The 72,089-nt window shown below is 39.8% G+C and overlaps 2 protein-coding genes across 2 annotated transcripts; one reads left to right on the top strand and one right to left on the bottom strand.

Moving 5' to 3' along the window:
- Nucleotides 1-421: 421 nt before the first annotated feature.
- LOC147621149 (uncharacterized) lies at nt 422-1,045 on the top strand. Its single transcript, XM_086823743.1, has 2 exons — nt 422-625; nt 710-1,045. The coding sequence occupies exons 1-2, from the start codon at nt 422-424 to the stop codon at nt 1,043-1,045; spliced, it is 540 nt and encodes a 179-aa protein (XP_086679869.1).
- A 22,678-nt stretch (nt 1,046-23,723) lies between these two features.
- On the bottom strand, nt 23,724-25,122 carry LOC147621150 (uncharacterized). The gene is made up of 2 exons (XM_086824495.1): nt 24,783-25,122; nt 23,724-24,702 (listed from the first exon to the last, which is right to left on the bottom strand). The coding sequence occupies exons 1-2, from the start codon at nt 24,982-24,984 to the stop codon at nt 24,125-24,127; spliced, it is 780 nt and encodes a 259-aa protein (XP_086680621.1). The 5' UTR covers nt 24,985-25,122; the 3' UTR covers nt 23,724-24,124.
- Nucleotides 25,123-72,089: the final 46,967 nt, after the last annotated feature.

Consider the following 72,089-nt stretch of genomic DNA (forward strand, 5'->3'; position numbering starts at 1 on the left):
CTCGAATCACATGGGTACACCACCATCTTTGTTGTGGTCAACTATTTTTCAAAACAGGCTCATTTCATTCCCGCCAAGCCACCCCTCACTGCGTATCAGACGGCTAAGCTATTCTTCAAACATGTTTTCAAGTACCATGGGTTACCGATGGCCATAGTGTCCGATCAGGATGGAAGGTTCATGAGCTCAATGCGGAGAGAGCTCTTCGAGTCACTGGACACCCAGCCTCAATTCTCATCCGCTTACCACCCCCACAGAGACAGATGGACAAACAGAGCGGATCAACCAAGGAATCAAAGATTACATTCGCAGTTATGTCAAAGCAGATCAGAAAGACTAGGCAGATTACTTGGAGATTTTAGAATTTCACTATAACAGCTCCATACATAATGCTACCGGGTTCTCACCTTTTGAACTCGCAATGGGTAAAGAGGTCATAACCCCCTTGGCAATTGCCACAGGAGCTATTCATGCAGAGGATCATGATGCAGAAGAGTTTTTGAGACAATGGCAATCACGCATGCAGATAGCCAGGCAAAATCTAGTACAAAGTAAACAAAAGTATGCCAAATATGCCAATCGCCATAGAAGACAAGATGAATTCCACCTGGGGGATTTGGTTTTGGTAAGCGCCCAAAACATTGCATTGCCAAATAACCTCACCCTGAAATTCAACCACCGATATTATGGCCCTTACCTTGTCCTTTAGAGTTACAATGGCGTCACTTACAAGCTAATGTTATCAGAAACTATCAGAATACACAACGCATTTCACATCAGTTTACTCAAGAGGTTCTATGTCGATGAGAGATTCAGCCGCCATGTGCCACTCGTCGACAACAACTCCAACCCTTTTGAACCAGAGATCATTCTAAAGGCAAGGGTGTGGCACAATCAACCAGAATTCTATGTCAAGTGGAAAGGGCGCCCTATGACAGATTGTGTTTGGGTGCCTAAAGCAAAGTTGTTAGATGCACACAAACAACTGGTCATGGAGTTTTACAAGTTCCCTAAAACATTGCAAGATGATGCCAGCAGCATGTAATGCCTTACCCGTCGTGGATTGCCTTCATGTACAATGTGTACATAGCCTTTTTGAAGCTTGAAAGGGGCTTCAAGCTCTTTAAAGGGGGGATGTATGTGGTGGCCCTCCCTCTTGGGATTCCTATCAGGGCCACCTTGGTCCTTTGGTGGTGCGTTTGACTGCCCTACAAATGTTGCCTCTATGTGGGGGACCAAGCAATCATCCAAGCAACCAATGCACTCAAGCAACCTTCAAGCGCTCAACTCTCTCCCTCTCTCCCCTCAAGTCACGGTTGGGGCTCCCCCACCCCTGTGATGGCCGTGACTCGCGTCCCTCTCTCAAGCGACCCTCTTTCTTGTAATTATTCTCTTGGTTAATAGCAATCTCGACTCCCCCGTGAATCTTTTATTCAAGCAATCTTCTCTTTCTCATTCTTGGCAAAAGCAAAACGTGAGTTCCCTATTGTCGTTGGCTCTGCGTGAGCCACGGGGGACGTTGCCGGTCCCATCGTTTCTTGTGCCGTTTGGCACGTCGGCAAGGTGAAGTGAGCCCTGTTGGGTCCCGTGGGGACCGAGCCATCACACCAACAGGGGTCACGATGCCATTTGGGTAGTTGTGGATAGATTGACAAATATGGCTAGGTTTTTACCCACAAAGACAACAGTTAAAGCGTCGGAATTGGCTTATCAATGGAGCAACTGTTTAGACTGTATGTTATACCTTCTGATATTGTGAGCGATCGGGACTCTAAGTTCATGGCGCATTTTTGGCAGGAAGTTTTTAAGAAATTGAAAACTACTTTGAGTATGAGTTTCTCTGATCACCCGCAGTCTGATGGGCAAACAGAGCATGTGAAGCAGATTGTAGAGGATATACTTCATGCATGTCTTTGGAAAACCATCGGGTTGGGAAAAATATCTTCCAATGATGGAATTTACCTATAACAGTTCTAAGCATACGACTATTGGATATAGTCCGTTCATGCTTATGTATGGGTATTAACCCAAGGCACGTGTTGATGTCAGTCTTAAGGACATTGAGCTTAATGCATCGAGGGATTTCTTGCATGATATGTAAGACATGCTGACCCAAGCTCAGGATTCTATTAGGAGTGCTCAAGATAGAGCACAGTTTTATGCTGATAGGGGATGCTCACCTCGGTCTTTTGAGCCAGGAGCGTTGGTTTATTTGAAAGTTCCTAAAGATTCCTAGACTTTGTCAACAAGAAAGTGCTCAAAATTATCTCCTAGATATCGTGGTCCATTTTGAGTTATACTTCGGATTGGCACGGTTGTGTGTGAGCTAAAACTACCTTCACATGTCACAGTTCATCTGTTGAGGGTTAACTCGGCACCAGATAATCTTTACATTAATTCTTCCTGTCATTTCAAGTATTCTGTCTTCTGCACAATCTAAACATTTACAACACTTCATTCATTGGTAATTCCTAAGCATACATTGATATCTTTTCAATTGAAAGGCAAACATGTCAGACATAACACAATAGTAAAAACAGTAAAAAACTCCTTCCAAGATAACAGATGTTTTTCCAATAGCTACACACATTTCTATATCTGGGCAGGGCATTCGAAGCTTAACCGCCTTCACCATGAAGATCCCAAGAGACATAACATGACACGACTCTTCAACTCATGATCCTTGACATCTCTGGTAAAGGTTTAAAACCTAATAATACTTAATACTATCCTATAAAACCCTAGGTTTTACACCTGGCGATCATGGTGGACACAAATTTTCCCAAAATTTTACTAGTCAGAACCCACTTTAACAGGTCCACCTGATCTTTCAGGTACTGCTCTTAACAAACTCAAATCTTCTCTCTGTATCTTTAGCAAGATCCTTCCTAGTATCTTTATCTGATTCCTTTTCCAGTAATTGATCTTGCATATCAGCAATCTCCAGAACCACCTCAGCTAACATTTCTGCATGTGGATCAGAAACAAGGCCTCTCGTTTGGGCTGGTACTATGTCACCATTAGTAATCTTCAAGCTTTCCACTTCCAAATCATCTTGTTCTTCAACAACTTTGTTCAAACCTACAAAACCAAAAACAAATTTAAAGGATCTTTGGCTTTCTATTGACAGCCCTTCATCAAGCTCCTTGTACTCTTTGATGGAATCCAAGGGATTCTCCCAAGTGGTATGACATGGCAACTCCACCTGAAGAGGTTCTATATTAACAAGAGAATGAATTGACTGAAATTTTAGGTTTTGCTTCTGTAAGGTTGCTATCTAGGCCTTGAGCATTTCAATTTCTGCAGTATGCTCTCTATCTGCAAAAGCTTCCCATGGCCTGGTCAGCACCTTGTGAATTCTGCCTTTTATGCCTGTCCAAATGAAATTGCCTTTTATGCCTGTCCAAATGAAATTGCCTTTTATGCCTATCCAAATGAAATTGCTTGTATTCATCAGCTCTGATTTCATAACTGCCAAATCTACATTGCTCACATGAACACACCATTAATGTCAACTTCCTCATCTTCAACCATAGATTTCAGCTGATCTTGTACAGTCTTCAGTCCTGTGAGAGTTGATTAATCAAAACTTTATTACTGGTCTGCAACTCTATATTCTGTTTTGCCAGTTCCTCTAATTCAGTCTATATGACACCTTGATTTCTGTCCAATCTGTAAGGATCATCTCTGTTTGTACTCTGGCTGTAGCTTTTTCTTGCCATTTTCTCAGGTCTTCTTCCATCACTGTTTTGCAAAAATTTAAACTGCTGCTTAGCCTGTTCATTTCCCAACTTGATTGGCTTGTGGGTTTACGGGTTGACTCATTGACACAATATGTGGAGGTAATCTCCCCCTATACTATGGATTATACCAACAGTTGGCTGCAACATGCCCCGATTTTTTACATATCTCACAAGATGGGCTGGCTGACTCCACCACAGGTGCCATACCCATATTCTTGATTTTATAAAAAATCCTCTTTTCCAAATCATCTTCTTTGTTTACTTTAATCTTTTTCTTTTCTTTGCTTTTGCTTTCCTCTTTTTTCTTTGTCTTCTTTGTTTTCTTTTTCTTCTTTTTCTCTACCCACTCTTCTTCATCTGAATTATCTGATTCAGTGTCTTCTTCTGAGTCACTGTCATCCTCTTCATCAGAATCTTCCTCATCATCTTATGATTTCTTCTTGCCTTTAGAGCTCATTCTCCTTTCAGCTCTCAGTGTTGTATTCACCATGTCAGTGAAATCAGCATCATTCTGAATGTCCCTACAAGCAACAGAGCTCTGTAGGTTTTTCCTGAGGCCTTTACAGAAATAATCTCCCAATTGTTCAGGTGTTGGTCTCTGATTTACCAACAACCTCTTACAGAGGGTTCTGAATCTATGTGCATGATCCTCTACTCCAAGTTTTTTTTTGTTTTAACTGTCTGAGCTTCTTGAGCACATCCTCAGGTGTTTTCACTTTTCTGAACCTGGCCAAGAATGCTACTCTGAGAGCTGCATAATCTTGTGCTAATCCATATTGAGAGAACCAACTCATAGCTCGCCAAAATGCTCCTTCTTCACAGCATCCGAGAACACCCATAACCACTAGCCTATCATCTGGTTTCAAACTAACCAACATGGATGTCAGCATTTGCTTTCTTTGAGCCGCTGAACTTGGCTAGGCCAACCTTTGGGTTTATTGGGGAACCGAGAAGTGGAGGATTCAAAGCCATTACTAGTTGGGGTCTTCTTGTGATAGGTACTTTGGGCAATGGGTTAAAAGTTAAAGGTCTCCTTACTCTCAGCAAATGAGCTCCCAATGCTCTTAAGCCAATGAGATTTGAAATTCTTCTATAATCTTCAGCATTAGTTGTTTATGTCTCTGCTGTCCCTCCTGCAAGTCAGGTGTAGGTGACTCTGCCTGTCCTTCTGCAAAGTCAGGTGCAAGTGACTCTGCCTGTCCTTCTCTGCAAAGTTAGGTGCAGGTGCTTCTTCATCTGAATTGTCATTTTTAGGGGTATTTGGTGGGTTATTTTTTGGGTGGATATTTTCTACATCTAATGCAAACCTTTCTCTCCTAATCTACCCCTTAATTTTGTATCATACCCATGAGTAGGTCTTCTGAGATTGTAATCTTCCTTGCTTCATGCACTACTGCAATATGCACACCTATGGCCAAAGCCAGTGTCGTACTACCCTTCGTGATTGATTTGGACCCTTCACATTCCCAAATGGAAATAACTGTTTTATCCTATATCTCCAAATCTTATCACTAATCAGGCGCAGGATATCTACAGGCAAATTGGGAAAGAAACCTGTCAGAAATTCGTCTGCATAAGCCTGGCATTCCTCTTTCTCTGTTGGCTAGTTCCCAAATTGTTGAAGCTAATCATCCATTTCTCTCAGCCCAAGAAAAAGCTCTTACTGTTGCACGTCGCCACCATGGATAAGCGCTCCTCTTAGGTGTGCGAAATAGCAAGCAGGAACAGCAAGCAGGATCGCCAAAAGTGTTGAGGGTTAACTCAGCACCAGATAATCTTTACATTAATTCTTCCTGTCATTTCAAGTATTCTATCTTCTGCACAATTTGAACATTTACAACACTTCGTTCATTGGTAATTCCTAAGCATACATTGATATCTTTTCAATTGAAGGCAAACATGTCGGACATAACACAATAGTAAAAATAGTAAAAAACTCCTTCCAAGATAACAGATGTTTTTCCAATAGCTACACACATTTCTATATCTGCGCACGGCATTCGAAGCTTAATTGCCTTCACCACCATGAAGATCCCAAGAGACATAACATGACACGACTTTTCAACTCATGACTCCTGATATCTCCGGTAAAGGTTTAAAACCTAATAATACTTAATACTATCCTGTAAAACCCTAGGTTGTACATCATCTAGTCTTTCATGTCAGTAGATTGAAAGAGAAGCTAGGAGGTGAGGATAACTCAGTAACTCCTCAACAACTCGTTGAAGTGAAAGATTTATCTTATGTTCCACATGAACCTAAAAAGGTACTTGAAGTCAGGGAAAGGAAACTTTGTAGTCGCTTAATCCATGAGGTAAAAATTAAGTGGAAAGACGAGGAAATTGAGGATTCGACTTGGAAGTCAGTTGAGAATGTTCAACGCAATTTTCCTTCTTTTCATTGCTAGAGTGCAATGTTTTGAGAGAGGGCAAGTATGTTATGTACACATTATATGTGCATATACTAGGAGGCTAACCCACCCTAGGAATGTGAGCATGGGAACATGCTCTAGTGGAACAAGGGTTAGGTCTAACCTTGGATTGAGGTTAGGGGCAGGCAACCAAGAGTCACACATGGAAATGGAGAGTCAAGAGTCACTTGAGGGCCCTCCTATATAATAGGGGCATGGGGCACTCTCAAGGGATGTTCTCTTATGTAGAGCATTGTATCTACCCTCTTGTCATTTCATGCTAGAGCTATGTGTTGTTGGAGTGAAGTCATATCTCTTGGTGGAATGGAACACCACGGTGAGGTATGTGGTACTTCATTGTATTTATGTGTGCACCCTTGGGCTCGAGGGTGGTCGGGTGGATGAGTATATGCCTGGTTTATGCATGTTTATTCATAATGATTAGCTAGAGAGATCTTTAGGGTTTTAATAGAACTAGCTAGGAAAACCTCAACTCGTAGACATCTATTTGAAGGTGAAAGATATTAATGGTAGAAACACAAAGGTTCTTGGGCTAAAAAATTGAAACACATTGTGATAACAAGCACCTGGTGGGAGACTTCTTGGTTATGCTTGCAAGAACATTACTTGAACCAGTAATACTTGGTCGCACAAGGATGAAGGCTGCATGGTGTATGATTGAGTGGTCAACGAGATGTGTCTCTCTGTGGATGAAGCCTTAATCCATGACTGAACATTGTACCTATAACCCCTTGCCACCTCTCACTCTTATTCGAACTTGCAAACGAGGAGGAAGCTTCAACATCAATAAAATGTAAAGAAACCACCTCCACCTCACTGTCTAATGTTTAAAGGATTCATGATTCTTTTCTCCGCCATGTCAAAAGGACCAACCGATACAACGGGCTAAAAAGTGGCAACCCAAATCTACCTTGAAATAGGTTCCTCAGATTTCTGCATCTGTATAAGCTCAACCAACCAAGTGAAGAAGGCGTCAATGAAATAATCAACATAGAAAGTCCAAACTATAGGTTACCCCAAAATGGATACCTAAAATAATGGAAACTCAAGCCTACTATGAGGGTAACCATTGTATTTGGATCCCAAAATAAAAATTTATACTGCTATCGCCGCTTGCCAATTCCCAAGTCTCCTCGTTGGACAAAAGCTTCACAGGCTCAACAAATTCAAACACAGAAAAGACTATTGTAGATTAACCTTTACCATCATTACCCAAACAAGTATGGATCTCTAAGAGAAACCCTATCTCAAGAGGATCTCAAGAGGTAGGGTGATTGATGGGGAAGTTTCTACTTCACAAGATGTTACAAAACCCTTGTTGGTTATCTAAGCCCAAACCCCATTGGTTTCCCTAGAGCGACCCACTACGTAAATAGATTACATTGCCACATGTGTCATCTCCAAGAAGAATCCATAAGCTCTTACGAAACCCATACCACCCTTAAAGTTGGAGATCGATATGCTATAAAAAGCAATAAAGGGCACTCCTAACCAACAAACATTGATGAAGCAAAGTTGGAAAGAATGGTTACATAAAACCTACAATACCTTCCGTGAAGTCAAGGAATGATAGGAAGCAAGAAGGGGGATTTATGCTAATATCATTACTTTTACCCCCACGTTTTGCATTTGAATAAATTTCATGTCCATATCAGGGGAGGGAGGTTGTTGGTAGCCCCATGATAATATAGCTTGCATCAACATGTACAAATATAACACATACATATGATAAAAATATAAATAAGAATAAAAATAAAAAATATGATGAGAAAAAGAGAGAGCTAATGTACGTCTCTGTTGTTACTAGAGGCCTTGAGCATGGACTTTTTGTGTACTACTACAAGTGACCCTATCTTGGACCCGGATTATCTAGGCTAGTACTATGAAGGGGAGCTAAGTATCCGTATTTTCCAAACCCACGCATGATATTTTTATGCATCATTAGGGGAGCGACGTGGAGCCATCTTTGTGGACCTATTCTACTTACAGACTCATCCCCTTGCACCATGTTTTAGTTGTGAGCGTCCTATGTTATTTGTAGACATCTTACTTATGCTGGCATTGTAGAACTTATTTTAGGCACTATGAGACAAGACTCTTGGAGTCCATGGTAGGAGAGATTCCACAATGACATGAAGAAGTCAGTATACTTTACCCAATGGGAGGACCCAATAAAGTAAGGAAAGCATGTGAAGATCTTATAGAGCACGGGATGAGGGAGAGAGCTTATGCACTTACACCATCATTCTATGAAATAATGTTACCGATCCCTTGACTCTTTTGGAGCATGGTGGGTCATTTCGTTGATAGCTTAGATAGCAATATCTACTTAGCTCACTTGCATGTAGTATCCATGCCATATCACAATGAGGATGCACTCAGACCGTTGCCTCCTACACTAGAGGAGGCATATATCTTAGAAACAAACCATGAGGAGGAAAATTAGCTTAGTGATATTGACTTCGACTCGGCATATGAGTTATGGCTATTTGTTTAACGAACTGCTTATGATGATTTTAAAGATTTTTTTTAAAGGTTCAACAAGAAGCAACAATGGAAAGGAATCAACATTACAAGTACAATTCTACAAGATGAACTTCCTAACCATACAATTAACTAGGTGTATTATAAACCCATCCTCAAATGTTGCTATTGTTCTAATCTTTTTTAAAATAAATTTTTAATTCAATGTTTTCTTGAGTGCTTGTTTGTGTTTCTTCTGAGATTGGTCTAACTTTCTTCTAGTTATTGCTTGGATGACCATTAAGGCTGAATCCTTCCTTTGGAATTAGTCCTGGTTCAATCTTTACTTAGATCGGCCTTAAAGTATGCTAAAGGAGTGTGCCAAGTACTCCACCTTTCTTAGCATGTCCTCTTTAGTTAGAGTAGAGCCTTCTAGGTGAATTATGAAAGTGAAAGTAGTTTTTTAAAAAATAGAACTAAAAAACTAAAAAAGAGCTCAGACCAAGAAGGTAACCATTGCCATGTGAGATCTTGGTAGGACTTTTAGCCTTCGAGTTGTAGCCTTAATCTTCATGGGATGGGACCTTGTGGCTAAGAGCTTACTAAATAATAAAGGGCTAAAAAACCATCATTGTTTAGATACTTAGCGGATCTTATACACTCTTAAAAGAGGTCTCTGGGCCATTATTACTTGGGTCTTTACAGGATGGTTTCCTACTTACTTTTTTTAATCTTTGAATTTAAAACTATAATTTCTTATATATAAAATGAAGAAGAAGAAGGAAGAAAAGCTTTACCGGTTTCATTTATGAGGCTAGATGATAGCTAGAGTTGGTTTCTTAAAAATGATAGTGTGTAGAGACTAAGGCCATAACCATGAGCATATTCTTAACTCAGTTTTGGTTTGGACCAACCTTAATATTACCCTTGTAATAACCAAGAAAATTTGATTAGTCCATAACAAAAATTTTCTCATTGCTTGATGAGGTGTTTGTATTAAGATTGATTAGGTGTCTGTATATTAAGCTTAAAGTTCAATTATATTAAGATTGATTAGGTGTCTGCATATTAAGCTTAAAGTTCAATTATTTTCGCACCTTACTGGGTTATACCATGTTGCCATGCAGATCTTATAAGACCTCCAACATTTCCACAAGCTTCTCCAATGGCAACACGAAGCAAAATACCTATCCAACATACAACCTTGATGCATCTTTATCGACATATTTTGAGGACAAAATCTACATCAAGAAGGGGGTAGGTTAACCCTTGCCAGAGACCTTCTTGGCATTCATGTTGGAGACACCAAATAACTTCTATTTCATATTGTCCACACACACTTGGAAGCTTAGTTTTCATTGTTGAGCATTGTAATGTACTATTTTACATGTGTTGTCGATTGTCTATTAAAGGCATACCATGAGACTTTATGTTGATGTTACTATCAATGGCTAAGTGTTTGCACTAGTGTAGAAGGCCTAGGATGCTTGAGGATATGATTTTTAAGCTTTAGTCCTCAAAATGAATTAGATAAGGCATCTTATAACTAAAACCTCTTATTCTCTTATGCATAATCTAAGAGTGCTTTTCTTCTCTACTCTCTTACCTCTTGCCTATTATGATTAGAGTTGTTATATGCTTGTTGCATGTGTGTGAGTGAGTGAGTGAGATTGTGTGTGTGTGAGAGAGAGAGATTGAGTGAGAGGAGGGTAGAGTTTCCTTGGTGTGTAGTGGGGCAGTGGAGTGAAGCTCTTAAGTGCTTTTGCAGGGTGACAATGCTACTTACGAGAGAATCCCAGGTAACCTACTTTCACAAGGTGAGTGACACTTGGCAAGGAATATAAATCTTTTGATACATCTATCTCCGTGAGGAGTACAGGTTTACCAGACTTTGATGAGTTGGTTTCACTCTTGCTGGTTGAGGAAATCAAACTCAGTGATTCATTTCTAGATGCATTTACTAGCCATGATGATAATGGCAGAAATCAGGCTTTCTACTCGTAGAGAGGCTTTAGAGGCAGGGGGAGATTCACATCACATGGACGTGGTGGTAATGGTCGTGGATGGCAGGACAGGTCTCCACAATAGAATTTTCAGCCTTCATATGGTGCTCGAGGTGGTCGTGGATATGCACCTCAGAGAGGTAGAGGTAACCCCCGTGGGTAGAGGACGTTGGCAAGGCCAACAAAATTCTATGCAAGATGTGGAATGCCATTATTGTGGCAAATATGGTCATATGGCGAGAGATTGTTTCCGCAAACAGAATGATTTGAGGGGGGGTAGAGCACAACGTGGTGGTCATTATGGTGGAAATTATGCACAACATGGTGAAAACTATGCATCAAGAAATAATGATGGCACTGCAAATCATTTGTTTGCCACCATGAAGCATGTTGTGGGTTCTATGACGACAAATGCTGAGAATGATGACACATGGTATATGGACTCAGGAGCATCAAACCATATGACATGTCATGGAGAATGGTTTGAGCATATGAAGCCTATGGATGTGAAAGGCTATGTGGAGACAGGTGATGATACCCAGCATGTCATTACACATGTTGGAAGTGTACCATCGGTTATGCACAATGGTCAAACAAAGTCTATGTCAGATGTATTGTACGTGCCTTCTATCACAAAGAGCTTGGCCTCAGTTGGTCAAATGGTGGAACAGGGATTACAAGTTCGCTTCAACGAGCATGGTTGCTTTGTTTGAAGATTTCAAACATGGATGTAGAGTCATTGCTAAAGACAAGAAGGAAGGCAGATTGTTTAAGCTGGATGCTGGAATTCCTGAGTTAAAATCAGCCATGTTCTCCAAAAGTAAAAATGTGGTACAGGACATTGATATGTGGCATAAGAGGATTGGACATGTCAATATACAAAGATTGAAGAACATGCAGACAAGAGACATTGTCAGTGGGGATTGCCTAGATTCAAATATGATGGAAATATGCATGTTTGTGAAGCCTGTCAGTTTGGAAAGCAAGCAAGGTTGAGGTTTCCTAGAGAAGGAAATATGAGTAGCAGGCCACTTGAGATCGTATATAGTGATGTATGGGGTCCTGCACAGAACCCATCTATCAAAGGCAGTCTATATTATGTGACATTTATTGATGATTTCAGCAGGATGACATGGATATACTTTCTCAAAGAGAAGAGTGAAGTATTGGAAAAGTTCATGGATTTCAAAGCTTTTGCAGAAAAGCAATATGGCTGTTGGATTAAATGTTTGAGGACAGATGGAGGTGGTGAATACACCTCAAAGGCTTTTGAGCATTTCTTGAGGAAGCATGGAATAAGAAGACAATTGACTTGTAGGTATACACCTCAGCAGAATGGTGTGGCTGAGAGAAAGAATAGAGTCATATGTGAAGTGGCTAGGGCGATGCTCAATGAAAAGAGCATGCCAGATTACTATTGGGTAGAAGCATGTGCTGCTGCAGTGTATATACTGAACAAAACACCTACAGTGGCCATTCATGGAAGCACGCCAGAGATGCGGCTTACAGGTTATAGGCCAGACATTGGACACCTCAAAGTTTTTGGATGCATAGCTTATGTACATGTGCCTGATGAAAGAAGAAGGAAGTTGGATCCTAAGACAGAGAAATGTGTATTTGTTGGATATGCACAGGATCGAAAGGCATACAAATGTTATAATCCACAAACTAGACAAGTGGTCATCTCACGAGATGTGGTGTTTGATGAGCTTGCTAGTTGGTACAAAGCGAAAGATGAGGGTGTCATTGAGTCACTTGAGGCTGATGTGCCTGTGAACTTGCCACAAGCAAGTTCTAGTTCTACTTCTATGTCTGGGCCTGCAGCAGCAGCAGAGGCTGAGAGTAGTACAGTACGTCCATGGTCAGGACGTTTGAGGCATGAGAGTGTGAGCACTGGGAGTAGTGCTATGGATAAAGAAAAGAAGAAGGTCGAAGGAATTGGAATCACAGGTTATGAGTCATCTAGTTCAGAGAGTTTGGATGAGGAGCTTGGCATACTTGTTTTACGCACACCTGGTGCTAGGCAGGTTAGATATGTGCCACCACATGCTAGAGTTACAGGTGTACAGAGTGACCCACATGCATTGCGGAGATCCCAGAGAGTCAGATATCCAGTTGACAGATTGACATATCGAGCATTTGCTATGCATTATGCATATATGACATCTATGGTGAAGCATGTGGAACCTACATGCTATAGAGAGGCTATTGGAGAGCATGTATGGGAGAAAACAATGGATGTTGAGATGGTCCATAATGATACATGGGATTTGGTTGCACTACCAAAGGACAAGAATGTTATTGGATGTAAATGGGTTTACAAAGTGAAGTGCAAATCTGATGGTTCCATTGAGAGACATAAAGCAAGATTGGTAGCAAAGGGTTATGCACAAACCCAAGGTTTGGATTATGATGAAACCTTTAGTCCAGTGGCTAAGATGGGCACAGTGAGAGCAGTCATTGCTATGGCTACAGCTAATGGCTGGGAAATGCATCAGATGGATGTTAAAAATGCATTTCTGAATGGAGATCTACAAGAGGAAGTGTATATGACACAGCCAAAAGGGTATGTACACCCAAGATATCCCACTCACGTATGCAAATTGAAAAAGGCATTATATGGCTTGAAGCAAGCACCTCGTGCTTGGAGTGATAAGATGAGCAGATATCTTATCTCACTTGGTTTTCAGATTTCTACAGCAGATTCTTCACTCTATGTGAAGAAGACACAGCATGGGATTGTTTTACTCGTCATCTATGTGGATGACTGGATGACTCGATTATCACAGGTGATCATGGTGCAGATGTGATGCATGTCAAGCAAGCATTGAGTGGGCAATTTGACATGAAAGACCTTGGTGAGTTGAGATACTTTCTTGGAATTGAAGTGGTCAAAGATCATGCAGGTACATGGTTAGTACAGCGCCAATATACATTGGATATGTTGGCAAAGTATGGCATGACAGGGTGTAAGCCTATGAGTACACCTTTGGAGCAAAATGTGAAGTTGCGGGCTGATTATGGCGAGGAATTGGATGATCCTTCTATGTACAGGAAGATGGTTGGTAGTCTCATATACATGACTATCACACGCTCGGATTTGAGTTATGCTGTGGGGCTAGTAAGCCAGTTTATGCAGAGCCCCAAAAAGCCTCATTTGGATGCAGTGAGACGCATTATGAGATATGTTAAAACCACTGCACATTATGGTCTACTTTATGAGAGTGGTAAAAGCTTGGACATACATGGCTACACAGATGCTGATTGGGTAGGTAGCGCATATGACAGGAGGTCTACTAGTGGATATGCTTTTACACTTGGAAGTGCCGTGGTGAGTTGGAGTAGCAAGAAGCAACCTACAGTTGCTTTATCCAGTACAGAGACTAAATACAGGGGTGCAACCATTGCTACTTGTGAGGCAGTATGGTTAAAGAATCTCTTGGCAGATTTGGGTGAGCCTATTGATGGCAAAGTTGTCATTCATTGTGACTACATGAGCAGTATACAGTTGGCCAAGAATCCAGTATTTCATGCGAGGACCAAACACATAGAGGTCCATTATCATTTTGTCAGAGAGAAGGTGCTGGATGGTACAGTTGATCTTCAGTATGTGAAGACTGATGAGAGCAGGTGGCAGACATCTTTACAAAGCCACTTTTAGCAGGGAGAAGTTTGAGTACTTCCGTACTATGTTGGGAGTACATGGGATGAGCTTGAGGGGGAGTGTTGAGAGCTTTGATATCCCAAGCTCATCCACATCTTCATCAGCAGTACATCATGAGCTTGAGAGGGGCTGTTGAGATTCAAGCTCGATGTCAGTGTGAGCCAGCTATGCTATGTGCTGGCAGATTAGGTAGGAGCATGTGTGAGACATAAATGATCGCGTGTCCAGCTGGTCATAGTGTGTGGACATTAGCTAGGGTTCGTAGTGTGTGGACACAACTCATAGTTTGTTGTGTGTATTATGGATTATGGCATTATGCATTGTGTGAGAGTGGAGATGGCTTCCCTCGATGGTTAGGGTTTGCAATATACATTAGGGTTTGCTCCTGTGTGTGTGTCTCCTCCCCCTCTACCGTTCTTTCAACAAGTTCCAGTATTGTAGAGTTGTATCTCTTTTGTAGATGAGTATCCATTAATTCATGTCTTACAGTCTTCACTAAAGGGGTTGCTGTTGATCATGTCTTACAGTCTTACAGTCTCACAAAAGGGGTTGCTGTTGATCATGTGTTTTGGTGTCCTCAAGCTATTTTGTTATGGATGAGATGCTCTGCACGTATGGGTTAGGAAAAAAGTATGTTTATATTCGTTTTTGCTAGGTTGGTGGGTGCTAGCTTGGAGAGTCCCTCATGGTGGAGCGTTGGGATGGGGCTATAGAGGCTGCTCTTCCTCGCCGAGACTTCATTGTTTGGTGCCCCCACTAAGGATCTTTTCCTTGAGTACCTTCAATTTGTAGCAGTTTTGGATGCATGTGTGTGGTGAATCCATGAGGAGTCTCAGTGATACAGTGATGAGAATAAATGACCAAATGCAAAGAGGAAATTGCAGTTGGAGAGGTTGAAGCATGTCCAACTACACTTTTTGGGAATTTAAATGCATGAAAGAAGAAATGAAGTTAATGGAGGATGTCGTATTAGATACAGAGAAGGAGAAGTTTTTCTTCATACATTATCCGGGAACCTTGGAATTGAAGTGGCATGTCAAGAACTACCCGCCGATGTAACATGTATGGTGTAGTATTTGATGCAAGAACATGAGAGGTTTAAGAGTTTGCATGCAGCCATGTGTGACATTTCCTATTTCCCTGATGATGAGGATGACTATAGTGCGGTATTAGACTTTGATGATATGTCTATTGATGTTATCTTTTGTGATAATGAAGAAGGTCTTCTTTTGCAAGCTCGAACACATGACAGGCTATTGTTGTGTTGGAGAACGTCTTTTTGGCATGCTAGGCAGACCAGAGTGGGATATTGAGGACTCTCTTGAGGATTTTATGCATCATGAAGAAATTGAAGAAATTCTTGCTACGAGGGAGTTTCCAAAGATGAATTTGGAGGTTGTTCAAGGATGCCATGATGGTGATGTGGAGCATGAGGAGGATACTTGGGCTGAGTTCATGCAATTCGTGCACCAAGTTGAGGAGGATCACTATTTGGTGGGTATTAAAGAGGTCTCTTCTTGTTGTCAAGAGAATGTAGTGGACATGTATGAACAAGAGGTGGTTGGAGGTATGGAGGTGCATCAAGATGCTTTTGATTGGGGCTTTGACTGGCTAGCTTTCATGTTTGAATGTAATGTGCAGGTTCTTGGAATCACTGTGCTTTTCCACATCATAGGGGGGTTGGTTATGATAGACATGGTGAGAAGATGTAGTGCATGGTGGATTTGAATGCAACCAGGATCTTGGTAGAGGCCTAGATTGACACACTCAAGAGAAAACATGGCATAGAAAAAGGTATGTAAATGATGTGCTTGATGGTGGCTTGGATGAAAAAGTTCAAGATTGTTTTGTTTAGGTAGTTGTTCTAGAAGCACATGTTGTTCTAAAGAATCTACTATATGAGAAAGGAAGAAGACATCTATCTTGTTTATCCATGAAGTGGCCTAGAATCTAAGTTCAAGATTGTTTTATTCAGATAGTTGTTCTAGAAACACATGCTGTTCTGAAGAATATGCTGTATTTGAATGGAAGAAGACATCTATCTTTTGCTATCCATGAAGTCACCCAAAATCTTCTTGTGACATCCAACGTCAAAAAAAGGAAAGTGTCAATGGGTACTTACCATTTTAATCAAGATACAACATGAAATGGACATTAAGTCTCAGTTGGAAGGCATAGTGTGTTGAGCTATTATGGCCAACATGCTAGCTTGTTGCTATGGTGGTGCCAATAAAGCTAGCTATGCTTTTGAAGCATTAGCAATAGCTTTAAAGTGTGTTTGCAACACTATGAGACGTCATGTATGTTGAGAAATATGGATCTATGGAGGATCATAGAAAATGACGAAGGCCATAAGGAAAGACTAAGAACATTAAGATAGATATTAATCAATAATACAATGATTGAGGCACAAATTCAATAATCTTATTATCTAGAGAGTTGATCTAAGTACATCCTTTTATAGCTCTCATGGAGCTCCCAACTCATAAGACACGTGCACCCTTGTGCCATCCATGTGCCCATACATGATAACACTACATGTGCCTCCTCACACTTTCCGTGTGCTACCTTTTTTACCTTTGATTTCACCTTTTACAAATAACAATACAAATCAACCTTTGTGAATGTACCCTCAGTCTATTACTTTTCTAATATGATGATCCTCCCCTTGCTCTACACATGTTGCACCCTCACAGATTGCATTTCTCAACTCCTCCCCTCAATGTGATGAGGGTCTAACACCTAACATATATTGACCTAACCTACACTCCATAGTCATATGGTTGGAGTGGTCTGTCTATTGCTCTATGAGCTACAATGTTGGCTTTTTCCTGACCTATACTCCATACTTATATGGTTGGAGTGGTCTGTCTATTGCTTTATGAGCTATGATGTTGGCTTTTTCTTGATGCTTTACACATCGGGAGAGTGGGGTTACAATCACGCGTCAGGAGCCATGCTCCCATACTCTCTACTTCCTTTAGTAGCTTTCAATTACTGGGTTTATGGCTTGTTCTTTGCTTCAGACTCAAAGGATTTTAGCTTGGTCTTCTTGTTTGCAAATGATTTAGAGGCTCTTGCTCATTGCTTTACTCATTTTGTGCATGATCATTTGGCTGCGTTTCATTAAAGGTTACATCTTTTTGAAACTCTTGCTCATGAATTTGCGTGCTCATATTGGTGTCTTTTACAGATGTTATACATTTTTGGTGAAAACATTTTGTGGATGACAAATTTGATCTTGATGAAGATCTCACATGCAATGCACATATCACTAATAATGTAAATTCCCACAATGATGTCCAAAAAACAAACTTCTTGATGCCCATGTGAACACCTTCTTATCAAGTCTCTTCACACCAATGATTTTTTAAATTTAAGGGATAACCCTTAGGGTTTCTTTGCAAACCACAAAAAAATGTTATCTTTGTTTTTCTTCTGATGATGGCAAGGTCAAATTTTGCTACAAGATTCTCCTTTCTTGCGCTTCTGTTCTCTTGATGATGAAGGTCGTCTGCTTTCCTCTTCGTGCTGTGATGATGTTGGGTTGCTATTATGAAGGATCACGGTTACCCTTTGAGTGGCCGCTTATCTTGAGGTGTTGTTTCTGGCCCTTGAGCTCTAATAATGCACCGAGGCACTACTATGTATGACCTCTTGGACTATGGAGTACCTACACTAGCCCTTTTATCTTCTCAGTGTTCTTCCCATCATGCCACAAAGATCTATATACTTAACTAATATTGTTGTTTGTTGTGGAGTACATTGCTATGTGCAAGCTATAGAGGATGCTTCCATGGGCCAAAAGCTCTTTGTTAGTGCTTATGGAGATTGCACCTACTGCCCAGCATCAAGTGTTGCTTTATGACATCGTTGGTGGGGTTGTTGTTGTTTGCAAAGGAGAACCTCTCTCTTTCACAGTGTTATGGGTGGTTGGTTTATTGGTTCTTCTATGTTGTTTGCTATGCTGTTTGCTTCAATGCTAAAGATGCTATCCTTAACTCACCACTGTGCTGCCTAGCATTTTAACATGTGCTAGTTCCTTGATTTCTTAATCTTCCCAACCACACCAAGCTCCTTTTCCCATTGTTCTCTTTGTGGTATTGTTAATCCAATTCTAGGTTTAACAAGACCTACCGCCATTATCTTACATCAAGGAGTCACGGTAGATACACCAAAGGGTCATACATTCAGGATATGAAGCAATAGTGTCCAAAGCTACAACTTGGATGAGCACCTGTAATGGTGTGGCTGAGTATTTATGATGATCCCCGCTTCAAGAGCGTGTGGTAGCAAGTTAGGATGAAGTCCTAAATGATGTACTTCATGGATATACTATGAGAGTAGTCATTGTAATAGCATTAGGCCTCTTATGAGCCTAAAGTGCCAGGTCGGCCATAGTTTAAGTGAGTGTGAACACTTATGGCCATGTATATAAGTGAATTTCTCTCATAATACAACATACTCTCCCATTGTGCAATTGAGTCTTGCTCTTGCTAATCTCTCTCCCTAATGCATGTTAGTGAGTGTGTGCGAGTGAAGTGAGGTTAGAGGAGAGACGAGGACCCGTAGTGCAACGTGGCGGTGTGACAACACTCAAGAGACGCTGTGAAATTTCTTCTTAAGGAGTTGTAGAGCTTGGATACCTCAAGGGTTATGAGCTTAGCCATTGGAAAGATCCTCACAACAATTGTGGTTCACCTGGTAATCTCTTTTTGGATGTGTTTCAAGGAGGGTTAGGGTGACCCATAACATTTTTGGCGTCGCCTACCGGGGAGCCATCCCTTGTCTTTTTCCATCGTTTTGTCTCTAATCTACACATAACCCATTGCCCATTATCTTGATTAATGTTTTCCCATGAAAAAGATATGGATTTGATAGTAGTGATTTGTGTGAGATTTGGTGTAGAATAGCTCTCTTTTTTGTTTTTTCAAAAAATACTTTTTTGCTTAATTTTTAGATTAATTTGTTGATTTTATTGTTGTTTTTATGGTTTTTGATCTTAGGGCTTGCACATAGTTTGTATTAGGATTCGTTTGCATCCGTTGCATCAAACAATGTAAGAGAATGTATTTCTTAGTGAATGTGAGCTCTCTTTAGTTTAAACATAGATCTAGGATCATTAATTCTAGTTTTATTATGAGTTTTTTGTTGAAATTATTTGGAGGATTAGAGTATTAGCAAGCATTACGAGTAGCTTAATCTTTCAAACAATTTCTTAAAACCATCAAAAAGCCCTTGAATTTGACTAATTTCTCTTAATGGACTGGTTTTTGTCATTAAAGGTGATTAATCTTGTTCAAGAGGCCAAAAATTTAAAAAATGTGTTAATTGGGGACTAAATGGATCATATGAGTAGTTGAAATTGGGGTTTTTGAGTGTTTTGAGAGCATCTAGAAATGCATCAAAATAGCTAATCACATCAATTCTTTAATCAATTGGAGAAATTTGACTCTCTTTGCTTAATTTAACCTTAAAAGAGGAGACCATGTTTAGAGTGTAATTAATTTCTTAATTTAGATTAATTTACACAATTGTTGATACACAAAGATTAGCATTCCCTTACTCTATCCAATGATGTGCTCAATTGTGTGAATTAATTAGGGATTAATGGTTAATTAGAGTCCTTGATTAGTGTAAAAGAGAGAAAGATTAGTAAAAAGATTAATCTAAGATTAGTTCTTAATCACTTTTTTACATAACTCATTAGGCTAATGAGCGAGAAGATGCTCATGAGTTGTCAATTTGTCCATTTTGGGGGGTCATTTATGAAGTGTATAAGGGGGGTCATTAAAAGGTTGACTTTTTTGATTCCCACTTACCTTTTTGGGAAAGTGTCCATAGACTTTTAATTTAAAATTCAAAAATATTCTCTCCCAAAAAGAAAAATTCGTATTTCCCACTAGACAAAAAAAAACAAAATTTAATTTTCCACGTGAAGTCTAGTTCACGACGTGAAAATTGTTTCATGGCGTGAAATACTAGTTCACGCGGCCAAAAAAAAAAAAAAGAAAACGAAAAATTTTTTTGAAATTTAATTTTTTGTGAAGTCCGGCATGAAACATTAGTTCACGCGGGCCAAAAAAATGAAATTTAATTTTCTATGTGAAGTCCGGTTCACGATGTGAAAACTGTTTTACGGCGTGAAACACAAGTTCACGTGATAAAAAATAAATAAATAAAAATTAATTAATTTTCCACATGAAGTCTGGTTCACAACGTGACACACAAGTTCACGTGGCCAAAAAAAATGAAATTTAATTTTTCGTGAAGTCTGGTGTGAAACACAAGTTCACACGGTCAAAGAAAAAACACAAGTTCACACGGCCAAAGAAAAACACGAGAAAAAAAATCAAAATTTAATTATCCACGTGAAGTCCGATTACGATGTGAAATCCGGTTCATGGCATGAAACACAAGATCACGCGGCCACACCAAAAAAAAATCAAAATTTAATTTTTGCGTGAAATCCGATTCACGCGTGAAAACTGTTTCACGATGTGAAACACTGTAATTTGAAGGAAAATTCCAGGCGATAGGTTATACCATTGACCAGGCTTTCACCCACCATGGCCCCCCCATCTAGAGATGTACCTAGAAGTTGTTGATGGTGAAGCTTTGGTGCAAATGTCTTCCAGTGCATGAGTATGGATATGTAGTCATGAGCAGTTGCTACATCAACATAGCCAAAAGAATAGTATACTATAAGATTAACAAAAATGGAATGGCTATTTAAGATCCTTCGAAGTTGTTTGTGATATTCTACCACTTTTAGGTAGGCCAGATGTGTGACTCCATTGTGTTTGGGTTTTTTTTTTATTTTAAAACTATCACCTTGCGAGCTGCAACAACAGGTTCTTGTGGCTACTCTCCTTTTTGAGAGAATAGGTTCTTATGTCTTCCACGTAGATTCTATACTTATGCTTCACATCCAGAGGGGTGAAAAGAGCATTGTGAGTTTGTCTTTGATGTGCTCATAAGTCTTCGTTGTGCAGATGTGGAAATTGATTCTTAAATTTTTGGCTCACATGTTGTCGAGGTGGTAGGTAAGACTGCTGGTTGGTTACCATTGGGGTTGCTTGAACACACAAGCTCTTGTGTAGGTGTTGAATGCATGAGAGTGGTTGAGTGACTTGTTTGGTGTTGCTTGGTCCTCCATTCTTGTCGAACTTTACGTGAAGCTGTTGGGGTTAAAGTCGATAGTGAGGCTGTCTTCACTTTGTTTGATTTTGGCAACCATATGATGGTAGTACTATCATAGTATCCTTGTTGTTGAAGCACGTGCACAGGCACCCATCTTTGATGAACATTATAAATTTAAAAAATTTCTCCATCTTTACCTGGTTAAGTTCTTGTTTTGTAAAGGTCCTTCTATTTGTGATAAAGAATAAGTGTTTTTTTAAAGTGCCCATATCAATCTATAAAATATCCATCTCAAAAGAGATGAACAAACGTCCTCATCATAGTTATAACATTGGATTAAATCATTATCTTGTTGAGTTTTTATTCTATGAAGGTCTTGCTTTTAAGACTATAGTAGAGAGTTTGGAAAAATCCCAATTCCCATTTTGCAAGATTAAAAAATGGGGGCACAGTAAACCCTTTTAATTTTTTTATCAAAACCCCCGCATATGATATATCGTTTGGAAAGCTCTTGAAGAGCAGGTTCTAAATCCACAGTCTCCGATAACTTTAGAATTGGTATGCTAAAGATACACTAAAAAGTATATTAAAATGTAAATTCCCAAAGTAATGGGATTCTCCCGTTACTTTGGTCTTTAAATTTTGTGTTAAAACAAAAGTTGTATTTTCTTATAGTGCCCGTACCAATCTTTAAACTAATCATCTCAAAAGAGACAAACAAAGCCCCTAATAGTTTCACATGGAATTGCATCAGTAATTATTTGAAATTTTGCTCCATCATTATCTTATTGCATTCTTTTTCTATGAAGGTCTTGCTATTTGTGTTAATATGTAGAAGTTGTATTTTCTTATAGTACCCATATCAATCTTTAAAATATCCATCTCGAAAGAGATAGATAAGGGCCCCTAATGGTTATAACAATGGATTGCATCAGTAATTTGAAATTATTATGCATTAAGTTCTTATTCTATGAAGGTCTTTCTATTTGTGTTAATGAAGAAGTTATATTTTCTTATAGCGCCCATATCAATCTTTAAAATTTCCATCTCAAAAGAGATGGACAAAGGCCCCTAATAGTGTCAGACCCAAAAAGTATTACCAAAGGCCATGTTTAGCATTATCTAGTGTTAAACATATATGAAAGGGGGAACCCTTAGAGTTAAAAGAAGAACCAAAATAAAAAGCTCTAGCCAATGCTCATTATGAGAATAATCAACAATGAAGAGGAACCATACTTAGTCTACAGAGTAAAATATATATCACTTTAGGCCTTCACAAAACACTATGTCCATGAGACCTTACATACGGAATTTTTATTTGAAAAAGTGAAGGATTTTAGGTTTTGTGTAAAAGAGGTAGTTTCATTACCTCCAAATTCATAAAGGGGTTAGTGTATTTAGAATGCCAAAATTCATAAAAGAGCATGTTGAATGCATGTGATGACAGACATGGGTTTTACAACCATCCCCCAAGTATTGAACACTCAACATCTTATGAATAGTATTCTAACAAAATTTCTCTAATATGTGTTGCAGCTGAGAAATTTGTAAAGAAGAAAGATCTCAAACATGATAGACATGGGTTTTACAACCATGCCCCAAGAATTAAACCCTCAACATCTTATGAATAGTAATCTCACCAAATTTCTCTAATATGTGTTATAGTAGCTAAGAAACTTGTAAAGAAGAAAGATCTCAAACATGATAGACATGGGTTTTACAACCATCCCCCAAGTATTAAACACTCAGAATCTTATGAATAGTATTCTCACCAAATTGCTCTAATATGTGTTATAGTAGCTGAGAAACTTGTAAAGAAGAAAGATCTCAAACATGATAGATATGGGTTTTACAACCATCCCCCAAGTATTGAACACTCAACATCTTATGAATAGTAATCTCACCAAATTTCTCTAATATGTGTTATAGTAGTTGACAAACTTGTAAAGAAGAAAGATCTCAAGAAAGATCTCAAACATGATAGACATGGGTTTTACAACCATTCCCCAAGTATTGAACGCTCAACATCTTATGAATAGTATTCTCACCAAATTTCTCTAATATGTGTTGTAGTAGGTGAGAAACCTTGTAAAGAACAAAGATCTCAAAGAGTCACTTTCCTTAGGAATCACTATGAAGGAGATTTGCGTATTACTTTGTCATGGACTGATTCACGACATATATCCTAGACATTAATGTCAATTTAAGCTGATTGAATGAATGAGATTCATAGAATTTAGAGTAGGTTGTTGTATGTGGCATCGATAGCATGAGAGTTTTGGAAAGAATAGATACAGTTTTGAGTTTTTCTTTTGATCAAGTGAGATGTACATTAGTAGCTTTTCACTCAAGAAAAACATCATGTAAAGGTATACTGGTAACTAGTCCCTACTATAGTTCGGTAACTAGTCCCTACTATAGTTCTCCTTTTCAGTAAATACATCAATAAATACATGAATAAAATTGAGTGATCATCACCAATAATTCTAACTGTTGAGCGAGGGAAATGAAAAACCTTACTTGATGAAGGGTTCCGAAAAACCTTACTAATTGGTGAAGGTAATGGAAGCTGAGTGTATAATTAAGCCGCTGCCTTTCCCTGAAGTCAAGAGCTGCTGGGTGGATTATGGTACAAGATTTCTTTGTCATGGCGCGCAGAGGTATGCGGTTAGGACTTCTACAAAGTTCCCATTCCTAGGAAGTCGATGAAAGGCACTCCTGTTATCTTGTCATCGCTGCCATCGTCTACTATTTTCTGTTGAGTCCCGCCATGCACTGCCTTCATTTGTTCCTGCTGATTGACGGCTAGGCTCTTTAAGGTCATGCATGGAGGCCGATTTCTACACGTCTGTGCAATGGCTGAAGCTGATACTTCTGATCGTCTTATAGGAGCTGGAAACCCATGTAAGAACAGATCAGGGTCTTGGAAGGCCAACGGCGCCCGTCCCCCAAAACGAAGAGCTTTGCGCCTCTGATCATCTGTGAGTTTAGGAAAGAATGATGGAGGTGGCCGTGCCCTTTGATTCCTAGAAAATTTACTCTGAAATTGCTGCCTGTACTCTCTTGCCATGATCACGTGCCAGTGGTTCTTCACAGCATTGTCTGTCCGGCCTGGAAGCATTCGAGCTATCAACGCCCACTTGTTCCCGTAGGCTCGGTGGGCGGCTAGTAGACGCCCTTCTTCTTCCTCAGTGAACGCCCCTCGATTGATGCGAGGGTCTAGCTGGTTGAACCAACGCAACCTGCAGCTTTTACCTACCAAAGAAAGAAGATAATTAATTAAACTGTGAATTAGGGCTGAGATCTAATCATAAGGTAAACTGGCAAAAAGCAACCTGATCGCCCTTGAAGGTGTTGTGCGATGAGGTTCCAGTTCTGAGCACCGTGCTGAGCCACCAAGAGCTTCAGCTTCTCGTCTTCAGAGGGTTTCCAATGACCCCTCGTAAACGGTGCCGGCCTATCATTATTGATCGAGTTCTGAACAACCTCTATAGCTTCCCCGTTCATGTCGACCAAGCTGCCTGAGGACTGACCCATATACCTTAGCTGACGGACGTCCAAACCCTAACGCCCTGCCATCTGCTCAAAGAGATGGGGGGGGCGGTTGTGGTTATCGTGACGTTACAGCGGCAATGACGTCTATAGCGAACGTTGAACTCTCTCCCCCGCTCTGCACAATACTTCCAATTTCAGTTGTTTCAACATGACTAGTCGACCCATCTTATTGCGCTTAGTCTCCACTTTCCCCCTTGAACCGTCTTTTTCTACACCTACTCCCCGGAATAGACATCCCCTAAGCTCATGTTCTAAATCACAAGACCCCTTGAACGTTCTACACTTGGTAGATGATATATTTTCTTGGTGACATATTGTTGAGAGTTCCTACATCCATTGGCACTAACATCCATGCCACATTCTAGTAGGTAACATAACCCCACTAGCATGTCATCGTCTACACGTATGGCTCACTTATGTAAATCAAAGTGTGCACGGCACTGTGCATTCTTTTCAATCAGAGTTAGTTAGACTAATTAATCTTCATGAGACGGAACAATTTGAAAACATTTGCGTTATTGTTTGTTACATTGTCAAAAAATAGTGCTAACCATGGCTTAATTCTTCTGTTATGTCCCTTTTTTGTGAAGCAACACACAGCTCCCTTTCTTTCTAAAATGGTGCTACCATGGTTTGCGACTTCAAAGGGTGATGGCTTAATTCTTCTTTTATGTCCCTTTTTTATGAAGCAACACACAACTCCCTTTTCTTCGTAAAATCTTCACTCTCAAGGTTGATAATGAAAGATGATGATATAAACACCATTGTTCTCCAAAAATGCATAGAAACTTTGAGAGAGAGAGAGAGAGAGAGAGAGAGAGAGAGAGAGAGAGAGAGAGAGAGAGAGAGAGAGAGAGCAACAAGTCATCAGAAATGATAGCAAATAATCATCCAATCGATATTGTCTTTTTTTTAATCTTCATAAAATCATGCAAAATTACCATATCTATAGTGAAACTTTAACTAATTAAAAAGAGAAATATCAAGAATTACTCTGAACTTTATGAGTTTTTGAGATACACACTTTTCAAAAAAAGCATGGTATTCCTTTTAAAATAATAAAAAATTTATTAATTTCATACATTATCAACCAAACATTATAAAGAGTCAATATAGCCCATTTGACATCATCATCAAAACACTGAACCAAGTTAGCATTCAAAAATCTAATCTATGATGTCCTTATCCAAGTTGGGATGTCAGCATCCGAGTCAGGCATCCCCTCTTTATACTTTTTTAGAGTATATGCAAGTTATATATGTTATAGTATATAATCAAGCATCCCTTTTTTCCACTTTTTTTGTTAGCCTTTTTTTTTCTTACTGCTCGTTATAGAAAAACATATTATCACAAGTCTAACTAGTGTTTGTTATTCTCACCTAACATCCAACATGGACCCCAACTTTCTCATATATTTTTTATCATTAGCAAAATTAAAATTTTAAGCCAAACTTTAACGCTAATTAAAGTGCTTATGTTGCTCCTTTTTGGTTTGAATGTTAGTGTCTATATGTGAAAGAAATATCACAAATTAAAAACAATTATGGCATTAGTGACACGCAGTTCTCCTCGCTCTCACCAACAATTTGCAAGTCTAAAAAAAGGAGCTAAATGTAGTAATAAGGTTTAACTTATTCATTATGCAATTCTCTTACAAACCAAAAATGTGTGGGAGAAGGACAAAGGTTACCAAGAAGACATATCATATATCTAGAACCTTGATAATAGTTTCATACATGTGTTCATGATTCATGCCACTAGAGAAAATAAGGATTCTAATAATGCACCCTAGATGCCTATGATGGCCATCTGTGTGTGCATGTATGATTTTCTAATAGCACTAATCAAAAGGAGGACTAGGAGTTAGAAGCTAAAGATGAAATTTTTATTGGCTTGCATTAGAGCAATTTGATTAGTTCTCAAGGGCATTTGTAGCTCGCCTTCTATTAGCAAAAGCTAAGCTCTTATAATTGTGTAAAGATAAGCTTTAATCTTGAGATACATGCAATAAGAGAATAGTTAGAGGAGGGATACTGATGAGGGGATCTTTGTTTATATATCAATCTCAATTAGTGTTGTAGACATTGATGGCCCACATGGATGATAGTTTCTACACCTATGCCATTGGCATGGTTGTTGAGATTATGGTTGATATGCTGCTTATGGTTCATTGGCCTTGTGCTAGCCATTTTAATGTAATAGAGTTATGACATACACTACAAGAAGATGAGGGCATAGCCACGTGATGTAGCCGTACCACTAGTGAGAGAATGTAGTGAGAGACTGGTGGCTACCAAGTGAATGTTATAGGAGTGTCACATTATAGCATGGAGATAGCATACGGCTATACATGTAGCTATATACATGGATATAACCATGCGTATATCATGTACTGAGAAAAATTTCCAAAGGCATACTTGAGAGTAGAATTTTCACAGACACCCGAGAGAAAATATGTGTTGGTTTGTGTTGGGATGTAGCAGAGGTGCCAAAGAGAGGCCAATCATCACGCTAATGTGTGTTGGTTTGTGTTGGGAGATAATATAGGTGTCCAAGAGAGACCAATCGTGGTGCATCTTCATTTTCAAGGAGGACCAAGATCGACATGATCATATTTAGAAATAAGAACTCATATGAAAAATATGAAATTAACACTGCTAACTAAGAAAATGAACAATATATTGGGGTACGCTTGGCCCAATACCGTCGCATTTTTAATTGAATCCATATATGCTATTTTTTCTATCTCAAGATCCATATATCCACCCATTGCAAGATCAACAAAAAAATCAATGTCACTGTTAGTAGCTATAGTGGAGTGTCCACATCATCATCATCATTGGTATGTTCTCATTCAATTGTTTCATCCTCATCTTGGATAGGGACACCATCATCTTCATAAGTCGTATCTTTCTCTCGACATCTTGCACTTGATCCTTCGCATGTTTATTTTCAATTGCCAACTTCATTCATGAGCTGTTCAACATCCTCCTCTTGAAAAATACTCTTTAAGCAAGGAGTAACTTCTACGATATACCTCCATTTCTTGTCATTTAGGTCCAGTTAAAACATGACCTAGTAGGAAAGAACATATAAAGTATTAACATGCACAAAGAACTATATAATAAAATTTATGGTTAGATTTTACTTGTTCACAATGTTGAGGTAGTAGAAATGTTTCTCTCTCTCTTTTCCAAAACTTTGTAGAGTCAATCACCATAAATACATTTAGATGCTTTTTTATAATTTCTTTAGGACATTTAATATATAAATGTCGCATGTCTTGAATCCAACCTTTAGAATGTTTTGAATCATGCCACAATCATCAAGTAATTTCTCCACTCTCTTGCTCAAAACTTGCATAACTCCATAATCTTGAGTATTTCTCTTTGCTGGTGCATTTTGTGAGAGCCAATCACACCATAAATACATTTAGATGCTTTTTTACAATTTCTTTAGGACATTTAATATATAAATGTCGTATGTCTTGAATCCAACCTTTAGAATGTTTTGAATCATGCCACAATTATCAAGTAATTTCTCCACTCTCTTGCTCAAAACTTTCATAACTCCATAATCTTGAGTATTTCTCTTTGCTGGTGCATTTTGTGAGAGCCAATCACATATATACCTATCCTTTTAGGCACTTTGTTTAAGATAAAAGTTTATAAATTTTGAACCATATTCATTACTATAGAATAAGACACTACTTCACGCATTTTTAACCATCTCATAAGCCTTTAAGTGGAATATCTAGTCATTTTATATAATAATAAACACTATTTCCATAAGTTTCTCTCTATGATCTAAATATAAGCAAGGATTTATATACGCTATTTTGTTATCAATGCAATTTTAAAAGTTGATACTATCACCTTATCTTCTAACTAAATTAAAATGTTTAGATATGAATTCTTGACCGATTACTTTATTAGAAATTTTGATTTATTAGTAAAACTAAAGTAAATCGCCGTATAAACTCACACTATTATCATATTTTGGGTGTCAAAGACTCAACAACTAAAAAGATATTCTAAGAAAGAAGTTTAATTGCATTAATTATTAATGTAATAAATTTTTTTGTCATGAATAAACTATCTCTCATCTCTTAAATACTATGTAAGGTTTAGGAGAAATTTATAATGAGTCGAGATCATTTTTTGCTTACAAAGTAGGAACCTACTTTGTAAATTTATAACCTATTTAGATTATAATGCTAGATATACCTCTACTTATGGTGATTTATCAATTATATTTAAGGTTATTTTTATCATTTTAATAATTTTCTAAGGTTGCCACATTCATGAAAACATGCCTAAGAAGATAAATTCTCAAATACCGCTCCCATTCACAAGATATGAATTTTTTAGCAAACCCATAAAATACATATTTATGTCTTTGTAAGCTACCAAACTAATGTTAAGACATACAGAGGCACACTTACTTGATATTCGCATCCTTTTATGTACTCCCATTCCTCTTGTGTTACCACCTATACATTGTTTTCTTCCTTTTCCATTTCCCAGGGATTAATTCTTCTTTTATGTCCCTTTTTGATAAAGCAACACACATGGCTACCTTTCTCTTTGTAAAATCTTTACTGTCAAGGTTGATAATGAAAGATGATGAAATAAACACCATTTTTCTCCAAAAATACATAGAAATTTTTTACGGATTTGGAATTTTACATTAAAGGTAAAAAGACTTTGAGCTCCATCTCCTAGAGTAAAGGTATTACAAGAATTAGAGTAAAAATAGCGAGAGAGAGAGAGAGAGAGAGAGAGAGAGAGAGAGAGAGAGAGAGAGAGAGAGAGAGAGAGAGAGGGAGGGAGGGAGGGAGGGAGGGAGGGAGAGGGAGAGGGAGGGAGAGGGAGAGGGAGAGGGAGGGAGGGAGGGAGAGAGAGAAAGAGAGAGAGAGAGAGAGAGAGAGAGAGAGAGAGAGAGAACAATAAGTCATCAGAAATGATATCAAATAATCATCTAACTGATATTGTTTTTTTTTTTTAATTTCAAGAATCTTCATTAAATCATGCAAAATTACCACATCTTATATAGTGAAACTTTTGGTAATTAAAGAGAGAAATATTAAGAATTACTCTAAACTTTATGGATTTTTTAGTTTAAAAAATCATGGCAGTCCCTTTAAAATAATATCAAGAATTACCCTAAACTTTATGGATTTTTTAGTTCAAAAAAGCATGGTTGTCCCTTTAAAATAAAAAAATAATTTTTTAGTTCAAAAAAGCATGGTAGTCCCTTTAAAATAATAAAAGAATTAGTAATTTCATATATTATCGACCAAACATTACAAAGAGTCAATATAGTCCATTTAACATCATCATCAAAACACTTAACCAAGTTAGTATTTAAATTTCTAATGATCTATGATTTTCTTTTCCAAGTTGGGATGTCAACATCCAAGTTAGGCATCCCCTCTTTATACTTTTTTATAGTATATGCAAGTTGTATATGTTATAGCATAATCAAGCATCTCTTTTTTCCACTTTTTTTATTAGCCTTTTTGTTTTCTTGTTGCTCTTTACACACAAAAAAAAATCATAAATGCAACTAGTGTTTGTTATTCTAGTCTCGAGACTATTTTTTCAATTCTCGCTTAACATCCAGCATGGGCGCCAACTTTCTCATGTCTTTTTGTCATTAGAAAAATTAAAACTTTAAGCCAAACTCTAACTCTAATTTAAGTGTTTATGTTGGTCCAAATTTGTTTGAATGTTAGTATCTATATGTGAACGAAATATATCACAAAGTTAAAAACAATTGTGGCATTAGTAATATGTAGTTCTACTCGCTCTCACCACCAATTTGAAAGCCCAAAAAAATGAACTAAATCTAGTAGTAAGGTTCAACTTATTTGTTGTGCAATTCTCTTGCAAACTAGAAATGTGTGGGAAGAGGAAAAATGATACCAAGAAGACATATCATATATCTAGAACCTTGATAATAGTCTTATACATGTGTTCAAGGTTCGTGTCACCAAAGAAAAACAAGGATTTGGATGATGCACCCTAGACACCTATGATGGCCATGTGTATGTGCATGTATGATTTTCTAATAGCACTAATGAGGAAGACTAGAAGTTAGAGGATAAAGATGGAATTTTTATTACCTTGCAATATGGCAAATCGATTAGTTCTCAGGGGCAATGTTTTGCATTGCACCATTATAGCATCGAGCTATAAGCACATGCTACATAAGCACCGCTAAGCGATGCTTATAGAAAAAAATTTATTTTTAAAAAACACACCACATTGCGAGTGCATATTTTTGGTGAGCTTCCTACTGTCAGCTTTTTTTCTATTTTAATGAGCTTTTGTGTCCACACATAAAAATATCTTATTTTTATATATCTTGGCAAGTCATATCATGACAAGTTGAAAGCCTGGGATAGTGCAAGGCTTCAAGACAGCAACTTAGCAATAATGCAAGAAAGAATATTGTGAATAGACAACTTAGCAAAAGTTTAACATGGTCATTGAATAAACAACTTAGCAAATCCTAGCATAGTCTCAGGTAATGCTACACAATAATAGCAAAGTAGGATGGTCGTGAACATAGTGAATAGAGTACACGAGCCTAATACGGTTGTCCTCCACAACATTATATATATATCTTAAGCATAAGTCTTGTTATGGCCAAATAAAATATTGGTACAACTCTAGTAGTACAACAGCTAACACAACTGATACAAATTGTGAGATCCCCACCCCCTCCTCGATGCCCCCTCCGAGAGCGCTAGCGGTGGAAGCAGCGTCAGCCTCTCACGCAGGGTAGGGATCCACACTCAGGGCCTCGCCTGAATATCCAAACAAGAGACTACACCAATGGTTCCTCTGAAACCGAACCCAAAAAAGCTTCCCTCGCCCAGAAGGCACATGCAATTCCACCAAGAAAATCATCTAATTGGAGAATTGATCTAACGAGTCAAAGTCTTAACTAACCAAACTGATCCGACCGAACCCAAAAGTCACATGGTCAGATCAAGGAAGAGACTTGCACTTGGTCCATAGAATCACCGCTTTTTTCCGCCTTTAGCAAGGCACAACCGCTGATTCCCTCCCACAGAACAAGGGTCTTCCTAGGACGTAATCTAACTAGCATAACTTAATCGTAACTACTTGTATCGCAAGAATCTAACTAACATAACTTAATCGTAACTACTTGTATCGCAGGAATCCCCCAATCCAACCGGTGGCCCATGGGTTCCAACCACTATATTGGTGGGATTCCTTTATAAAAATTTGGTTATGTTTTGCCCGTGTACTAAGAAAAAGAGTTCCCAGGCCCCCTAGCCGGCGCTTCATGCAAAATTTAAGGTAGACATACCACTTACACACCCAATATGAAATTGCCGTTATAACAGATTTGTCTGTTATAACAGATTTGTCTGTCTTTAAAACAATCTTTCAATGAAATCATAGTGTTACTGATCATAATCCTCCAAAATATTGAGTCCATTGTTTTACAAAATATATCATCCGAACTCTCCATTGAAGACCAGATGGTCAACCAACGAGATCCAATATCAAAATTCAATTCACAAAATTAATTCTTTTCAGTTCATCCGTATCTTCCTTGACGTACGCATGGGTGTCCTAGCAACCACGAGCCCGTGCATCACCTAGTCAGAACCCTCTAGGATCCTACTTAGGTTTCCTATCACTTCACTCAGGGACCGCTTCATCGGTCCTCGCCCATCGTACCGAAAGTGCACCATTTTAACTATACCGAGGCTGGTCAAGACCTCGGCAGGCTTTGCCGAGCGACGTCCCTCGACCACTCCCCGCCAGTTGTTGCAACGAGTCTCTCCTTAGTTAATCACATACCAAATGCTTCCTCCAACATTCTGGCGTAAAACAATCCTTTAAAAGAAAATAGAAGTTCTATGCAAGTAGAATTCCCGGTTCGAGCTTGATTCCACAAAACCCTTTTCCTATAATCCAGATTCTCTTAAGGTAATCTACCCATCATTTGACTGAATTTTCAACTAGATTCTTGGTGATTTTGGTTAAGGAAAAATTACACTAATTAAACGGTACCCTAACCTTTATGTCAAGATTTGGAATTGGTCTCGAGGTTTTTGCTTGATTCAGATTTGAGAGATGGGCAAGTAGTTTACTGGCGGCCATTCTCATAGTCGGGGTCTAACCAAAATTATTCGGTTTACTTCTAACTTTGATTCCTAAGAATTTTCTTCAGATAAAAATATATTGAACTTCTAACTATAAGGGAAATTCTAACTTTATGAATTTCATTCCTTCCTAACCAAAATAGATTAAGAAATTGTTCTTACGAGAATATCAGGATTTTATAAAAATACTCTTCTTCCACTGATCCAATTTTGGGTAAATATCAAGTTGGTGATTTATCCACATAAACATATCTAAGAATATTCTTTCCACCAATTTAATTATCAACCCTAATTTTCTAGGTGGAATTATGGTGAAAATTCCTCTTTTGTCATCAAAATTAATTTAAACCTTTTTCTACTTAAAATACCATTAAAAATCTTTTTTTAATTAAATACAAATATCCATTTTTTTAATATGCTTAAAATTCCTCTTTTTGCATTTAAATGATTGAATTCCAAATGTCATGGGAATTCCTCTTTTATCATTTAAAAATTCTTATGCATAAAAATAAATTTATCAAAAATTTCTCTTTTTCTTAATTAAATAAAAATATCCATTATTTTGAATGTGCCAAAAATTTCTCTTTTTGCATTTGAATGATTGAATTCCAAATGTCATGGGAATTTCTCTTTTATCATTTAAAAATTCTTATGCATAAAATAAATTTATCAAAAATTACTCTTTTTCTTAATTAAGTAATTATGCATAAATACAACAAAAAGTATTCTTTCCTAAATATGGTCAAAATCATTCTTTTGCTTTAAATTTCTAAACCTACAATATGGTAGGAGTTTCTCATTTAGTATTATGCATAAAAATAAGATATGCATTTTTTTTAAAAAAAATTACCATAGCTTCGCTGCTATTACTGATAATTTTTAATTTTTCTCGAATAAAACCTTGTAATGAAAATATGATAGAAGATCTACTTTTAAGCTTAAATCTAAACTATGAATTTAAATCATAATTTTAACCATAATCATAAACTTAATTATGATTATCACACTAGATTAAGCTAATTCCATTATTCCTCTTTTTGCAATTTGATAGGATAATCTATTTCTCATTTAAAATCAATTAAAGTAGTTTTTAACTACTTATAAATAATCTAAAAGAAATAACCATTATTTTGTTAACACAAAATCATGAAAATACCATTTTCTTAATCTCTAGCTTATCAAGCCTAGAGTTTGGTTTTGAAATAAGAAATTATCAATGAGAAGCATTCTTTTGCTAAAGAATTAGCCATAGAGATGACTATTCTTTTTGAGAGAGAGATATTCATAAGAAAGCATTCTAAATAAGCATAATGATTAATTTTCTCTTAGTTAAACATTAAGATTCTTAGAAAAAGCTTGATTTGAATTTAAAACAATCATTTAGAAAGCTTCTCAAGCTTGAGAGGGGTTGAAAAGAGAAGTCATTTGAGGAAATTAACAAAAAACCATAAAAATCCATTCTTACCTCAAGGATTAGCTTGATTGTTTCTCTAGAAGTGAAGCCCCCAACCAATCAATTGGTTAGCAAGAGGAAAAGAGAACTCCAAGAGTTGTTGAAGAGAGAGAGAAGCTCCAAGCTCCCCAAAAGTAGAGAAAAATTAAGGGATAATAGAAAATATGATTATTTTAATGTAATACTGGCATGGTATAGCTTAAAGATGAGAATACAAAGGAATGAGAGTCTATTTATAGGTGAGGGAGGCATCTAGTTAAGTCCAACTGGGTTCTAGAATTTTTCAGCTTCAGTTTGACTCAATTTGGACAAGATTTGGACCAGTTTGGCTCCCTTTTTTATCCAGTTTGATCCAGGAGAGAGGAGAGATAAAAATATCTCAATTTTTTGAATTAAAAAACCCTTCCACACATGTGAAAAAGGCACCTACCTCAAAGGTCCCCCTCTCCTTACCAAGGTGTCAAAAATGCATCATTTATCCAAAATATCACATTTTTTTAGTAATATCTCTTAATTTTTAACTAGTAAACCTTCTACTCAGTCAACTCTTCATCTTATGTGAGCATTTACTCATTTTTGGGTATTTTCTTTTATTCTTTGGATTTATCTCATCCCAACACTTGGATTAATCCTATTGGCCCCTATAGGAACCTTAATTGGACCATAATCCAAAAGTTTTTGAAAATCTAGACTCTTAGGCTAAGGTCCCTTATATCATTTTTAATTGATTCCTAATGCACATTGGAGAATTTATTTTGAACTTCTGTTTCAAGAAAATATATTTTAGGTATTAGGAGAATTTTTATATCCAAAAATATCTCAATATTGAATTACCTCTCTCTAGAATTTTTCTTCTCTCTAGGCAAAAATAAGGAAAAATAATATTTTCTTGCATTCTGAAATAGGGAATGATTACAGGGGATTGAGGTAAAAGTTTATTCATTATTCGGACTGAGGAGGATTCTTACATCCTCTTCCACTTGAAATACGCGAAATGTCCTCATCTCGCAAAGTGGGGGTAATCTTTTACCAACTCTTCTTCTTTCTCCTAGGTGGAGTCTTCCAGTAGAGGGAAGAACTTCCAAGGGATTGAGGTAAAAGTTTATTCATTATTCGGGCTGAGGAGGATTGTTACATCCTCTCTCACTTGAAAAACGCGAGATGTCCTCATCTCGCAAAGTGGGGGTCATCTTTTACCAACTCTTCTTCTTTCTCCTAGGTGGCGTCTTCTAGAGGGAAGAACTTCCACTTGACTAAAAACTCTCTAAGGACTCTGCTCCTGAGAACCTTCTCCCGAACGTCAAGGATTTCTTCAGGTTGGAGTACCATCTGGCCTTGAGTCAGAGAAATCAATTGTTCATCATCAAGCACATCACTCAGGCTGGGAATACATTATGTACCTTGAGATGGGGAGGCAGAAGAAGTTTGTAAGCTAGATCGCCTACTTTCTTTATAAGCATACGGTCCACAGAATTTGGGAGAGAGATTCTTGTACTTCCCTAAAGATAAGGAACTTCTTTTTGGTCATACTTTACGGATTGATTGCATTTGCTGGTCCATGTCATCAAGCATCTGTCTAGACATTTCGTCTCTTATCAATGGGTCGGACCAAGTCAACGGTGTAAGGCAATCTTGTCCATACAGAGCTTTGATAAGAAGCATTGTAAGCAAATTCAACTAGGTGCAAATGGCTCAACCACTTCTTGGGTTCCCTGCTGCCACACAGCATGACCGAAGGATATCTTCTATTACCTGATTCACTCTTTCAGTCTAGCCATCTGTTTCGGGGTGATAGGCTATACTGAGATCCAAGAAAGTTCCTACTGCTTCGAAGAATGCAATCTAGAATTTTGATGTGTACTTGGGATCTCTTTCACTTACTATCCTCCTGGGTAAGCCATGCATCTGAAGATCTCTTTAAGGAAAACTCTGCAACATCCACTGCAGTGTATGTTTCTTTCATTGGAATCAAATGGGCAATTTTGGTTAGTCTGTCAACTACCACAAAAATAGAGTTGTAACCTGATCGCACTAAAGGTAATTCGGTGACAAAGTCCATAATGATACATTCCCACTGTGGAATGTCTAGAGGCTACAATTTTCCTGGCATCTTGACTCTCTAACACATTAAGCATTGTCTCACATGATCAAGTACATCCTTTTTGAGTCCTAGCCCAAAAGAAGCTTTTCTTCACAGACATATAGGTTTTTATAAACCCTGGATGTCCAACTATCAGGATATCTTGGGCTTCTCTCAGAATCCTTCCCTTTATTGCCTCATCATTGGGAATGCATAGCCGATTATTATAATACATGCATCCTTCATCCAATTTGTACCCAAGAACTCGACTCATTTCCTGAGGAGTCTTGCTTTCCTGCATCAGAAGTGTAGCAATAGGAGCAAAGAATTTGTCCTGCATGATTCTCTCCATTACTTCACTGATTAATGGATTTGACACCACTATAATTACAAGCAAGGAGGCTTTTCTGCTGAGTGTATCTGCCACCACATTTTCTTTCCCTGGCCGATACTTAATTTCAAAATCGAATTCATGTAGGGTCTGCATCCATCTCCTTTGACGCATGTTGAGATCCCTTTGGGTAAAGATCCACTTCAGACTTTGATGATCTGTCTTATCAAGGTGAACCTCTGTCCCAAAAGATAATGTCTCCATAACTTCAGAGCATAAAATACTGAGAGTAACTCCAAGACATGGACAGCATAATTTCTTTCATGTGTTCTGAGTTTTCTGGATTCATACGCCACTGCATGACCTTCCTGCATAAAAGCACCGCCTAAGGTGAAACCACTGGCATTAGTAAACTACCTCAAAAGGTTTGGTAAAATCTGGCAATTTAAGGACAGGGTTGGTTACTAAGGCTGTCTTCAGCTTATCAAAGGCACTCTGACACATAGCAGTCCACTGAAATAGGATACTCTTCTTGAGAAGGTTAGATAAAGGAGATGCTATCAGATAGCATACCTGGGTATAAAGATTCTATGCCATCCGGTTAATCCTAGGAATCCTCTGACTTCCTTTACCATCTTGGGTTCCAACCAATCTACGACTGCTTGGATCTTTGAGGGGTCAAGAGAAATCCCATCTTTAGACACTATCAATCCCAAATATTCCACCCAGTCAATAGAGAAAGAACACTTGCTCTTTTTTCGCTAAGAGTTGGTGCTTCCTTAGGATTTCCAAGACCTTACGCACATGATCTTCATGATCTGCAGCATTCTTTGAGTATACCAAGATGTCATCAAAGAAGACAAGAACAAAATCATCCAAGTATTCTCTGAGAATATCCTGCATAAGACGATTAAACGTCGCCGGGGCATTAGTCATCCAAACGGCATGACTGTGAACTCATAATGCCCATATCGAGTATTGAATGCTGTCTTCGGGAAGTCCTGTTCCTTGATTCTGATCTGGTAGTACCCAAATTTGAGATCTAAATCTTTGTAAACATTTGGATTCCACTTAGCCGATCCAGAAGTTCATCGATTCTAGGGATAGGATACTTATTTTTAATTGTTAATTGATTCAATCCTCTGTAGTCAATACAGAGTCTTAACGTTCCATCTTTCTTCTTTTGAAAGAGAACGAGCGCACCCCAAGGTGAGACACTGGGTCTGACGAATCCCTACTCTAACAATTATCTTAACTGCTCCTTAAGTTCTATGTCTTCAGGGAGTCACTCACATTTTGTATGCACATTGGGCTACTGGCTGAGCTCTGGGGGTTAACTTGATCTCATGATCTACTTCACGAGACGGAGGCATCTTAGTTAGCTCTTCTGGGAACACATCTGCATACTCACTTAACCACTCTAGTTCTTTAGCCTTGCATTTTATGTCTACTGGATTCATCTTAACGACATAAATAGCTTGCCTCTTTCTGAACCCTTTTAACAATTTAGAAGCCTTAACTAATTGTAGCACAGGGGATCCAGAAATTCCAGTTCCTTGAACTTTATTCCCGTGAAGGTCAAGGAAAGAGATGGTTCCATTGTGACAATGATTCCACTTGCATAGATTTCCTTGATTTTTGATTTAGGACTAACTTACGTAGACATCCTGGGGAAATAAAAGAATGAATCAATCAAAAGCTTGAATTGCTTACCCTAGTCTGCTGGAGTCTGGAGGACTGAAAATTGACTATTCTTCCCCTGATGCTCAATTGCGGCATAGATGTGTCCTTTTTCTTCCTCCACTTCCTCAGCTATAGTGATGGCTCTAGCTACTGTAGTCTGAGGTGGAACTCTCTCTCTTTGGTTTCCCCAATTCTGGGAGGGATTTTGGAGACTTCTTTTCATGGAGACTGCAGACTGAGCTGGCACTCTTCTGGGATTACCCTGATTTTGGCACGGGGGACCTTGATTGGGGACTGATACGAAGGAGTTTGTCTCTGAACTCTGGGACCCTAGCTTCCTTGGCCCACAGAAGGAGATGGGCAATCCTTGAGCTGGTGCCCAAACCCCTGACAACCAAAACACTTGTTCTCACTTCAAAGCTCTTCCCTCTACATTCTTGAAAGAGCCGGAGTTCCTGAGAAAGAGCTTTGAGGAAAAGGTCTTCCTTCATTCTTGAAACTTCCTGTCTCCAGATTCTAGTTGGGACCTTGGTGTCTCTTTGGAGACGGAAGGTTGGAAGAACTTCCCGGTGTTTGGAATCTCTTGAAGGATGAGGGAGCTGGCTTTGGTAGGACTTTAACGATGAAGGCTTTGGCGAAGTCCTTCACCATCCTTACAGCTTTAGCCATGGAAATTGGCTTGGCATTCTTGACCACGGTGTCTAAAGGTTAGTTCATTCCCCGAATGAACCTAGCCACATGAGTTGCTCTTTGTCTAGCAGTGGTGAGTACTTGAGGAGAAGAGCAAATGCCTAGTAATATTCTTTAATAGTTTTGCTCCCCTGATTTAGCTCTAAGAATTCATTCATCTTGGTTTCTAAAAATCTGGGGGGACAAAATCTCTTCCTTAGATAGGCTTTGAGATCATTCTAGGAGTGGGTGTTCTTATCCAGATGGTTGGTATCACAATGGTTTCTCCATGCCACCCTAGCTATTTCCACAATCTTCAACCTCGCAAGAGCTATTTTGCTCCTCTCATTGTATCCGATGACATCAAAATATTCCTCCATGGCCTCGACCCACTTCTCCACAGCCTCGCCCAAGTTCTCCCCTTCACCCTTGAAGGGTCCTGGGTGAGTTCTATGAAGGGCCTTGCAAACATCAGGGTCAAGTTCTTCCTCATCAGAGTGAGAGGATCGGGCTGTCGGCGGCCATGGTTCGGCCATGGTTCGCTCACCTCATGATTCTGCCAAAATGATACATTATTAAATTTTTATTTTGATTTCATCATCACGAGATCCTAAGACTTATGAGGTTTGAAAAAATAATTGCTTAAACAAGATAAACGATCTTATTGGAGATCTATGACATATGTCCGAGTAATAGATCTTGTTCTTCAATTCGTCATATAATAAACAATCACTTATATAACAGGAAATTTTTCCACAAAACATTTCTTTATTTATATAAAGGTTGCAATATGTACATAGAGCATCTCGGCTCCAGAAAGTCAAAACCTCCTTAGGAAATGCATGACGACGATACTGGTGGGCTACAGACATGCCCCGATATAAATGTTCCCTCACTGCTAAAGAAGCTACTATCTTACTCTTTGGAATAAAGCAGCTAAGAAGTCTATAGATATGGCTACAAAGTCTATAGATATGGCTAGAAAGTCTGAAATCTCGAGGCGTAGGGTGATATAGAATAACACCATGAATCACTTTTAGCCTCATTAAGATCATGGCCAACGAGATATTTTCCCTCAGCATCACGTGCTGGTCGCAAGAGGTGTGGACATACTACCCTGCAAACCACTTGTGCTGCCGTCTCTCCACTGGGTCTGGGAAATATAAATCCTCGAAATGGCTTGCGAGTCTGGCTTAGCTCATTCGAGTCATAGGCGGAAGAGATGATATGCTCGAAGGCGAAAGTAGTAATATCCTGTGATTGGGTGAGATCGGGAATACCGGATAAGCATGGAACTTCCATCTATAAAACCAAATTCTTTCATTAAAAATCTTCATTAATGAAGCTTAAGGAATGAAAATACAATACGTAAATGCTCTTTCTGAGTTTTTATTATAAATTTCTAATAAGAATTCATTTTCCTTATTGGCTTTCGACAAAGCTCTGATACCAGCAGCAGCTGTGAGATCCCTACCCCCTCCAGTGATGCCCCCTCCGAGGGCGCTGGTGAACGGAAGCAGCGTCAGCCTCTCGTGTGCACAAGGGAGTGATCCACACTCGAGGCCTCGCCCACGGATATCCAGACAAGAGACTAGCCTGATGGATCCTTCGAAACTGAACCCGAAAAAACTTACCTCACCCGGAAGGCACGGGGGATTCCACCAGGAAAATGATCTAACGAGTCAAAGTCTTAACTAACCAGACTGATCCGATCGAACCCGAAAGTCACATAGTCAAATCAAGGAAGAGACTTGCACTTGGTCCATAGAATCACTGCTTTTTTCCCCCTTTACAGCCGCTGATTCCCTCCCACATAACAAGGGTCTTCCTAGGACTTAATCTAACTAACGTAACTTAATCGTAACTATTTGTATCACAGGAATCCCCCGATCCAGCCTAACCGACTCATGGGTTAGCCAACCACTATATTTGTGGGATTCCCTTATAAAAATTTGGTTATGTTTTGCCTGGGTAGCGAGGAAAAGAGTTCCCAGGCCCCCTAGCTGGTGCTTCAAGCAAAATTTAAGGTAGACATACCACTTATTACAGACCCAATATGAAATTGCCATTATAACAGATTTGGCTGCCTTTAAAATAATCTTTCAATGAAATCATAGTATTAATGATCATAATCCTCCAAAATATTGAGTCCATTGTTTTACAAAATATATCATCCAGACTCTCCATTGAAGACTAGGTCAACCAACGAGATCCAATATCAAAATTCAATTCACAAAAGTAATTCTTTTCAGTTCATTCGTATCTTCCTTGACGTACGCATGGATGTCCTAGAGCAACCGCAAGCCCGTGCATCACCTGGTCTAAGAACCCTCTAGGATCCTACTTAGGTGTCCTAGCACTTCACTCAGGGACCGTTTCATAGTACTTGCCTATCGTACCTGGAAGCACACCATTTTAACCATACCGAGGCTGGTCAAGACCTCGGCAAGCTTTGCCGCGCGACGTCCCTCGAGATGACTCCCCACCAGCTGTTGCCACAAGTCTCTCCTTAGTTAATCACATACCAAATGCTTCCTCCAGCATTCTAGCGTAAAATAGTTCTTTAAAAGAAAACAGAGGTTCTATGCGAGTAGAATTCCCAGTTCGAGTTTGATTCCACAGAACCCTTTTCCCATAATCTAGATTCTCTTAATAATGAGAATCATTGATCTCTCATCTAGGTAATCTACCCATCATTTGACTGAATTTCCAACTAGATTCTTGGTGATTTCGGTTAAGGGAAAATTACGCTAATTCAACGGTAGTCTAACCTTTATGTCAAGATTTGGAATTGGTCTCGAGGTCTTTGCTTGATTCAGATTTGAGAGATGGGCAAGTAGTTTACTGGCCGCCATTCTCACAGTCAAGGTCTAACCAAAATTATTCGGTTTACTTCTAACTTTGATTCCTAAGGATTTTCTTTAGATAAAAATATACTGAACTTCTAACCGTAAGGAAAATTCTAACTTTATGAATTTCATTCCTTCCTAACCAAAATAGATTAAGAAATAGTTCTTACGAGAATATCAGGATTTTAAAAAATACTCTTCTTCCACATCCAATTTTGGGTAAATATCAATTTGGTGATTAATCCACATAAAAATATCTAAGAATATTCTTTCCAACAATTTAATTATCAACCCTAATTTTCTAGGTGGAAAATTCCTCTTTTGTCATCAAAATTAATTTAAACCTTTTTTTACTTAAAATACCATAAAATTTTCTCTTTTAATTAAATAAAAATATCTATTTTTTTAATATGCTTAATATTTCCCTTTTTGCATTTAAATGATTGAATTCCAAATGTCATGGGAATTCCTCTTTTATCATTTAAAAATTCTTATGCATAAAAATAAATTTAGCAAAAATTTCTCTTTTTCTTAATTAAATAAAAATATCCATTATTTTGAATGTGTCAAAAAGTTCTCTTTTTGTATTTAAATGATTGAATTCTAAATGTCATGGAAATTCCTCTTTTATCATTTAAAAATTCTTATGCAAAAAATGAATTTATCAAAAATTTCTCTTTTTCTTAATTAAGTAATTATGCATAAATACAACAAAAAGTATTCTTTCCTAATATGGTCAAAATCATTCTTTCGCTTTAAATTTCTAAACCTACAATATGGTAGGAGTTTCTCTTTTAGTATTATGCATAAAAATAAGATTTGTATTTTTTTCAAAAAAAATTACCATAGCTTCACTGCTATTACTAATAATTTTTAATTTTTCTAGAATAAAACTTTGAATGAAAATATGATAGAAGATCTACTTTTAAGCTTAAATCTAAACTATGAATTTAAATCATAATTTTAACCATAATCATAAACTTAATTATGATTATCACATTAGATTAAGCTAATTCCATTATTCCTCTTTTTGCAATTTGATAGGATAATCTATTTCTCATTTAGAATCAATTAAAGTAGTTTTTAACTACTTATAAATAATCTAAAAGAAATAACCATTATTTTGTTAACACAAAATCATGAAAATACCATTTTCTTAATCTCTAGAAATTATCAATGAGAAGCATTCTTTTGCTAAGGAATTAGCCATAGAGATGACTATTCTTTTTGAGAGAGAGATATACATAAGAAAGCATTTTAAATAAGCATAATGATTAATTTTCTCTTAATTTAACATTAAGATTCTTAGGGAAAACTTGATTTGAATTTAAAACAATCATTTAGAAAGCTTCTCAAGCTTGAGAGGGGTTGAGAAGAGAAGTCATTTGAGGAAATTAATAAAAAAAACTATAAAAATCCATTCTTAACTCAAGGATTAGCTTGATTCTTTCTCTAGAAGTGAAGCCCCCAACCAATCAATTGGTTAGCAAGAGGAGAAGAGAACTCCAAGAGTTGTTGAAGAGAGAGAAGCTCCAAGCTCCCCAAAAGTAGAGAAAAATTAAGGGATAATAGAAAATATGATTATTTTAATGTAATACTGGCATGGTATAGCTCAAAGATAAGAATACAAATCAATGAGGGTCTATTTATAGGTGAGGGAGGCCACTAACTAAGTCCAACTGGGTTCTAGAATTTTTCACCTTCAGTTTGACTCAATTTGGACAAGATTTGGACCAGTTTGGCTCCCTTTTTTATCCAGTTTGATTCAAGAGAGAGTAGAGATAAAAATATCACAATTTTTTGAATTAAAAAACCCTTCCACACATGTGAGAAAGTCACCTACCTCAAAGGTCCCCCAAGGTGTCAAAATGCATCATTTATCCAAAATATCTCATTTTTTTAGTAATATCTCTTAATTTTTAACTAGTAAACCTTCTACTCAGTCAACTCTTCATCTTATGTGAGCATTTGCTCATTTTTGGGTATTTTCTTTTATTCTTTGGTTTTATCTCATCCCAACACTTGGATTAATCCTATTGGCCCATAGGAACCTTAATTGGACCATAATCAAGAACTTTCTGAAAATCTAGACCCTAAGGTCCCTTATATCATTTTTAATTGATTCCTAATGCACATTGGAGAATTTATTTTGAACTTTTGTTTCAAGGAAATATATTTTAGATATTAGGAGAATTTTATATCCAAAAATATCTCAATATTTAATTACCTCTCTCTAGAATTTTTCTTCTCTCTAGGCAAAAACAAGGAAACATAATATTTTCTTGCATTTTGAAATAGGGAATGATTACATGGGATTGAGGTAAAATTTTATTGATTATTTGGGCTAAGGAGGAATCTTACACAAATGTTAACACTAGTTTGGTAACTCAACAAGACATAAATATGTCTTTTCACATGTTTGCTCTAAAAAAATCATATCTTGTGAATGGGAGTAATATGGTTCGAAATTTGTAAGCTTTTGTCTAAAATAAAGTTCCTAAAAGGATAGTCGTATTTTTTTTTGTGGTACACTAGGTTCAATACTAGTGATTTATATTGGTACTTTTACAATGTGTAGATTTTGGGTTCTGTAGAGTAGAGATCCCTTTATAGACCTAGATCTACGTTTATCTTATGGAATTGGATCAGTACACTAGGTTTTTGTATTAAAGTGGTTACCCAAGGTTGACATGATATGCAGATGTGTGGGGGATTTTTATATTCTTTCTCTCTCTCTCTCTCTCTCTCTCTCTCTCTCTCTCTCTCTCTCTCTCTCTCTCTCTCTCTCTCTCTCTCTCTCTCTCTCTCTCTCTCTCTCAATAAGTATCATATTCACCATCGAAATAACCGTCTATGTTTTAGTTAGAAAAACGTCAAAATGCACATCTAGGATAATGTCAATACTGGCGTCAAAAACATAGTTTTTTTTTTTTTATGGTCCCCCCATCCAAAGATGTACCTAGATGGCTGTCAATGATAAAGTTTTGTGGGGTGTGTATGCAAATGACAGAGCCCCGTGACAATTATACGTGTTGTGCATGGGCAAGAGCAAAAGGTGTGCCCATGGTCCTAATTACCTAGACATGTCTAATTACCTAGACATGTCTAATCACCTAGAGACTTCTTCTTGTTCTTCTTTTCCCCCCTCTCTTTTTTTCTTTTTCTTTTTTTTCCTCTTCTTCTTCTTCTTCTTCTTCTTCTTCTTCTTCTTCTTCTTCTTTGGGTCCTCCTTGTGTGTGAGGACTTACGTGTGTTTATTGTTCAATACCCCAAAAGAGGGTTTTGTATTGATTAGCCCATTTGGCTAGATTTGTGAGCTTACCCTTGAGGTTGTCTTTGAGTGGCTATATAAGCTCTGGTGGAGCTTCATGGACAAGGCTCTCTTGTTTTTAGGACTAGGCAAATTGAACTTATGAGTGCCCATGCTTTGTGTGTGTTGGCAAGTCCATGGGATCTGGTTGATGAAGAGGGGACGTGATTTTTTGTTTAACCCGACAAACCAGCTGTATGGATTGGACAGGTACTAGCTCGGTGTGTGGATTGGGCAAACCTTTGATGGGTATTCTACGGGACCCAAATGATGGAGTTGCCACATGATTGAAGCGTTGGGCTTCTAAGAGATGTTTTGGCATCCATCATTGTTGAGTGATGAGGGCCCGTGGCTTCTTAGTTTTTGTCGACATGGCTTTGAGTGACGAGTAGGTTGTCAACACTAAGACAAGCATTTGATTGTGGCTTTAGAAGCCACATGTGTGTAATACCTTAATGGAAGCCTTGAGCTTTGAGCACGTGGTAGGTACCCATTGTTGTTGGCTTCGTTGTGCTTGGGGTTGCCTAACCTTTGGTCGTTGGGCCTTTTGTTCGTAGCTCTTTGGGGAGTTGTTAGGGTAGATGAGCACAGGCTGCATTCTTGGGTAGCTAGAGGTGAGTGTTGCCTAGTAGCCTTGTGCTCTAAGCAGGCAGTCAGGGAGGTGAGTGTTGCCTAGTAGCCTTGTGCTCTAAGCAGGCAGTCAGGGAGGTGAGTATTGCCTAGTAGCCTTGTGCTCTAAGCAGGCAGTCAGGGAGGACTAGCCAATGTTAAAGTTTTGGCTTAGGATTGGCTTTTGTATGCTTGGTTTGCTTTTCACTCTTGTGTTTTTTAGATGGCCGTTTTGGGATCCAGAGTCTATGTAGCCATCATCTCGTAGAATCCTTAAGCTACAAGATTGAGGTGCTAGTAGTGTGGATGGTCAAGGATGTAGAGTTGAGGGTGATTTTTGATGTGATGAGGCTTCATTGTCAGTGTTGGATGGTGTCAACAATGCCCTTTCAACCAGCTTTGGTGAGGCCTCCGGTGGGTCACTCATAAATATTTAAGTGTAGCATGTGGGTTCAACAGAAGGGATTTTCAAAATCTCATTTTAATAAATTTTTTACATACAGAAGGGTACCATTTAAAGGGAATATTTATAGGTTGAATAGAAAAAGGGTATGTTTTATTCATGAAAAATTCACAGATAAGGGATTTTTAAAATAGGCCTTGAACACACGTGATATAGAGGGTTTACTTATTATAGTGAACCCCCCAAGGGTGAGGCACGGGGTGTGGTAATAGGTTAGGCTTTCGGTGCTGAGGATGGGACTTGAATGTGGAGGGCAATCGAGGGTGAGGCTATGTGTATGATTTCCTCTTGTGGGATACAAGAGAACTATGGCTTTTTTGCCGTTGACTTCCATGGTGGCCGTTTCTTCTCACTAATTGATTTGGCACTGAGTGGCATCAATCCACTCTTTTCCAATTATAATTCAACCTTGGAGTGCTCTTACATCTATGACATGAAATTTGCACTCCAACTGGTTATTTTTTATAGATATTTTAGGAATGAAATACCCAACACTCATTAGACGCATTTCATGTGAGATTTAAATGTAAGTGTTTTCAGGTGTCAGTGTGGATTTTCTAAGAGTTTTCGATGCCTCCAAGAATATGATATTGGTGTGGACCATAGGATATATGTGGGCTTCCCACCGTTGTAGACCATTCTCAGTCGATAATCTAATCCATATTCTTGGTGGGTTTAGTTCTTGTGGTAGTTCAGGGACAGTGGAAGACTTACCAGTTTTTATGGGTGATAGAGTACCCTGTGTGGAAGTAGTTGGTGCTATCATAGGATCGGATACGGTGGACTCCCTGTCGTCATCTTGCTACCTTTCCCTTGGGAAACTTGAGAATAGCTATGTTGTCAGTTGAGTTGACTGTACATGTGGCGTTCTTGACCCAACTCCCTCCAAGGATAACTGCTTAATTAGTCTCACTTATGGGAACCACATAGAACTTACAAGCCAATGAGTTAAAGACAATATGTACCATTTGTGTAAAAGACCCAAGGCTTCTTATCCGTTTTTCACAAGGCAGCTGAATTTTGGCATGAGCGTTGTGTGAAGGGATAGTTTGTCTAAGGAGACCCATGTTTCCCATGGCAAAAGATTGTGGCTAGCTGTGGGAGACACCAAGGCACACTTTCTTTGCATATTTCTGCTAAAAGGGAAACCTAACCATACCTGAAGGGTTGCCATTTTGTGTTGGTGGGGAACTAAGCTTACACTCAAGGTGTTTAGCAAGGCAAAGGCCTTGTAGGGTTCATGAAGGTACTGGGTGGTTTGGACCACAAGTTTTGTTCTGTGTTTATGATTTGGGAGTGTATCAAGTGTAGCTAGGATTTTCATCCAGTCGTGGTTCATATCATCATGATAGAAGCAAATGTGTATGGCTCCCACCACTCATCATCAATGATTTGATGATGCGAGCTTCACAAACAAGGAGATCGTTAGTCCTGGTCAATATGGGTCATAGAATCTTCGGGGAAGGGATTTCTCATTATGGGATGTGTCTACCATGTACATAGTTCACTTTAAGTGTACAATCCTGTTTGCGGAGGTGGATGTGATATGTGTCCCAGTCATGTCAGTCTCATGAAGGGTCTTCCTAGGATGCTGTCATAGCCACCGTGACAAAAGTCCTGACTACAAATGTGTGTTTGAAGGTCATGTCACTAACTTTAATCTTGAGGTCCTTCACTAGGCCAAGTGGATTTATGAATGTCCCGTCTGTAGGCCTTATCATTAATTTGGTGTGATCAAGGGGTGGTTGTCCCCAGTTTTCCTAGCAAGTTCTTGTGACGCCAACACCCCCTATGATCGCATGTCCTTTGTAGAAAATGGGCAGGGCTGTGTTTATGTCATCACTTTCAAAGTAGTGACCCAGAGCATTTACTGAAATTGTCAGTGCACCTTTGGGTTGTGGGTTTTGCCATGAAGTAATTCAAGGTGATGGGACTGAGGAATCTAATTTGTCCATCTCGACTATGAGAGCCTGTAGTTTTTGTTCCATCCAATCCCTAATTTCATTCCATAAATTCGGATTCCCTTGCAAGATGGGCATTTGGATTTGGGAGGAAAGAAAGGTTGATAGGCCGGCAAGGTCACATTGATGAGACGAGATGCCTCATGTTCAGGGCCTGGTTCATAGGTTGGACCAGCAATGGTATAAAGAAGTCCTTGTCAAACTCTATGTCACTATTGTTACCATATTATAGTAGTGATGTGTGTGAACACACTTAGGACCGCCGGGGCACTTTTTCCCTCACTAGGAGGTTTTTTCCCCCGTGCATTGTATATACGCCCATTATCTTCTAGGGCTTGTTATCTTTCATTTTTGGCACTCATAATACACTACTGTGTTGTGCTCAAGCTTCCTCATCTTCTTGAAGTTGTGTGTGCATTCCTGCAACCCTAATTCCAACAATTGGTATCAGAGCAGGCTTCCTCCTCCCGGGCAGCATCACCGGCACCTGCCGCTTCATCTCCTCCGATTGCGACGAGGTTTCACGAGCGTCTGCAGGTTAGTATATGCCGTGGGAGAGGCCGTTGGGCTCGGTCATTTCAGAATTTTGATCTGAAGTCATTTCGCCCTCCGTTTTTGCATTCCAAGTACTGCGCAGGCAAAATCGTCCTACTGTGCAGATTTTCTGTCAAGATTAAAATCTGCAGGACAGGTGCCCATTCGTCTGTTTTGGGCTGTGCTACATAGCACAGGTCGATTTTATACAGGTTTACCTCTTACAGACAGCATTTACATCTAGTAGTACAGTCATTGGCCATGGCTGACAACAATGATGTATTCCGCATGTTGGCTGCTGAGGATAAGTTGGATGGCACCAACTATCCATTGTGGGCATATATGATGCGACATGTATTGGTAGCAAAGGGGTTATGGAACATTGTGCAGGGTATTGATGCACGTCCTATTGTGGCTGGGAATGCTGCAAACACATCAGAAACAGGTACTGTTGATGATGGTGCAGGCACAAGTGCTGTAGCAGCTGTTCGAGAACCACCACTTTCAGCAGAGCAGATTCGTTGGGATGGTAGAGATGCGCAGGCTCATGCCTTGATTGCGCTGTCTGTCAAACGTACCATTATCCCACATATTCGCTCATGCAGGACTTCTAAGGATGCTTGGGATGTACTTGCCACATTGTATCAGGCAAGAAATGAGGCTCGTGTTGCTTACCTCCGAAAACAGTTGGAGAGTGAGCATATGAACGAAGGTGATTCTATGGATAGCTTTTTGACAAAGATCAAGGATTTCAAAGAGCAGCTCATTTCTGCAGATGAAATCCTGTCAGACAGTTCACTTGTGCAGACTGTTTTGAATGGTCTACCAGATTCTTATCAGGGTTTTGCTTCCACTCTTCGCTTGATGATGAAAGGCAATCCCAATGCCTTATCATTTGAGGAGTTAGTTTCTGTTTTGCTGCAAGAAGACCAGTCAAGGCAAAACAGGAATATTATGCGTGTCGCAGATCAAGCTTTCGTTGCTAGTCAGAGAAGCGGGAAAGGTAAAGCTGGCTTTTCTTCTAGTAAGCAGAAATCTGCAAATGCTGCGCAACCAAAGAAGGAAGACAAAGATGAGAAGAAGGGTGACAAACAGAAGACATTTTGCAAGTACTGTAAGGGAAATGATCATGTCATCAAAGCGTGTCCTAAGCTGGCTGCGAAAGAGGCTAAGAAGAAAGAGGCTGGTATGGCTGTTGCAGATGCCTCTCCTTCTAACAATGAATCTGCTAATGTTGTGCTAGATACAGAATGGGCATTCAATGCGCAGTGCAGTTATGACCCATCTTTGCATGACACATGTATGTCTGCAGTAGATTCAGATGTATGGTACTTTGACAGTGGTGCCACTAAGCATATCACCTCGCAGCGCAGTTTATTCACTTTCCTTGAGTCTGCTCCCACAGGGAATACTGTCACTTGTGCCAATAACTCCTCTTATCCCGTTAAAGGAGTTGGACAGATTGTGCTGAATGTTGCAAATGGCAACACCTTTACACTTTTTGATGCATTGTATGTGCCAGGGATCAAAAAGAATCTGCTGTCGGTCTCCGCATTTGCCAAAACAGGTTTGGTTGTAAAATTTGTGGATGACAGATGTACTGTTCATGATCTCTCTTGTGGTGACATCATTGTAGCATCTGGTTCACTATGTCGAGGGCTGTATAAGCTCAATATGGATGGCAAATGTGTAGAGGATTCAGCATGTGCTATTATGGATACGCAGGCTATTTCAAATGCAAAACTGTGGCATGCACGTTTTGGTCATCTGAATTTTGCAAGTTTGCTGCGCCTGCAGAAATCTGAAATGGTGTCTTCTTTGCCTAAGCTTGAGGCACCTGTCAAGCATGTTTGTGAGGGCTGCATATTGGGTAAAATGCAGCGTGCTTCCTTTCCCAAAGATGGATCAGTGAGAGCTGAACGCAGATTGCAGCTTGTTCACAGTGATGTTTGTGGTCCCATGCAAACTCCATCATTTGGAAACTACCTTTACTTCGTGACTTTCATTGATGATTTTACCAGGCATGCATGGGTATATCCTTTGAAGGCAAAGTCCGAAGTGTTTTTGTGCTTCAAGCAGTTTTTGGTTATGGCTGAAAATGTGTCAGAAAGTAAGATGGGCACCCTCCGTTCAGATCGAGGGGGGGAGTATATGTCTTCAGAATTTAATGCATTTCTGGCTGAGCGTGGGATAAAACACCAATGTACAGTGCCGTATACACCACAGCAAAATGGTGTGGCTGAGAGAAAAAACAGGTCTCTCATGGAAATGGCAAGATGTATGGTTAAGAGTCAAAGTCTACCACATGGTTTTTGGCTTGAGGCTGTCATGTGTGCCACTTATGTACTAAACAGGTGTCCCACCAAAGCATTACAGGTTGTCACTCCATATGAGGCTTGGCATGGCCGCAAGCCATCTGTTGGCCATTTACGTGTTTTTGGTTGCCTGGCATATGCATTAGTGCCTGTGCAACATCGCAGAAAATTGGATGACAAAGCTGTCAAATGTATTTTTGTTGGATATAGTGCTGAGAGCAAAGGCTATCGTTTGTATCATCCACAGACAAAGCGCATTTTGGTTAGCCGTGATGTTGTATTTGTGGAAGATGCAGTTCAGCCCTTGGTTTCATGTACGAAGGAGACAGATATCAGCTCACGTGATGTCTATGATACATTGTTGCCTCTTTTCAGTGGTGCACAGTCAAGTGCAATACCTCATGAGGCAGTTTTTCAGCCTATGCAGGTTTTAAATGATGGCACAGATCAACCTATATCTGATGCAGATGTGCATGATGCACTTGAGGATGAGAGACAAGAGATTGAGGGCTCTAGAAATATGCCTAGATGGCTGGTGCAGACTTTGCGTGATAGCAAGTTGGATGCCCCTTTGTCTAGTCGCACTCGTTCTGGCTCTCATGGTGCCTCTTATGCGTCAGATTGTTATGCATTGGCTGTTTCTAGTATGTGCGATGAAAGTGAGCCTGTTTCATTTGATGAGGCACAAAGTTCAGAAAATTGGATGGCTGCTATGCAAGCAGAATACGATGCTATTATGAAGAATAGTACATGGTCTTTATGTAACTTGCCCCCTGGCAAGAAGGCCATTGGCACTAAGTGGGTATACAAATTGAAGCGTAAGCCTGATGGCACAGTGGATCGCCATAAGGCTAGGCTTGTTGCAAAAGGTTATGCTCAAGAGAAGGGCATTGATTTTGATGAGACTTTTGCTCCCACATGTCGTATGACCACTGTTCGTAGCATCTGTGCATTAGCAGCTCATAATGGTTGGAATGTACATCAGCTGGACATAAAGACTGCGTTCTTAAATGGAGATTTGCATGAGGAGGTGTATGTATCGCAGCCTCGTGGTTTTGTTCAAAGAGGGCAGGAAAACAAAGTGTGCAGGTTAAAAAAGGCTTTATATGGTTTAAAGCAAGCTCCACGAGCTTGGTATGAAAAAATACATGCATATTTGACTGCACATGGGTTTCAGAATAGTCCAACAGAAAGCACTTTGTATGTTAAACGTGTGGATGGTGTACATCTAATCATTGCTCTCTATGTCGATGACATGCTGCTCACAGGACCAAATGAGAGTCATATTGCTGATTTTAAGGCTGATTTGAATGCCTCTTTTGAGATGTCAGATTTGGGGCATTTGCATCATTATTTGGGGATACAATTTAAGCAGTGTGATGGAGGTATTGCTTTGTGTCAGACAAAGTATATTGAAACATTGTTGCGGAGATTTGGCCTTGAAGACTGCAAGCCTATTGCTACTCCAATGGAGACAGGTTTGAAGTTGAGTCTTCATGATGCTGGAGATCACTTTGATGTCACACTCTATCAGACAGCTGTTGGTTGCCTCATTTATGTATGCATTACGAGGCCAGACATTCAGTTTGCAGTCTCACAGGTGAGCAGATTTATGCATAGCCCAGGCATTAAGCATTGGCAGGCAGTGAAGCGTATCTTTCGCTATTTGAGTGGTACTCGGCATCTTGGGTTGTTTTATCCCAAGGGGGGATCATTGCCGCCAGATTTACATGTTTTTTCAGATTCTGACTGGGCTGGTTGTTATGACACACGCGTGTCCACGAGTGGTTTTTGCTTCATGCTTGGAAGCTCATGCATATCATGGTTGAGCAAGAAGCAGCCTACTGTGGCCACTTCTAGTTGTGAAGCTGAGTACAGGGCAGCTTTCACAGCTACGGTTGAGTGTGTGTGGCTCAGACGCCTTATGGCTGATTTGGGTGTTGGGCAGCCATCTGCCACCACCATCTTCACTGACAGTCAGAGCGCATTGGCAGTTGCGCGGAACCCAGTGTTCCATGCTCGTACGAAGCACATTGAGGTGCACTACCATTATGTCAGGGAGAGACTCTCTGCAGGAGAGATCAGTTTGGCTTATGTGCCAACACAGGATAACCTTGCAGACCTTTTCACAAAGGCTCTGCCTCGTGAGAAGTTCGAAGCTTTTCGCAAAGCTTTGGGCTTACTCCCTTTTGTGGATTCGTCCACATAGCTAGACACTTCCCTATACATGAGTGCTAGCTCTTGTTCACCGCATCACTCCAGGGGGGATTTGTTACCATATTATAGTAGTGATGTGTGTGAACACACTTAGGACCGCCGGGGCACTTTTTCCCTCACTAGGAGGTTTTTTCCCCCGTGCATTGTATATACGCCCATTATCTTCTAGGGCTTGTTATCTTTCATTTTTGGCACTCATAATACACTACTGTGTTGTGCTCAAGCTTCCTCATCTTCTTGAAGTTGTGTGTGCATTCCTGCAACCCTAATTCCAACAACTATCCGCATCAAGTTCTTCAATGTGAACATGGGATTTTGTCTTGGTCGCCTATGGAATAGGCAATGGAGGGTTAGGAGGCACAGGTGGGGCAAGATCTTCATTTGTTAACATCATGTTGGCGAGCGGATCTTCCTCGACCTCGAGCATAAGCTTAGGCTCATGCCTTACCTAGTGCACAAGTTCAAGTTCTTTTCCCGGACATCAAGTAAATAGTTCGACAGGGGATTGCATGTCCTTGAGTGTTAGTGCATAGGACACGTGTAATGGCAGTTCTTCGAGTTAAGCCTGGTAGTCTCGTACCAGTGCTTGGACCTGTTGAAGACATTGCTTCTCCAAGATGGGGTTACAATTGGAACAATTGGATAACTAGGCTCCATTTGGGCCCGTATAGTTCAAATCCGTGAGTGAAGGCCTCTCTCACTGATTTTAAAGTGCCTTTGTGTTGAGGGTCCAAGGATTGGAACCATTGCACCACCTTGCAAGGTTGAGTCCAAAGAGATGGACCTTTGTTGCATCATCAAAAATTTCAAATGCCTAGCAGATTTGGTTAAAGACCTCTAGGTGGGATACGGGTTCTCCAACTCCATGGAATTTCGACATAATTTTGAAGATTTCCACCCACATTGGTTGTGTATGTGATGTCTGTGGGTGCAATTATTGTGCCACTCCCCTTCCAATGGCTTGTGCTAGGCTTGCAGTGTCAATTTGGGGATCAAGGGGAGGTGGTACGTGGGTGGAGGGTGGGAATAGGCATGTGGTTATAGAATCAGGCACGTGTGTGTACTCGGGGCAACTATTCACATCAGGGTGCATGTACGAAGGTGCACCACTAGATGAGGGCTTTTCCTAAATTGTTTCACCCTAACAGCCATAACGTATTGGCATGGTGGCCACATGTGAATGTACAATGTTCAGGGTACCGCCCAATGGAATAGGGGCACTTGGGGCATGCAACCATGACTGAAAAGTTTCCACAGTATGCGTTGAGGTTTAGAAAACCTTCAATGGTGCGCATCAAAAATAGAAGTTTTGGCTCTGTTTCTCCTTGCCAGGGATTTCATTCACGTGATCACGTTAACCGCGAAGTGGTAATAACACTAGTTAATAACACTCTCACACACTTGTTAATATCATAGATATTCACACAACCGGGAGAAACCTGCTATCCCGGTTTTCCCGGCGGGCTACTAGCTTGGCCCGGCGGGCCACTATTTAGCCCGGCGGGCTGCTTATCTAGCCCGGCGGGCCTTTTTTTGCGCCAAAAATTTCGCCGTTTTGGAGAGACCTATATAAAGGGTTTCCCCTCACTTCCAAATGTACTTTACCAACGTACTTGGGTGGCTCACCTCAGGCTAAAAGACACAAGAGGTGAGTATAAATATTCTGGATTTTTGTTTGAAGCTTGTTAATAATATTTTGTATTTTATAAGATTTTGACTGTAAATGGTTTATCGTATTTGTTACGTGGACTAGCAATGTCTCCTCTTGGGTGGTCTACTCGAGTGCCAATTGGTCTGGGTAGGAGCTTCCCTAGAGGAGGGTATAGGTGGTGAGATGTTCGGGACATCATCTCTATCTAGGGATGGATTGCCTCAAATGCATCTCACCAAACGTTTGGTTTCTTTAGGTCGACTAGCAATACCTCCTCTTGGGTGGTCTACTCGAGTGCCATTTGGTCTGGGTAGAAGCTTCTCTAGAGGAGGATATAGGTGGTGAGATGTTCGGGACATCATCTCTATTTAGGGATGGATTGCCTCAAATGCATCTCACCAAACGTTTGATTTCTTTAGGTCGACTAGCAATTACCTCCTCTTGGGTGGTCTACTCGAGTGCCATTTGGTCTGGGTAGGAGCTTCTCTAGAGGAGGATATAGGTGGTGAGATGTTCGGGACATCATCTCTATTTAGGGATGGATTGCCTCAAATGCATCTCACCAAACGTTCGGTTGCATTGGCAAGAAGTGGGTTTTAGACTTTATAATTGCATATTTTGGTTTTACTCAGGCTGTTTTGGATCTCAAATCTTGCATGATTGTTGTTTAGGTGTTACAATGGTTGCTTCTAATTGCGGCACATCAACCCAACGAAGCAACAGACCATTAGAAACTAGTGGAGTTTCCTTGCAACGAGATATGACAGCACAAACTTTGAATGTTGCGTCTCAAAGTGGCAAGAGGAGGAGCGGAGGAAAATCACCGGGACCTGAATGGCAATTTGCTTCCAATCTTTCTAGATTTGTCGAATGGAAGTGTAATTTTTGTGGCTTGGTAAAATCTGGGGGTGCTCCCAGAATAAGGGAGCATTTGCTTGGCACTAACACAAAAAATCCCGGAGGTAAATGCAAGGGTGCAGGAGCTGATGATGCTGCAAAGCGCCTTAGAGCTTTGATAAGTAAACAAGTATCACAAAACAAGAGGCCCAATCTCTGTGCAAGAAATCACCAATCGCCGAATTTGGCAGCATCAAGTGGAGGGATCTCCAACCAAGGAGTGACTCCAACACATACTACTTGCCAAAATGACACCCAAGGTCCAGATGTCTCAATACCGATGGATGCATCTCCTGAGTTTCAGGTGGGTATGTTTCGTACCAGACAAACTAATCTAGTTGACAGCTTTCGTGCCACTGCTTTAGAGGATGCTCAACTTGCATTAGCGAAAGCGATCTTCTTTACTGGTTCTTCATTGTCTATGGTCACGAAAGATTCATGGAAGATGGCTTGGAAGAAGATTGGAGAATATGGACCTGGGTTTTGTCCACCAACTTATCACCACATGCGAAATCAATTACTTGACAAGTGCTATGACAACACACGGGAAAGCGTTCAAAGACTCATAATTGACACCACAAATCAGTCTGGATGCACAATTGTCAGTGATGGTTGGTCGAATGCCCAAAGACGTCCATTGATAAATGTAATGTTGGTATGTCCTCGTGGGGAATGCTTTATCAAAGCTGTTGATACCTCCGGGGAAGTTAAATCTGGTCAATTTATCGCCGATATCATTGGTGATGCTATCGACCAAGTTGGGTCTGAAAATGTACTTCAAGTGATTATGGATAATGCAGCTAATTGTCGAGCAGCAGGTCATATGTTGGAATCTCGATTTTCCAATATCTATACATTTGGTTGTAACACTCATAGCCTTAACTTGGTGTTACAAGATTGGTACAAAAATGCTGATACAGAGTGGTTCAAGGAGATTATCGATAGTGCAAGTAAGATTGTCAAATTTGTGCTCAAACGGCAACGTGTTTTAGATATGTATCGTCAACGCATGGAAACTATGCTAAAGTTGCCTTGTGAAACCAGATTTTGCACTAATTTTTATATGCTTCAATCTCTCCTAAGAAATAGGAATGCAGTGATGGAAACCTTTGTGTGTGCTGGCTTCTCTGAGTGGGAGGTTGACCAGTCCGAAAAGGTTAAAGAAAAGGTGAGGTACATGCGATCTTTGATATCGGATCGTAGTTTATGGGAGGAAGCAGCAGATTGTTATCATGTTATGATGCCAGTTATGCTTGCTTTGCGCCAGTTGGATTCTAGATTGCCAAATATCGGGAAGGTTTGGATGGCGTGGTGGTCCATTCAAGAAAGCCTCGCAAACCCAGAGGAGCCCACTAAAACTGTTGTCAAGCATTGGAGTCCTCCATTCACCAGAGCAAGGAGAAATATCTTGGCCAAGTATGTAAGCGCTCGGTGGGTAGGAGCACATAGTCCATTGCATAGTGTTGCATATTGTCTTGACCCAGAATACTGGCATATGGACGTGAATGCCCTAGATGAGGAGGTAATCGATGATTTCTATGATGTTGTGGAGCGATTTTATGAAGGTTCAGATGAGCAAGCAACAGCGGTAATTGAGCTAACCAAGTATAAATTGAAAGAAGGTAGATTTGCCTTGGAGTTTGTGCAAAAGCTTGCTAAGGAACAGCCTGCTTGGAAATGGTGGATGTTGAATGGGGGAAGTGTTCCAACTTTGCGACGCTTAGCTGTGAGAGTGCTTGCGCAATGTGCTTCAAATTCTAGTTCTGAACGTAATTGGAGCAGTTACAAGTATGTGCATTCTATTAGCAGAAATCGTTTATTGAGTGATAGAGCTGAGAAGTTGGTGTATATGTATTGTAATGATAAATTGGTGAAGTCAATTGAGTCAGATGATTACAACGAAGAGATGCCTAAGTGGACATATGACATTACTCAGTATGAGTATGATGCAGAAGAGAATGGAGATGTAGAGCCTAATGTCCCACATACGAGCGATAACTTGTGCTTTATTGAAGAGATAGAAGAAAACTTGCAACCCGATTTTGGTGTTAGTAAAGCCACCCGCAGACGCTCGTCACGTTTGATGTAATCATGTTAGTTGACACACTCCAATGTAATCCGTCTTGCAACAACTGGATATCAAACATGTTGGTGAACATTTTAGAGAGAATGGTTTTTAGTCTTGTCATGTTAAACTTGGAATACGAAATCATGTTAGTTTTGACACACTCCAATGTAATCCGTCTTGCAACAACTGGATATCAAACATGTTGGTGATCAATTTAGAGAGTATGGTTTTTAGTCATATCAAATTAAACTTAGAATACGAAATCATGTTAGTTTTGACACACTCCAATGTAAACCGTCTTGCAACAACTGGATATCAAACACGTTGGTGAACATTTTAGAGAGAATGGTTTTTAGTCATGTCATGTTAAACTTAGAATACGAAATCATGTTAGTTTTGACACACTCCAATGTAAACCGTCTTGCAACAACTGGATATCAAACATGTTGGTGAACATTTTAGAGAGAATGGTTTTTAGTCATGTCATGTTAAACTTAGAATACGAAATCATGTTAGTTTTGACACACTCCAATGTAATCCGTCTTGCAACAACTGGATATCAAACATGTTAGTGTCAATTTAGAGAGTATGGTTTTTAGTCATGTCATGTTAAACTTAGAATACGAAATCATGTTAGTTTTGACACACTCCAAAGTAATCTGTGTGCATGTGTTTGTGTGTGTGCGAGAGAGAGAGAGAGAGAGAGAGAGAGAGAGAGAGAGCATTGGAAATCTTTTGAACAAAGTTGCCGAATCTTGTTAAATTCCAGGGTTGCATTTAAGAGAGAGATAAGTTTAAATGCGGCTCTAACTCGTCCATGTGTCGTACATTGGTCAACCGATCATGGTCGGCACCCAATTTAAAACATATATACAAATTTTTGTGAAATTCTTTGCCGCACAAAGCACACGTAGTACTGTTGACCATATGTTGCAAAAGACAGGTCAAGTGGTACATGTGCCCACATGGGACAGTGTAGTGGCCAGACCATGAGTGAAAGAAACTATAACAAATAGGGCATGGTCCGCCACTTTCGTGCCCATGTAGAGGTGGTTGCTCCAAACTATTCGGGTGTTCAAATGCCGTCATAGGAGAGTTTGCATGGCCTTGCTCCTCCATTTGCGTTATGCGTCTCTTCAAGAGCTTGTTCTCTCTTAGTATATCTCTAGCGCTTGAACTTTCAGGTGCTTGCCCGCGCTCTGGTGCTGCTTCCGTCTGTTGAGGGCCTTGGGTGCCTCTAATTTGGTTGATTTGAGTTTGAAGCTCATCAACCGTGTGATGAACTTCCATTGAGGCTCCAAGAATGGCCAGTTGCAACTCATCTCGAGGCATAGTGATTGACTCACTCCGAATGTCTTCCACATGTAGATGAGGAGGTCGAGAGCTAAAGTCTACAACTGAATTCTGCACAAATTGTGCATATAGCATTTTAGCAAACCAGAAGGGACAGTCACCGTGATGCATGGGTTGGGCCATGACATCCACAAAAATGCGCTCCGCATGCTCGATAATTAAAGGAACACTACATTGTGTCAGCTTCAAGCGCCCTTTTTTTATGGCATCATTGGAGACGTCAGGCCAGATGCTCTTGACCATCTCTTTGGACACATTCTTGTTTACTTGGGCATACTGTAATCCATGGGCCGGTGCCCATTTGGAGGTGCGTCCGGCAATACGTGCCGCATCATTCACAGTGCCACTGCTCGAGATTTGCTTTAAGCGTTCAAATGCCTTCTTTGCGGCTTCATTATTATCAGCCATCTGAGAAAAAGTATGTACACTTTAAGTTTATAGAATCAATGTTAATTTAGGAATAGCTTTAAAGTTATTTTCAGATGTTAGGTATAAGTTTATAAAATCAATGTTTATTTACTGCAAACTTGTTATTTTCAAATACTCATAGAGAGAGAGAGAGAGAGAGAGAGAGAGAGAATTGGGATCAAAACAATATTTAACAATTGGGACCAAAATAGTGTCAGTCGATTAAAGGCAGGTCATGGAATAGATAGCCAACCAAAACATATCATTTACAAGAGGCTTTATAATAAGTGTGGTGTCATCTCAGATAGTGGACGTAAGCATGCAGCAGGTGACACTTCCAAATTCTTCAATTGCTCCTCAAAATCTGCCATGGTCTTCCTATCTTCCTTTGATGGCGTCATATAGGCAGCCGTCCATTCCTTAATCAAATTTGTGTGGATGGCAGTTTTACCCACCCACGGCACTTTGGTCATTTCTGCAAACTCAGCACAAAATAATGTAAACTTTTCAATCACCCAAGCCAAGCAGAAGACATCTGATGCCTTGCTCCATGGACAAGGGGACCTTACATCTGCGAGCTCAGGGGCTCTCCAGGGGCGTTGATCGTGCTCTGCTTTGTTGGCGATATTTGTGGGTTTGAACTCAATCCCATCCCTCAATGCAAGACCCCAGTCAATGATGCCTACCCGTGGCACCCCTTCTTTGGTGAAATCTATCATTATATTCCAGGGGTGGCAATCATTGTGGATGATCCCTTCAGCATGTGCAAAGGCCATGGTATTCACAAGGGCACAGATAAGCTCGGGAGCATGAAAAATCAAAGACTTGTATCGCTCCATTTCATGAGGAGCCACTTGTTTTTTCTTGTATCTGTTGCCTTTGTCTGCAGCAAGCATGGAACTGAGGGTCCCCTTAGGAGGCGGAACACACTCCATTATATCTCCAAGACTTCCCCCATTAAAGAGGGGGAAGAGCAGTATCCATGGCTCCTTCCTTGTGTGCCCAATGGCGCGCACTATGCCCCTGTGGGTTAGGTCGATTGAAGCCTCCTGAGCAAAAGACTTCAATTGAGCCCTTCGGCTACCAAGGAATTGCTTTGCACAATAAGAAATGCCTTCTGGAAACTAGGAGACACCTTGAATATGGCATTTATGTACAACCCGTACGATCCAGAGCCCATCTTCTTTTCTGTGATGATGGCCTCTGCAGGCAACCCAATTGTCATGCTGCAGTTAGTATTATGCATTGTGCGCTGCAAGTGGGTGCCTTTAGAGACCTCACGTGCACCAGATGATAAATCTTCTTGTTCATCAGCAGGCCGGTCCAGCTCTTTGCGAGCTCTCTTGCTCAGGATAGCTTGGGTGTCTATGGCCTTTGCACGCTTGGACCTCTCTTTCTCTACCTTCCATTTTGTGTGGAAGTGCTCCAGCTTGGATTCATTTGTTTCCGCTGGTCTGTCGTCACCTAGGTCAACAGCGCATCTAGGCATGTTGCCCACAATGCTAGTAACAAAATGCTTGATGGCTGCTCCATCAGCACCCTCATGGATATTTTTCACTGCGCGGACAACCTCACCTAATATTTGCTCAAATCGATTCCTATCAGACACAATACCCTCGATGTGATTAGGTGACAAGCAACTAATGAGGGTAACGAGTTTGATACGAATTGATTTCTTGATTTCAGGAGTAAGCGTCGCCATCAATCTGCACAATATAATTGACAAATAGTTGCAACATTTATAACCACAAAAAATGCTATTTGTAAGCTAACTAAGAGATTTCTACATCCAACACACTTATGACTCATGTCATGCAAACTAAATAATCACAGTCATCGTCAAAAACAAACACAAAACACAAGTTTACGACTTAACTTGACGTCAGCAGACCTAGTCAGTATACCGACCATCTGCAGATATCGCATTAAGATGAAAACTATGGCACAAGTTAAATGCTTTGACACATCGTCAGCAGACCTAGTCAGTATACCGACCATCTGCAGATGACTATCAAACCAAATAACAAAAACAAACTTCACCACATAGCTTGGTGTCAGCAGACCTAGTCAGTAAACCGACCATCTGCAGATACCGTACTAAGTAGCAAAGCATCACACATGTCAAATGCTACGAGCGCACATCAGCAGACCTAGCCAGTAAACCGGCCATCTGCAGCGGGCTCTCAAAGCATTTAACAAAAACAAAGCCGCATTGTAACTTGGTAACTGCAAACCTAGTCAGTAAACCGACCATTTGCAGATACCGTGCCACAACGAAAACTTCTACATAAGTTAAATATTAAGAGTGCACATCAGCAGACCTAGCCAATCGCTCGGCCATCTGCAGCGGGCCTCTTAACATTTAACGACACATGCACATGCATCACAAACAACCTTAAACTTAAGCATATGCAAAAAATTAAATGACACCAACACTTTCAACTTAAAAATTACCTCAAATAGATCACACTAGCACCACTGACACCAAGTACAAGGAAGATTCTGTGAACAGTGACCCCCTGGACCAATCTTTTATACCACAATATGGCCCGCCGGGCCGGGAGTCGGGCCCGGCGGGCTTCTGCGCGCCCGGCGGGCCCGGCGGTCCAGACTTGTAGCCCGGCGGGCCAATTGTGGGTTACCAGGTCATCCCACCCTCTAGGATTTGAGAACTGTGAATTTTGTGAACATTGAGATTTGTGAACAATAGCTGTGATCACAAGAAAAAAGGCTGTGATCACGTGAATATGAAATCCCTGCTCCTTGCGCCGCCTGAACGCATCCTTAAGATGAAATACGGTCTTTTTAGGTGTTTCGTGTGTGTAAAAACCACCATAGTGAGTCGGGGAGCTAGACCTTAAGTGCCTCTAAAGATTTGAAAATATTGACAAAAATAAATTTTTATTTTGGTGGGAAGAGTACGGCTGTTAGCTTTGGTTGTGAACGATTGCGGCTTTGTGACGGTACGACCGTGGCAAAGTTTTTTTTGGGGAAGCATACGTCCGTACGCTTAGGAGTGTATGGCCGTGGCTTCAGGTGTGAACGCCCGTGGCTTCACGACGTAAAGGTACGGCGTGGCAAAGTTTTTTTTTATTTTTTTGTGGAAACATAAGTCCGTACACTTGGAGTGAACAACCACGAGCTTAGGAGTGAATGGCCGTGGTCTTAGGTGTGAACAACCATGGAAAGTTTTTTTTTCGAAAGCGTACATTCGTCCACTTAGAAGTGAACGACCGCATTGGCTTAGAAGTGAACGATCGTGGCTTTAGGTGTGAATGGTCGTGGGCTTTATGTTAGGTTTTTTTGGGAAGCATACATCCATATGTTTAGAAGCGTACAGCCCTACGCTTAGGAGTGAAAGGCCGTGAGCTTAGGTGTGAATGGCCTCGGCCACGTTTTTTGGAAAAAAAAAAGTTTTTTTTTGAAGCATATGTCCGTACACTTAGTAGTGAATGGTTGTGGCTTTAGGTGTGAACGGTCGTGGGCTTCACATTAGGTTTTTTTAGATTTTTTTTTCGTTACATCCATACGCTCAACCGGTTAATTATTGTTTGGGTGCACATTGACACCACTAAGCACTCCACTAGAAATACGCCCTATTTTTTAGAATACATTGCAAATTCTTTGACGTCACACAACTTGGTACTTCCAACATAACTACACATGCACAACATTTTCTCCTCTAAATCGACAAAATTTAAAATGTTCATAGCACACGAGCTCCATGTATGTTGAATGCGCATGCTAATGTGGGTTTAAATGAGGAGGAGGTGGAGTCTCTTTTATATTTCATGCATGGACTAGTCAGTACATTCCAATTTTAAATGGATAGGTTTCGGGCCACCAAAAATTTCAAATTTTGCATGAGAATTTATATGTTGAATGTGACAGGTAGTGGGAGTTAAAATAAACGTCAAAATAAGCGTTGAAAAACAATAAATTTATTTTTGACGCTTTTACGATGATTATTTCAATAAATATTTTGACACTTATTTTGATTCTAGGGATTTTTAACAGAACCACACCGGGTCACTTATCGCATTTTTGCGTTTTCACAAGTTTCAGAAGAGTAGCTTATTTCTTTGGTATTCTCTCCTCTCTGAACCTCCCCCCATCCCTTGGGAATGAACCTAAGTCCTTACCTCAACTCTTGCTTTCTGATTGTTTGTGTGCGCTTATGGTGTGTGTCTGTGTGTGTGTGTGTGTCTGTGTGTGTGGTCTTTCAAAATTGCTAACATGTGGTTTGTTTGTTTGTTTTACAGGCTCACAAGTTCTCCTTGGTTTCTCATGCTGCAAGCCCTAGCATGTGACTCCAGCTCTAGTAGGTAGCCCTTCTCCTTTGCCCTTGATTTTGATTCTTTTTCCCTTTCTTCTGATTTTCTGTGTGTGGTGTGGGGTGTATATGTGTGTGTGTGTGTGTGTGTGTGTGTGTGTGTGTGTGTGTGTGTGTGTGATTTCAGTGTTTTGCTAATATGTCTTATTTATATTTTTTTTGTAGGGTTTTCACTCCTTTTCTCTCAAGGCTCAAGCTCTCTCCCTTGAGACTCCAATTAGCTTACAATCTCTCCGATAAGTGCCCTAAATGTATCATCTCGGATTTTTTCTCTAATGCATCTTCTTGCTTTTGATGTTGTCCCTATATGTGGGCTTTAGGTAGGTAGATTCTTCAAGACCATGCTCCTCTCCTAATTAGATTCATGGCATAAGTATGGGCATGATGATGTCCCATTCTTATGCCATGAAAACCCTAAACCCTTGTATAATCATGTGCATAACCACCTTTAATTTTGTGTGTGTGTGTGTGTGTGTGTGTGTGTGTGTGTGTGTAGACCATGGATCACACACTAGACAACACACACCGCATACAACCCTAATATCTCCACTGTGCCTACTCCATAAGTAATTTCCCCCAGTCAGTTTTACAATTTCATCTCCCAAATGAGCCCTAAGCAAAGGGCTATGGCTCAAGCCTACTTTGGGAGAAGGTCTAGCACTTTTGCATAACCATCACAACCCACCACCACACAAGCCATGCCAACGAACACTCCATGGCAAGTCACACAAACGCCACCCATGGCTCACTCGACTAATTTGAGTCATAGAAGATGGGATCGGTCATTGGGTTGTTTCCATGGTGGTGGCTCCACAAATGCTTCTACCCCTCTGTGTGAGCGCCCACCCATTGCTAGTTGTGTGAGGGGATACCATGCTTACACTCATCCCACCGCTTCGACACAAACCCCTCTACCCCCAATCCAGCTGGTTCCCAATACAAGTAGTGGAGGAAAATGTGGTCCTCAATGATGTCAGCAAATGAGATAAAGACTCGAATATGTGAGTTATGCCATATAGTCTTTGCCATGACTTTATGAGTATATATGGCATAAACGCGATCAAGCAAAGAAGGACCACATCGTTAATCAAATCAGGAGTCAGTTCAAGCCAGCACCACATAGTGAAGAGGTCTGTCCTAGATGGGTTAAAGATCACATGGTGAATGTATTGAAGCACTGGCGCAGTAATGTTACACGCATGGTAAAGATAGGGGGAGAAAAGATATGGTATTGTATCCAAGAGATTTTGGATGAAGAGTGCAAGAAGCACAATGCAAATCCCCATAGGTATAAGCAACAGGAGGAGGCCGCAGCCAAGAAGATGGAGAGCATAGGGAGATCCCATCTTAGGAGCGATGGCTGGGATGCTTTCCACACGTACTTTGTTAGTATTAATAATACATTCACTCACTTTTTTTTGGCATAATATGCATTTTATTTCTGTTAAGTATTCATGCTTCATGCTTCTAGCAAATGATATGGAGGAAAGGTATGCCTTAAAGTGTGGCACGTATGCCCTCCTTGAGCAACTTGTTCGAGGGGTGTCAACATCAACTAGACAGATGTGGTCAATATGGTTAGACACTGCACCCATTAAATAGTTTTGCATCACTTACTATTTTTGAGTTCCTACGTTATGAATATTTTTTGTAGGGACCAATGCCAAACCCTGAATCCACCGATGATTAAGTTCGACCTTGCTCACAAGGCACTATGCATAAGAACAATGCCTTTAAGTACTTTTTTGTCAGACGCTATGTAACTTATTCTAAGTAATTTAAATCCATGTTTTGAGAAATTTGAGTAACAGTTGTGTAAGTACTCTTGGTCTCTACAGGACTGCACCTAGATGTACCATTATGCCAAAAAAAAATCTACTTTTGTCAAAGTAATCACTCACATCAAAATAGTCATCGATATTCTCGTTGAAAAAACCGTCGTAAACACAATATTATTTTGACGCTTACTACAACTCGTGTTTTGATACTTCTTTCATTGCTTCTTTTGGCACACATTTCGACATATTTCGACGATACAATAGTGACACTTTTTATCGACGTGAATTTTGACGCTTTTGGGGTTTTTTTACATGTTCATTTTCGTTGAAAAATACATCATAAATGGGCCTGCTTGTAATAATGAGTGGTGCTCTTACTGTCCTTACAACTTGTGATGGGCTTGGAGTATGCACATTTTCCCTCTCAATGAGATTTTCAAGACTTGGACCTGCTCCAATATGCTTGCCCATCATGTATGAATTTTGGTTTGCACTTTGTAACAAAGCATTAGCCATGTCTGATACACAAGAATTATAGAGTGTTATTTTTTTGCTTGAAACCCTCCCCAACTAACCAACTTCCATGTTTAGACTCTTACAAGTTTGTTTGTGGTGTACATGACTGATCACCACTCTTCTCCACCTATTCAATGGTTTGAGACATATTAAAAACATCATTAAAGACATTGTTTGGTAGCCGTGAGAACGGAGTGAGGACATGATAGACAAGTTAACACACCCACATGAGAAGTTACAGATTGTAGCTTTAAGGCAAGATCCAATGACACATGCTTTGACAAGGCTAATAAGGTAAGCTCTTGACTTAAAAAATATCCCAAGATTGCTTGGAAATCTTTTACATGAGCGAAAATGAGGAATAATGCTCCTTTTCATGGAAAGTTCCACCACTACATGTTGCTAAGTCACATCACAACACCTTCATACCATGTTGCTGTGTAACTATGAGGTAACTATAAGGCATACCTTCTCCAACTAAGAGGATAGTTTAGTCTAAGACAATGAGAAGATCATCTCAAAAAGGAGGTGATACTGAGGTGATACTGAGGGGGTCAAGGCAAAGAGAGCTTACTCTAATACTCATTATTGGAGTGGAGACCAAGGCAACAACACACACAGACACACAAATGCAGTAACCAGGGAGAGATAGAGAGAAGCACAACACTCAAAGTAGATTAACAAGAATGAGTGAAGTAAAAGTGAAGTGACATGATAAGGTCACTTACACACACTCATAAGAGTGTGTACACATCCTATAAGGAGGAAAAAAGTGTGCCAATCCATTATTAGCCTACGTCCAAACATCACTACCATATAAATAGCTACATCCCTACCAATCCATTATTAGCCTACGTCTAAATAGCACTACCATATAAATAGCTACATCCCTGGAAAAAGAAAGGTATGAAGTAGGCGTGGATGTTCAAGAGAAACTAAAAGTCACACTAGCCAAGGTATCGAAGGACACACAAGCAACAATGAATGAGGACCAAGACCGAATGTCTAGTATACAAAGTTTAAGAATCATGGTCACATTAAGGAAGAGTGCCAACTACCTCTTCCCACTCAACAATATGCAATTTGTAATAAGACCAATCACACAACTAATAAGCAGCTACTACAACACCTAAAATAAGAATCCAAGACTAGAAAAAAGGTAGCACTATTAACAAGATAGCAAAAAACACCTCAGAATAACCTTCACTATGAAAGTGGTGGGCATGGTAGAATTGGTCACAAATTGACCTATTATTACTGTAATACACGCGGTCATAGAAGAGTTGACTATCTAGTATGCCAAAGGCATCATCATGAACTATAGGATGTAAAAGACAACAAGAGGATATGATCTTAAGAGGACCAACACATGCTATAAACATGGTAAAAATAGATGCCTTATCTTGGAGATCATAGTAGAAGAAGGGCATGAGAGTCAAAAATTGAAAGGGAGGTCAAGTCGATAATAGAAACAAAAATGGAAGGAATTATGAAAAAGCACCAAGAGAGAATCCGCAATGTCCAAGGGAAAGCAACCAAAGTTAGGGCTAAGCTGTAGAAACAAAAATGGAAGGAATTATGAAAGAGCACCAAGAGGTAATCCGGAGTGTGCAGGGGCAAGCAACTAAAGTCAAGGCCGAGCTAGTGAAAGCTAATGCAAGCTCATAGTGTACAAGGAAGATGGGACTTTGGAGATCTACGAGCTAGACATGGCTAAAATGGATGAACGGGATGAATGGAAGAGTTGCGTAGCACATAGTGTGGGGTGATTATTTAGAAAAGTTGAAAGCCGGAATCTGCACAAGGAAGTGGGAACCCCACCGTGGAGAGACTCTCGCAGCTGGAGACCATGGCTCACATCCCTCGTATCCAAGCTGGGGGACTCGCTCGTGACTGCATGGGTGGTGGAGGCATCCAATTTCAACGCTCCCTACGAAGCCTTTTTGCCATCCATGTCTCCTTATGGAGAGCCCCTCCGCTATGACCCACAAAGTTTCCTTGCATCACGAGCCATCATATCCCTACTCTAGAACTGCCTTGTTGTTTGAGGTACTCGTTCTTTTTCTATTGCACTTAGAATTGTTCTATGCCTCTATATGGATACAATTCTCTTGTTATTTTTGTGGACTACCTCTACATGCCAAAATCTGCGTAATGTTTCTATGCTTTTACACATGGCAGAATCAAACTTAATTTCTATGCCTCTACATGGCAAGATCTCTTTAATCTTTCCATATCTCTGCATAGTAGAGTTGCTTTCAAGAATCTACTCTGTCTATATGTCTCTACAAGCTAGAAGTTACTAGCTTTTGGCAAGATGAGAAGGGGGGGGTTCAAATCTTGAAATGCCCAAGTGTGTGAAGGGGCCAAATGTGCACACTCTGTGCAGAAAAAGAGGCCCCATGTCACCACAATGTGCATCATGTCCAACCATGCACATTGTAGGATTTGGACTTGTAAAACTACTAGTGCTGTGAGAGTGTTAATAGAGAGATGTGCATGACCCACTCGTCAAGCATGGGGCCTCCTTCCTCAATTCGCTGACCCACTCGTCAAGCATGGGGCCTCCTTGGTTGGCACCATCTACTCCCAACCATTATCGCCTCTCCCTCCTTGGCATTTTTCATCACCAACTGGTTAGGCGTGGGGCCTCCTTGCTTGGCACCATCTGCTGCCAACCATTATTGCCTCTTCCTCCTTTTGACATTTTTCATCACCTTCAGCTGTGTGGGCTCCCCCTTTCTCTCGATCCGCCTCCCTTGACATCAGCCACACAGTGGGGCTGCTCTTACACACACACACACTAGCTACTCCCTCCCTTCACCCTATATGAAGGTCCTTCCCCTCTCCTCTCACATCAGAGGGATAGTCACTTACACCCACACTTTCTCTCCCATTCCTCCTAGCTCGCCTCTCACTTAAGATGCTTATATACTCTCCCTCTCTCTCCCTCTCTCTCTCTCTCTCTCTCCTCTCATCGGAGGCATCGTCACTTACACCCACACTTTCTCTCCCATTCCTCCTAGCTCACCTCTCACTCAACATGCTTACATACTCTCCTCCCTCCCTCCCTCCCTCCTCTCTCTCTCTCTCTCTCTCTCTCTCTCTCTCTCTCTCTCTCTCTCTCTCTCTCTCTCTCTCTCTCTCTCTCTTTGCCCCTCTCTCTAATATACTCTACCAACCCTCTCTTTCTCCTCCTTGCTCTTGCGGTCGCCAAAACAAATGGGATAATTCTCGCGTAAAGATCCATGTTTGGTTCTAACCAAATTATAAATCTATCCTCAACTAATAGATGTGGCTTGAGGTGGATGTGGTCACCAAGGTGGAGTCACACAACATAACTAGGATACAACAAAAACGCGAATACCAACTAGCAAAATCAATCTCAAGGCGGAGGTGGACTGGCTATCTTCCCTGTAGCTACAATTTTCGGGCCTCCTCCTCATCGTGTAAGTGTCCAAACTTAAGTCAAATATCAGTGAACTTTGGTTAGGGAGGAGTGTCTAATGCATCTAGTCATGCAAATTTAATTCCAATATATAGAGAAAAGAAGGTTCAATTGTTCATATGTGTGTATAATTATTTTTGTTACATGGGCTACCGAATTGGAAATGGAAGATTGTGATGATGATGGTAACATGTTTTAACTATTCTTTTTAAATTAACCAAGAGACAAGTTCTCTTGGGAAAACCATTTTGATGTGACAAGTTCTCTTGGGGAAACAATTCCAATGTGATCGGTTTGGAGTAACTATGTACTCCCCACCAAGGGCAACCAACTCTCAGAATTTTAATAAAATTGGGGCAACTACATATGTGGGTTAACCCACCCCAAGGCAAAGGTGAGATTTCTTTCTAGAAGTTACAATCCTGAGCTAGAAAGGTCCTTTTTGTACTAGAAGGTGAGTGAGGGGACACTCTCCTTTACTAGGAGAAGTGACTTTTTGTCAATCGTTCGACTCCATATGGTATGTAACTCGATGCATCGAGAGATTGATGATGTAATATTCATGATGTTTTAATGAAGGATCTTTATTTATACGTGTTTTCAAGTCTTTTTTTAAATGTATTCATTAAGGGGTAAAGGAACCTGTTCATAATGATTAATCAATGAATGATATCATACCTTGCACAAGTGCAAACATTGTGGTTAGTAACTTAGGAAAAACCTCATAGGCTATCGGTTTGTGGGTTTGTGTCAACGGAAAGAAAGTGGTAGGGTGGACCCGATTAGTCTGGTGTTTCCTTATAAAAAGACATAAAACTGAAAGATAACCCCTAACATGTAAGCTAGATATTTAGGTAGGACCCCCAATCTCGTGAAACCACTTGAAAGTCAGGACATCTAGGAGTGGCATCGATGAGAAAGCCCTCACAAAATATTGGGATAAACCTTACCAAGTGGGATACTTCCCTATGCGTGGATGAGGGGTAGGTGAGTTATCTTACAATTGAAGTTATTTTGATAGGGGCCATATAGTATTAAAGTGGGCCATGACATGTGGTTAGGCTGGGATATAAAAGGCATATTACCTTACTAAAATAACCTTACCCTTATCTAGAACATTAACTATACCTTATAATTATACTATGGAATTTACTTATCTACAACTAAGGCTTCTCTAACACCTAAATAATTAACATACAAATGTATAACTTCTCTCCACCACCTTACATTGACACATTATTCCACCCATATATAAAATCTTAACAAATAACACCCCAATAGAATACATGGCCTAGTAGAAAAGAGAGGGAGAGTGGCCATGCAGTGTCTCATGGCTTCTTTCCATTTCTTTAGAAGTACAGTAGATTTATTTGATACCAACGCCTTGCATTTGTGTGTCATGTCCAACGTAAGGTTACACCTTTTTTGTGATGATGGACTACACCACAAGGAGTGTTTATCTAATACTGGCAACATAATGCATACAATGATGTATCATATATTTACTTTTTCAGTTCTAAAATTTAAGGCATTCACTTATAATTTTTAGCTCCGATCTGTCAAGGCAAGTTATTTTTAATGAGCTCCAGTCGAGGTCATTGAGAACTCAAGAGCAGTGCTACCATTGAGTATCTTTATTGAACATTGTATATATTACATGTTAATTAGGTCATTTCTCTCTAGTGTGTATAATCATAATATATATTACACTAAGATATTCGGGTGCTCAAGTTAATATATTAATTAGTGCCCTTACGGGTGCTAATTAATATATTATGAACCTAAAGATAAACCTTTAGGGCCTTACGTTTTTAAATCTTACGGCCTTACGTTTTTAAAGAAACGAAAAACAACGAAACAAAACAGTGCAACGAAACGAAAAAAAAGAAATTTCGACCATTGCTCTCTCTCTCTCTCTCTCTCTCTCTCTCTCTCTCTCTCTCTCTCTCTCTCTCTCTCTCTCTCTCTCTCTCTCTCTGTGCGAATCTCTCTTGCGCTGGAGGCCACAGCCT

The sequence above is a fragment of the Cibotium barometz genome, chromosome 30 (assembly GCF_041138505.1).
Source record: "Cibotium barometz isolate CiBa-2024 chromosome 30, ASM4113850v1, whole genome shotgun sequence".
Classification (NCBI taxonomy): Eukaryota; Viridiplantae; Streptophyta; class Polypodiopsida; order Cyatheales; family Cibotiaceae; genus Cibotium; species Cibotium barometz.

What these genes read in the sequence shown, in the direction of transcription:
- LOC147621150 (XM_086824495.1), bottom strand. Translation starts at nt 24,984, where the DNA reads ATGGGTCAGTCCTCAGGCAGCTTGGTCGACATGAACGGGGAAGCTATA. An exon ending in ACACCTTCAAGGGCGATCAG is followed by an intron (nt 24,703 to 24,782) that starts GTTGCTTTTTGC and finishes TTTCTTTGGTAG; the next exon opens with GTAAAAGCTGCAGGTTGCGT.
- LOC147621149 (XM_086823743.1), top strand. Translation starts at nt 422, where the DNA reads ATGGGTAAAGAGGTCATAACCCCCTTGGCAATTGCCACAGGAGCTATT. An exon ending in ACCTGGGGGATTTGGTTTTG is followed by an intron (nt 626 to 709) that starts GTAAGCGCCCAA and finishes CTTGTCCTTTAG; the next exon opens with AGTTACAATGGCGTCACTTA.